This window comes from Pavona decussata, unplaced genomic scaffold (genome assembly GCF_977016875.1).
Source record: "Pavona decussata unplaced genomic scaffold, jaPavDecu1.1 SCAFFOLD_6, whole genome shotgun sequence".
Classification (NCBI taxonomy): domain Eukaryota; kingdom Metazoa; phylum Cnidaria; class Anthozoa; order Scleractinia; family Agariciidae; genus Pavona; species Pavona decussata.
Genome location: NW_028145430.1, coordinates 484,494 through 556,582, shown reverse-complemented (window position 1 = coordinate 556,582; position 72,089 = coordinate 484,494). Strand labels below are relative to the sequence as shown.

General features: G+C 37.8%; 1 protein-coding gene and 6 long non-coding RNA genes across 13 annotated transcripts in view; 5 read left to right on the top strand and 2 right to left on the bottom strand.

Annotated features, from left to right (window-relative positions):
• Positions 1-827: 827 nt before the first annotated feature.
• Positions 828-4,039, top strand: LOC146489024 (uncharacterized). The gene is made up of 3 exons (XM_085111156.1): positions 828-951; positions 1,637-1,751; positions 3,400-4,039. The coding sequence occupies exons 2-3, from the start codon at positions 1,650-1,652 to the stop codon at positions 3,496-3,498; spliced, it is 201 nt and encodes a 66-aa protein (XP_084967282.1). The 5' UTR covers positions 828-951; positions 1,637-1,649; the 3' UTR covers positions 3,499-4,039.
• A 1,970-nt stretch (positions 4,040-6,009) lies between these two features.
• LOC146489023 (uncharacterized) lies at positions 6,010-7,166 on the bottom strand. Its single transcript, XR_014864971.1, has 2 exons — positions 7,010-7,166; positions 6,010-6,195 (listed from the first exon to the last, which is right to left on the bottom strand). It is a non-coding gene; the product is annotated as an uncharacterized LOC146489023 (long non-coding RNA).
• Positions 7,167-10,949: 3,783 nt separating this feature from the next.
• LOC146489022 (uncharacterized) lies at positions 10,950-14,165 on the top strand. Its single transcript, XR_014864967.1, has 2 exons — positions 10,950-11,140; positions 13,772-14,165. It is a non-coding gene; the product is annotated as an uncharacterized LOC146489022 (long non-coding RNA).
• A 10,457-nt stretch (positions 14,166-24,622) lies between these two features.
• LOC146489019 (uncharacterized) lies at positions 24,623-58,636 on the top strand. 6 transcript variants are annotated; one of them, XR_014863761.1, is made up of 4 exons: positions 24,623-24,940; positions 25,310-26,101; positions 56,069-56,373; positions 57,156-58,636. It is a non-coding gene; the product is annotated as an uncharacterized LOC146489019 (long non-coding RNA). The 6 variants fall into 6 exon arrangements; XR_014863768.1 differs by lacking the exons at positions 24,623-24,940; positions 25,310-26,101 and adding exons at positions 31,528-31,542; positions 31,633-31,707; XR_014863764.1 differs by lacking the exons at positions 24,623-24,940; positions 25,310-26,101 and adding an exon at positions 26,260-26,359.
• LOC146489020 (uncharacterized) lies at positions 35,047-54,183 on the top strand. Of its 2 annotated transcripts, none has more exons than XR_014863749.1 (3): positions 35,047-35,712; positions 52,009-52,272; positions 53,930-54,183. It is a non-coding gene; the product is annotated as an uncharacterized LOC146489020 (long non-coding RNA). The 2 variants fall into 2 exon arrangements; XR_014863748.1 differs by lacking the exon at positions 35,047-35,712 and adding an exon at positions 49,399-49,516.
• LOC146489021 (uncharacterized) lies at positions 41,191-48,419 on the bottom strand. Its single transcript, XR_014863781.1, has 2 exons — positions 47,323-48,419; positions 41,191-41,360 (listed from the first exon to the last, which is right to left on the bottom strand). It is a non-coding gene; the product is annotated as an uncharacterized LOC146489021 (long non-coding RNA).
• A 9,459-nt stretch (positions 58,637-68,095) lies between the features above and the next one.
• Positions 68,096-72,089, top strand: part of LOC146489018 (uncharacterized) — a 7,152-nt gene continuing 3,158 nt past the window's right edge. The window contains exon 1 of the long non-coding RNA XR_014863783.1: positions 68,096-68,788. This is a non-coding gene — a long non-coding RNA (uncharacterized LOC146489018). The remainder of the gene's footprint in view (positions 68,789-72,089) is intronic.

The window sequence follows — 72,089 nt, the reverse complement described above, 5'->3', positions numbered from 1 at the left end:
CGTGGTCTTTTTTTTAAATGTCAGGGGTCGATAACTTGGCGTGCCGAATAAACAGGAAGTGTAATCCTTTCCCTCTTTTATAAAATCATTTTAAAAGGACGTTTTCCATAGTTGAGCTCCGTAAGACGCCCTCAACTCTCTCTTTCCACGCAGCTATCCGACGGGAACACTCAATTTGAATGCCTAAATTTAAACTTATTTTTAATAATGTCACCCTAAAAGCTGTTTTGTTTTCTTCATTATTCATAGAGTTTCTATCTGGAGCATTAAAGATCTAGAGTTTCTGGAAGAAATTTGTCGTAGAATTCTTTCAAATGTTGTGTTTCTTTCAATGTCCATTCAAAACAAAAGACAAATCTCAATTTGCCCTGTCGGAAATTAAACCTGACTGGGTGTTTTGCATAAGCTTGTTTGAGTGTAACAGCTAAAAAGAATCAAGTCTTGCGTAACAGAAGATTATCAATACTGTTTTTCGTTGTGCAGTTTACAATTCAGTTAATTGTTTATTGGTTTTATTTCCTGTACCATTAAAACGCTTTAAAGGGAGCGACTTATAATTGACCTGTTTACACATATCAGTATTTTTTAAAGAAAGACTTAAAAGACTTTCGTCAAGTTTAAGTCACTTTCCCTCTCCAGGATAGCTCGAAAATGGGAATTTTAAAGGTTGATGGTTTGAGTTTTCTTCGCGACAAAAAGAACTTCAGCTTTTCGCCATTACTTTTTCTTTTTACTCATCATCAAGCTTCATTTGAGCATAATTGCGACTGGCGGAACAATTCTTGCGGCGCCAATCTACATCGGGAGTCAGCCACTGATTGGACCATAACTGTTTATATGTCTTTGTAGAATATATATAAATAAGGTTATTTGATCGTTTAAGACGCTAAACGTCGAAAGAAACCTTTAGAAGAACACAACACTTCTGTTTTCCGAGTCAAGTCAGAATCGGTAAGTTTAAATGAGTATACGTACATTTACATTGTCCTTTGTTTTAAATTAACGGCCTAACGAAGTCTATTCAGTTTGAAGTTTATTTTTAAGACGCTCAGAGAAAAAGAAATCAAAAACTAAATAAGAGAAAGCAACTAAACAATGGTTTGACTTTAACTTAAGAACGGAGCTCTAAAAGTTGGAGTGGGGATATATCTCAGTCAAACATACAAAATTGCACAAATTCAATCTGGAAAGAAATCAAACAAAAAAAACATTTACCGTGTTTAACTTACATACAATCCGAAATTAATTTTCCATATATCGAAACGAATTCTTGGATTCATTTCACACGTTTATGGAATTACAAACCCATTGTCAGTATACGTTTTGCCTAACGACGGCTAGTGTTACAATTAACGAGTTCTCGAACACGCCTTGTTAGTTTGTAGGATCCATTTTCAACACCGACAAAGTTAGCCATCCTTGCTCCTTGTACGTTATCAGTCCCTGTGTTTTGCTTTGGTTTGCTTTATTTTTTATTTTTTTCACCAGAATCATGCTATGTTTAGCTTTTTTCTCCTATTTGAGCAAAATTTGACACATTGAAAAAATTACTGATGGTAGCATGAGGTAGCAATATAGCCGCCAAACTGTGTATATGACAAAAACTGACGAACCTGTAAACTAAAATAATCCGCAGAACCCAAAAGAAAATGGACAAAAAGTTGCTATGCGTTGTATTTTTGATGCTGCTGGTCGTATCCATCGACTCTCACAGGCCACCGTTGCAGCGCGTTGGAAAAAGGGATTTTCAGGTAAAGTTCTTATTATTTAGGTTCATCTAAATACGTGTTTTATTTACTTCCCTTTCCTTTATATCTGCACACGTTCTTACGCAATATACACTTAATTAAACGAAAGTGGTCAACGATAAGGGGTTTCTTTTACACAATGATAGAATTGCAAACATCAAGAGATTTTAATATTTAATAATATAGTCCATCCCGTCCGGCGTTTTATTCCAGAGGTCGTGGGTTCAAACCCGACCGAGGTCAGAGATTTCTTTGATGCAGATAGTCCTCACAGGGATAGCAATTGGGGAATTGCAATGACAACAGTCCTCACTTAAGTGCTCTAAGAAATATATTTCATTTCATTTCTATCCTATGGCTATTTTTATGCCAGTTCCTGCTAGAACGCTTCAGAAAAAAAAAAAATCGCTTGTAGTTGATTTCCTGATGGCTGTAGTTAGGCTACTTTCAAAAATACGTCCTGTGATTACGACAAATATACTTTTCATTCAAGCAATGTATCAAGTGTTTCACAATGGTAGTTGTCTCAAGTACAATGCCTCTTCAACTGGTCTAGCACTAGTATTTTGATACAGACTATAAGAAACATTGAATGACATAAAGGCGCTGTTACACTGGACAATGCTTGGTGCAACGTTTGCTATAGTTGCTTTAATTCCAGCTGATTTGTTTTGATCAGTTAAAACTTCATCTTTGATCTCGGTAAAATTAATAATAGAGAAAGTCCCACGTTGCAATCACGTGCATTGGATTGCAAATCACCGTCAGCTTTTATTTATTTATTTATTTATTTATTTATTTATTTATTTATTTATTTATTTATCTATTATTTTTTATAACCCCTTCAAGAGTATATTGGTCACGAGTGCCAAACGTTCATCAACTGATCGAGGTCTCAAAGTTCGGAAAGCCTTGAGCCGTGCCCTGACTTAGATACATTTACTAGATATCGTTTATTTTTTAGACGTTTCGGCTCGAAAATGGGGAAGAATTTTAACTTTTTTGCTAAGAAAGTCTGAAAACGGCTATGCGGGATTTTACAGACCGCATCTGAGAGACGTGAAGGGATATTAGAGGCCAGTTTATTTTGGTCTGATCTAGGGTCAGGGTTTGTAGAACAGGGCGGCAAAACCACACCAAAAATTCCCAAGAGTAAAACTGGGAAATATATTTTTAGTACAGTATTTACTGTTTTCTTTCTGTATTATTTATTTATTTATTTATTTATTTATTTATTTGTTTAAAGTTCTAGTATAGTATTTTACTGTTATAGAAGTATACCGCTTAACGATTAAAGATTAAAGTTGTTTTCATTTTACGCGCGAAAATGTCCTGTTAGAGAGCTGGGAGGGACAGAACTTTTACTTGTAGGTTCTCAACGGCGTCTTGGAAAAATGAACTCAGAAAGACAACTTAATCATATCTACACAACAGGCTGTTTTTGAGGTCTTCAATTTTGTGGAACGACTTTAACCATAATTGCATGGAAACATTGGGCAGAATATTAATAATTAATAAGTATACGAATGTATATAATTTAATACGTGGAAGTTTATTATATAGCCATTGTGTTTTCATTGAGCTGCGTGCAATCACATCGTATACCTTTTTTTTCGATTTCATAAACACAATTTCCTTTGAACTTTTTCAGGCTGTGATCAAAAAGAGACAGTACTGTGCCAGAGCCCGAGAGGTATGCAGCCCCTCGAAAGATGATTTCAACGACGACCCAGCTGTACCAGACGTCTAGCCAAGAAAACTGTAGAAACAGCCACCTTTGTCGACCCTTCTATTATCCCCCGGGAACGCACGTCTGGGTTAATAGAGGAATATTCTACGCTAGATGAAGTAACACTACCCAGATATATGAGTAATACCTGGAGTCTGATTCCATTGATGAATGTGATAGAACTATATGATACCTGGATGTATTAAAGGGATTACTGCTGTATAAGTTTCGTGTAACTGGTAACACCTCGGAAGCACTTTACGGTGTATCTAACATAACGTTATATCATCTAGTATGGAATGTTTTGCTTATTTTTTTTTTTTTGTCGTGCTTTCCTGGGAGATAAAAGTAGTGTCATCAAAAGTCGTCTGTCCTTTTGGGCTTAACGATCACAAGATATAAGAAGTTAAAACAAGTAACTAAACAGAGACAAATGCGGTAGTTTTGCCATATCTTTGAGCATGATTTGTAAACCTAATTGATGCAGATAGTTTCTCTATTTTGCCTTGTTAACGTAATAACATTTAGATTTTACAAAGCAATAAATTAACATCAACCAGCATTTTGCTTGGTTTGTTGTGTTAAGAGGCCTGGAGGGACAACACTATTGAGTACAATGTAAACGAAAGACCCTTGCTATAAACTTGGTAACCTAACCAGTTACATAAAACAACATTGAAATAAATAAATAAATAAATGAATAAATAAATAAATAAATAAATAAATAAATAAATAAATAAATAAATAAATAAATAAATAAATAAATAAATAAATAAATAATGTGACCCATATGATCATAGGATTGGAAACCATAGCCTACCGATGTAGGTGCATAGTTCTTACCAACTGAGTTGTCAGGCCTCTTGAACTCGGGGCTGGCTATTTCGCAACTTCATATTAAACCCGTATTCTTTCAAGACGTTGAAGTCTGACACCTTACCGGTTCTTATTCCCAGCTATTCAAAGTAAAGTAAAGTAATGTAGTTGTCAATAACACAGGGAGTACTTGCACAATCTCCCGAGCAAGAGGCTCATGATAAACTGCTTGAAGACAATCCAGATCGAATTGGAATTTGAAAATGTTGGTTTCTGAGGAGGGGGGAAAACCGGAGTACCCGGAGAGAAACCTCTCGGAGCAAGGAAGGACGAGAACCAACAACAATCTCAACCCACTTATGACGCCGAGTCTGGGAATCGAACTCGGGCCACATTGGTGAGAGGCGAGTGCTCTCACCGCTGCGTCATCCCAGCTTTCCCCTAACTCAATAAGTGGGTTTTCATCCTTTGTCCTCACCTCACGCATATCACTATATATTGCAAAACATTAACGCCGACTTTGAAGGGCTATGGCATTTGAACGTTTTTAGCAAACGCCATCAAACTTCGGGACTCCTTCAAATATCTACCTGGAAACATTTTGGTGAGATAGGTTAGTGTTCACCGAGTTTAATGTTACCATAACAACCGATATTTGACTGGCATATTTCGCAGAAAATGGAATATTTCTATTTCCAATGAAGAAACTTCATCTTTCTTACGGTAACTTTTATGTTTTCAGACCATTTTAGCCTTCTTCTACTGGTTCCAAAAACTCTAAGATGGCGGATCCAAGATGGCCGCCGTTTACACGCGTTTATACAAGATTCTAGTGCACGGCACAATCACAAATGTAATTTAGGTAAAAACAGAGTCAGAATTTCAGACCTTATATGGAATGGTATTATTTGAGTTTGCTTAGTCACCAGTTTCAAAGTAAAGATATTTTAGTTTTTTTTTTAGATTTTTTCAATTGGCTAACCTTATGTCATTTCCATTATGTTGAACAAAAATGTCATACTTTTTTTCTAGGTTCAAACTTTTTACAGTGAACTACTGTAAATTTGAATTTGTTTTTAATAACCAGGGCCCAGTTGCTCGAAGCATGGTTAGCGCTAACCCGGGTTAAATGCCATGACAACCTATAGTTTTTAATACCTCTTAAACAATGGTTAGCGCTAACCATGCTTCGAGCAACTCAGCCCAGAGTATCGGAAGTCATATTCTCGTCCTCTTTTGTTATAGTAAAAACTTGGCCTCCAAATTATTAGAACTGTATTCAGACTAACGTCAAAAAACTTGCCATGCCGATATCATTGGAACTGGTTTGTGTGGATTACACTGTGTCGAGTCTAATTCATCAAACGTGCGGTAAATTTTTGCTGCCCATGTTTTAAGAACGATGCAGTATTCGGCATCGAATGGAAAAAACTTACAGCCGTTTAACCTCCAAGTTCTGACCATGCAAAGGTGTTCCATGGATCCTTAGAGAGACCCTGGGAACAAGCTTGACTTTATTCTTTCATGGTAGATCGGTAATTTTTTTATGATGCTTACGTGGTTTTCGCAAGTTGCGCAAAATATTTGACAAACCGTACAAACGAATATTGTTGTCACGAACCAACTAGAGGAGAATAGAGAATGTTTAGGCTGGAATTAAATATATGATATTAATTATTAGTTACACTCAACATCACTCCAAATAAACATGTTGAATTCAGCTTAAATTTATTCGTATTTCTTCTTATTCAGGGCTCTATTTATTCCAGTTCATTACAGTTTATTACTGTCGCGTGAATTAACGTCGTTTCTTCTTGTCCAGTGATCGCCCGAATCTTGGCCACTCATGATGCGCCCCTTCTCCAGGCGCAACGAAAGGAAATCTGGCAAAACCCATATTTCCTGCAGGTGAAGATAAAAGAAATAGCACAAGTTTGCGTTTTTGCTTTTTCTTTGTTTTTGTTTATTTCTTTTTTCAATCTGTCTAATTTTTTTTAAACACTGTTAGACATTCCAACACGGTTGCCTCGAAAAGAAACTAAAAAAGATGTATGGAAAAAAGTTTGACAATATGGCTTTATAAAACATTTTAAACCGTATCAAAACTCGGTTGATTTTTCAAACAGCATGGGGCGTTTTAAAAGCTTTCGATAAATACAAACTCTCCAAATTTGTTCTTGATCTTCTTCTGAAAACTTCGGTTAAAGATAATGAAATCTCAACTGTCCGAATTTTTGAGTTGCGACTGTTTTCTTCATCGAAACATTCAGGGAAGGCATTAGAAAAACATCCTTAATACAATTTGGATTATTTTTATCCCTCAGATAACCACAGAGGTGTGCTAGGCATTTTCGAACTGGGCTCATTCCTGCTTATTCCACAGCTGAAATTAAAATTGAAAATTTCTCAAAATGATCATTATTTTTTCTTTTGCAATCTCGTGTTCACAGGAAACTGAACTTATGAAAGTAATAGCTGGGAAATTTAAAACCCATTTTGAGAAAGTATTCCTGAAACAAAATTTTAACTAAGCGTTTTTTTCCCCTGGTGTTTTTTTGTTTTGATTCCGGTGAACTTTCGCTAAATGTTAGTTATTAAATATTTGATAAAAAATTGTTCCATTATTCTCTGTGGTGTACCACGAGCCACGCTATCCTCTCCCGTTAATTCACTGTAATTTAATCATACAGTTCAAATAGTCAAATTAATCACTTACCGAATTGTCGTCTCATATTTTGACTTGGATCACGTTCCTCCACTTGAGCATAACCAGAAGCTAAGTTTCTCTTCCCGTTGTTTAAAGTGGCCACGAAGGCCCCAGTTTCCTTCATCTGGCTACAAAAAAGAACTAGAAAACACGTGAGCACGGCGAAGATTTCTGTCTTGGCCATTGCGTGAGTTGAAATGACTAGCCTGGCCTCTCCTATCGTTTTCACAAACCCGAAGCCTAAGCAAGCTTTATACTTTTTTAAGGAAATTTACACGTTCATTCAAATTAAATCCGTTATTAAAAGCATAATTACTTACTTTAATTTGCAGCTTGGCGAGAAATAAAAAGCCATGGTAATTTTATAAGTAGGAGAGAAAATCGGATGAAAAAATGTCAATTCTTACCATGGTGCAAAAATGTACCCACAAATCGGCTGATATATTTTCAACCATTTTGTTAAGGTTTTATCTTGCCGGGTTTGAATATTTAGTCAACAAAAATAAATCGGTTAACACTCAATATAAATTAACATATGTAGTTCGCAAAAGTTGTAGGTTACATCACCTTAGCTGAAAGAATATATGGGTCTGTTTGAATTGTCGTTATAAACAACTAAACCTCATCTTTGTTCAAATATCGTTTCAAACCAGCGATTCTTATACGTGCTCTTGGAGAGCTTGAATCTTCTCTAATTTTTTAATCATATATTATAAACTAAACCGACTACATTTCAAAACTATAGCTCAACCTCGCATTGCAATTCTCATGTGCTCTCCGAGAGCCTGAATATGCCTGAGTTTCATCGATGGGAAGGAGCGTTCAAACTCCTTTCCCTCCTCAGTGATATTCTTAGACCCGCTTCCCTATAACATTGTTTATGAGAACCAGTATTTCTGTTTTTGCCCTTGGACGGCTGAAGCTCACTTGAATCGATCTAAATTTAGGAATCTACTCTTCCTCGGCACGAAGAAATGATATTTCAAAGCAGCGGCTTTTTTTTCTTCTAATTTTCTGAGTGTTTCCCTGTAGAATAAATCTAGTTTGCTGTTATTTTATAGTGCTAACGAGTTTCTTTTCCGATCATTCTCAGTCGTGTCCCATCCCACTGAATCACGACGGGTTTAACTTTAGTGAGAACCTTTTTTTCTGGTGGCCAATGTTTGTTGATGAACGTTGTATTCAATTGTTGTTATCCTTTTAATTGCTGAAAATAAGACAAAATTCTCAGGATAGAGAAAGGTGATTCTGACTAGCGGAGTATGCCAATAGTGAGCTTTTTCATTTTAGCGGAAAGCTGACACACTGGCAGACGTGAAGGTGATAAAACCTAACCCACTGCCAACATAACAACTGTTAGCTTCTTCACCAAATACACGGCTTCGATATTTGTTCATAAATATCATAAAATAATGACCTCGTGGAAATATTTTTGTGATCGTTTCTTTTTAAAGTGATCGATAAATCTATTTGCGTAAAAAATGTAAAAAAAAAAAAGAAGAAACAAAACAAAACAAAACAAAACAAAAAGAGCGGTCCACGTCAATATTTACTCGCTATATGATCTAAAAAGTTCAATGAACTTGAAGTAATGCCGGAATCTGTTTGAATTCTCGTTGTTTCACCATGCGTTCGTTTATAAATAAGATATGATAACAAACTTGTGCGAAATGGGGCCATTTCTTTATGTAATAATGCGGCGTAGGCCGGTTTTTCTGTGTTTGTTACTTCATTTAAACTCGACATTTTACCCCATAAAATAACGATTTTCTAAAGAGCATTTTCCGCTCGTTTCTTTCCGCGACTGATCATTTATTATTGCTGTTAGAGTTGCTGTTGTTGCCTGTTTGTTTGTTTGTTTTTTTCATTGACAATCAGCATTGAAGAAGCTGCAGTTTATTTGAGCCCAACAGTTTAGTTTGAGGTTTTGGACCATAACTCGATTTAATTAATCCAGAAATCGTTGTCACGACCAGCACTGAAAAATAAATATTTAAAGTTCAGTTATTCCGTCTAAAAGGGGAGAAATCTGTTATTATAATAATCTTCCTTCTCAGACTTACTTAAACAATAAAATAATACAGCAAAAAAAGAAAAAGGAAATTTAAATTCAGTCGTGCCACGGCCAATACAGGTGAAGATCTTAATAAGAAGTTAAGGTCTTAACGTCTTAACGCCTATTTAAATTGTATAGCAAACTTTTAATGAAAACTCAGAACAGGCGAGATAATACATGTAGTCAGAGGCAGACATCTAAAATTTGTTTTTAAAAAAAGCTCACCTATTACTTGATATTTCTGCACGTTTTAAGTTTTCTATTTTTAACAAATTTCTTGACCTCAATGAGAAAAACAGATCCCACAAACATTTAAGGCTTTGATGAGTAGCAAAGTTTTATGCCTTTGACTTGAGTTAAGTTAAGTTAAGTTAAGTTAAACTAAAGGCACTGACCCCGTTAATAAAAAGTTTAATTATTTATGAGATATAGTTGTTCAGCTCTTACATTTGAATGTAATGCAAGAAATATTCAAAAAGAAGTTAATTAAAAAAAAGGGAAAAGGTTCCATAATTTCCCGAAAATTCACATTTATAATAAACCCCTCTCAGAATATTTATGTTAAATGGCTCTGCCATTTACCTCAACATTTTTTCCAAAAGCAATCTTTTCAGCCAGGGCTGTTAAAGAAAATAAGAAAGCAACGTGCTATACATACCTACAAATACAATAGGCAAATATTTTAATTAAATAAAAGTGACCCTTTTATCTAGCTGGCTTAACGGTAACTTTAAGTGTTAAGATAAACCACTTTTATCCCACACTACATATATACTGCAACTATTGGACCTCTCTTGTCAATTTATCTCTTAGCAAATCCAATTCTTTGGTAACATGTCAGACCGGCGAATTAATCTATTGTTTTCGATTCTTAACAGCGGTGCTTCTTTTTTATATCGTGGGACTTAGTTTCCGTAACGAAGAAGATGTCAAAAGGAAAATGTTTTAATTCGCCAGAGATTTGTAGGATTAGATTTGGACACCCTGATACAATGCACAAACTTAATTAAACGGCTAGTTTTCAGAATAATTTAATGAACGATGAAGCCTTGAGTTCATACACCCTTTTTGGGAACTATGAAAAATTGCTTTGTTCCCCGGCAGGTTTGAAACGTTGTGTCTCTTTGCCAAAGCAAATAAGTAAACAAACAAACAAACAAACAAACAAACAAACAAACAAACAAACAAACAGACAAGCAAAGCGCTAAGCTGAACACAAAAAAAAAATACCACACGAAGAGCCGGATATATACATTATCCACCTCAAACCCCATACACGACGTGGTAGCAATTAGAATAACATAGCAGACTTAAATGAATGTAATATATTTTGAACTGCGGATGAAAGACCAAATAGAAGAAAGATCCTCGCTGTTAGTACACAACTTAAGCAGTTTCCTAAAGAAAGCCTGAAAAAAATTCAGGCTTGAACGGGATTCGAACCCATGATCTCTGCGATGATGGTGCAGAAAAAAGAATCATCTATCCTTGGGCTTTAATATCACGTGACAAATTAGGGCTGTGTACAACAAAAAATAAATGTATTATGGACATCGTTATATACTAAATTTGTTTAAACACAGACCCAGCTGGTCAATTGGCTTTACGGTTAGAGACTGCAACTGAATATTTATGCCTAGAAAGCCAAACAAACATAGAATTTTAAGGGCAAGGGAATACTGATGTTTTAAAATTTTATTTTAAATGATATTAATTAAGCAAGCCGCTGGGTGGGCGGCAAGTTAGGCGGAATAATGTGGATTAAGCCAAGGCAATCGGACAGTTAAATGTAATTTCATTAAATTAAAAAAAATCCTCATCTTTTGGCCTCCGGCTCGTCACTTGATAAGCACCTGCAGCTAACTGGATAAACGTTTTAAAAGAATCGAGGTTTTAAAACATAATAACGTAGCTCTCCGTGTTGGCGTGGAAAAAACCACTAGTGACTAAAATTGGTGCCTTAATCGACCATGGACACGAAATTTTTGGTACTGATGTTTAGTCTTCTGTTTCTTCCACTGGCGATGTCATTTTTGTATTCTCAAGCCAAAGGAAAACGTGACATAAATCAACATGCTAAACAGGTATATTAAATGTGGGTCCTTGCCATTTGTATGCTAGCTGCGGATAATGTGAACATCGATTAACTGAAAAAGAGAACGAACGCTAAGATGAGAAAAGTATTGTGTTCAATACATTTTATTTCAAAGATCACAAAGTTTTCTACGACTGTCTCAGAAGTTAGATCTACCTCGTGTCTACAGTCTAGCAACGGCAGGTGTAGAAGTTAGTGCTTAGTTACTTTTTATTTCATTGATAGACCCTAGCTCAAAATTTGGAACAAGCTTGTACGGTATACTGTATTAAACAACAACGATAAATAGCTTATTTTTTATGGCCATGCTTAAGAAGTTCGTCCACAGTCTCAAACGTAAGGATCTTTTTGTCATAAAAAAGCAGAAATAGCTTTCATTTAAATGATGGGTCGAACTTAAGAAATTAGACTAAAAAAATGGACATCAGGAAAGTATGTGGTTAAACTAGCATGTACGTCCGATTTTGTTGATACGTCAAGTAAAATTGCAATCAACTGAAACAAAACTGTTTGGAAAACGTTTTCGAGGTTTTTATTATTAGTTTCTACTCAAAATATTAGATGGTTTTTTTTTACTTCATGAAGGTACCACTCAATTTCATTAGCGCTTGTATTTCACAGTCGCTCGCTAAATTTGACGACTTTAATTAAAGAAAAAGTCCATCAAGACGACTTCAAGATTTTTATTCAAATGTCAAATTTATGGTGTTATAGTTATAGTTAGATATACAGAAAGGGAAAGAGCGGGTTATGCAATCCAATGAGGAAAAAGTAGCTTATAAAACTAGCATTTAATTTTTAACAACTTTCTTTTCGTCTTTCATGTTATTCTCAGGCATTCATATTTTAGCTCAGTTCCCTAATGTTTTGTTCAATTGATTTAAATAACACATTTTTAGCGCAATTTGCCTGAAGAAAGGACCTATCGTACTTTTTCTTAAAACTGTAAAATAGCAATTATCTTCGCTAAAAGTCAATATTTTTTGAGTCTTACCTAAGATATATTTTGGTTCATTTATTTTAAATCTAAATTATTCTCGGGCTTAAAATGCTTAGGTATTATCAAGAAAAATCGCTCTTCTGAAATTAGCTTCTTTTTATCTGGAAATCGTTAGCTCAAGATAAGCCATACATAGGGCACCGCGGATACAGAGCCTGTTAATTTTTGATATTTTGTTTAATCTCATCAGATTAACGCTTGGCGGAAGAAGGCATAACGGATGCTATTAAAATTAAATAAGCTTAGTTCGTCTTTTCTTAATTTACATGAAAAAGTTGGAAAAGAAAAGTATATTCACGCTGTTTTAACCTATTAATTCAAGACTTTGTGTTTGCCTTCTTTCAATCTTACTCAACTACCATTTTTCAAAATTGGTTGAGAAATTTAGTCACTTTTTTTGAGTTAAGTAATTTTAATTAAAATAGAAATAATATTCTGTTACCTACAAATCTCCAACATGAATTAAAATGCTATTTTTTTTATTTTATTTGTTTTTTACTGAAGAACGAGCCATGTATCAGTCGCAACAGAACTGTTAGTTATTTTTATTTGTTTATTTGTTTATTGGAAATGTTTTTAATTTTAATTGTGTTTTGTTTATATCATTGCCTAAACTAGCTTACAGCTATCTCGGCAGTATTTTTAGCTACGCGCACTAGCCACGTTAAACAAAATTGTTGGTGTTGCTGTTAATGTTTTTGAACTTTTCACTAAAAGACTTATTTTTTTAAAAAAGAACTTTCATTAAAACGAATTAAAAAGTCTGATTTCAGTTTCACCAAAATAAAACTTACGCAGAATTATATTTATTCGCCTGTCTGTGTGAATGTTTCAAAGATCGTTCTTTAGTTTATTTTTCATGTTTTTTTCTTTACATTTATTGTTCATGAATATATCTAAAGTTCCGTTTCTTTACTCTCAAGTTTCAAAGGCTTTTCTTTTCTTTTTATTCCTTTTCTTTTTCTTTTTTGTAAGCAATTAAAATTTTAGCTGTGACAGTGCGACGTAGCGCGCGTAAACTGTTCGCAAACCAACTTAAAATAAAAATTAAACACGTTATTCACCGGCCTAGTCGGTCCGTAATGCCCTTGGTCTTGAGTACCTCAGCACAGTTTTTCTCTATACAGACCTCTCAGCCGGTGAATAATATATAGACTTTGAGAATCATGCAGGACGAAAGTTTTGTTCGTTCCCTTCTCCTGACACTTTCTTGCTTCGATGTGGTATACACCTACATTTGTGGCGAGTTATCAAAAGTGAACAATATTTCAGTTTGTGGAAGTTCACTTTGATTACCGAAGTTTGCGGCAAAGAAAAAAAAATGAACGGAAAACTGCATGAAAAACTTTCAAACATCTATACGGTTTTAAGCACAGGTACTACCGTTAAACCTCTCTTAGACTTGCAAGCTGTGAATATTTGACCACACCAAATTTTACAGAAAATATTTTATAGTATGTCCCACACAAAAAAACTGATTTTGCGGAATATTGGACGCTTCTAAAATGGCGATCACAGGGCATGAAAACCATTGATGGTTGCATATGTAAGCCTGCCATGATCACCTGTCTGTCGTTATCTTGGCATTTTTTTTTTGCTAATCGTTTCTTTCTGTTTTAGAGACTAACAGATGAAGAATTTAAACAACTTTATCAGTTAGCGGAAAGGCAATTCCAAAGAAAACGGCAATACATATTCTTGGCGAATAAAAGTACAAAAAGGAAGGCAACATTTTCAGACAATTCAAAGGAAAATCGACAACAAAGATGAAACCAGAAAGAACAAGGAATGGGACTCTACGACGTTCCTAAGGAAACCAAAAAAGCGCTTGAGTGGAGCTGCGTTTGATGAAATCTGTCTAATTTAAACGATTCTCTGTCAATTATTGTTAAGTATTGTTTGATATTCAGTTAAAATAAACAGATTTGAACTTTTCAATTCAAAAATCAAATATATTAAGTAAAATATTCTATTTTTGTTACGATTTCTGATCGGAATAAAACGTGGATCAGGGTGGTATTGCAAGTTCAATGCTCCTTATTTTATATTAATTTCATAACTATGAGATACCGATTTCATAACAATGAAAATAGTTAAACGGTTCACAGATTATCACGTATCCAAACAAATAAAGTTGATGGCAATTATCTAGAGTAAAACGAGACCACGCTAAACATGGTGAGGAAGGCCCCAAGCCTCAATAAATGAGAAGCCATTCGGTGCAATTTTGCGGTACACATTCAGCTGTTTCGACAAAGGTTGTCCAATAAAAAGCGTAAAAGCGTACGCGACAATGTCGAAAGGTAGAATCCATAATGCCTCGACCGTTCAGCGAAGACTTGAGATGGCGGGCAATATGGATTCTGAGGTTTTATTGAAATTTATTGGGTATTTCCCAGACTACCTTTCGGTATTGGCGCGTACATTCTTACGCTTTTTGTGGACAACCTTAGTCGAAACAGCAGTATATACAATACAATACAAAACAATACAATACAATATTTCACATTTCATTAAAATACTTTGGCGTTTGATCTGAAGTTGAACTGCGAGAATCTTCTGGCTGGGAAAAGTGAAGCTGAGTGCTTGTCTGATTGCAATAATTTTGCTATGTATCATTTATATATAACTAGCTATTGAAGGTAAAAATTAAATTCAATTGGTCAGCGCCTAACGATTATGCGTACACAAGGCATTACTGAATTTCATGAGAAGATCTATGTATAATTAACAATTATTTCACGCTGGATATAAGATGACCGAGATAGCCAACGAACGCTTAGCGCCGAGCTGACTATAATCATTCCATATCCAACAAGCGCGAGTGGAAAAGTTGTTTTCTAAAATCAACTAAAAAATACTGCTACTTACTACGCCTTTCAATAATATGGGGACTCTGAAGTTCAAAATTTCAATCAACCGTTACGCTTTTCCCTGCCGTCAATCACCGCAGCGGACCTCTTAGAAAACAAAACGTTTGGCTGAACAGGGTCAAAAGGTCATGTTCGTGCCCAGTGATTGGCGGATTTCGATCCACTTTATTGGTTTCTCTATTTTTCTGGTCAGTTGCTTGTCGCCGTAATTATGATTGACGGCAGTAAAACACGCAAATCGCAGTAAATATTTCGATTCCATTTTGCAAGGAAGATTAGAAGATTCAGGCCAATACACAACGCGTAGAGTTCGCAAGAGTTCGACGTAGAAAGAACGCAGTCCTAATTGCGGCTGGGGTCGAGATTGAGATGCGTATCTGGCACACCCCACAGATTTTGCAGGGGCGGACGACATCATCACCAACTTGGCAAAGGGGAATCGAGACGACTATCGAACGCAATCCCAAATGTTTGATTATTACTAGTTTGATAATAATTATATCCCGCCCTGTCTTCAATAAGCGCCCTATCTTGAACTTCGAAAATTAGAACAGAAAACAGTATACCGAATTATTACGGTGAGCGTAATTTACACGCTCTTTAATTGGCCTGTCTCCCAACCCTTCCCCCCCCCCCCACCCCCCTATACAACCCACTCCCCCCCCCCCCTCCCAACCTAAAATTTCGCAAGGGATGACTAATTGAATGCTTGGTTACTGAACCGTGGTTTTATATAGTAGATCCCGTGAAGCTCACCACAGTATATCTGTCTGCTGGATTTCCTACAGATACATAGACTACTGCTAGTCTTTCACTGTCGTGGATGGTAGAGCAGACGAACACCCTAGTGCGTCATGGCGTCTCCTTTTCGTGCGTTCTCGAGTGTTTGCCCGCTCTGCTATCCCTAAAAGGAATATGATACTTCTTGTAGCCAAATAGTTATGTAAAGGTCGGCACTCACGAGGGGACTAGTCGCAGTAGGTTTACACGATGGGACGAGTCGCGGGGAAAAGTCCTTTGGTTGGTTTACACGCGGGGACATGTTATACATCGAAATAACAAAATTTGTGCCGTTTTCACTGAAATTCAGGAAAGCGTAGAGACGAAAAAGGATTGGTCCTAAACAGTGAAACCGAAGTTACAAAATTAACGGCAAAACGTCGAAATACACGTACAAGTCAAAACAGAACAGGACACTGCCGATCTATAAAATTATTCAGTTATATGTTTACAATGTGGAAAGTGTTTTTTGTTTTCTTCTAGAGTTCAGTGTACAACTGATCCAGAACCGAAAACAAACAAACAAACAAACAAACAAACAAACAAACAAACAAAAAAACAAAAAAAACAAAACAAAACAAAAACAAAAAAAAAAACCAGCTATACAAACAGGGCCTTTAATACAAACAAATTCAAGATTTATTCTCCAGGCTACGTCGATTAAAATTTTAACCTCACAATCGGCCGCCATCTGTAAAAAGAGTTCGTAAGCGGTTATGGGACCTAAAATACTGATCATCGATTGGTTTATTTTCATTTGGTCGCAGGGACTTGTCCCACGAACAGTTCACACGTGGGACGAGCACAATTTGAGGGGACAACTCCCGGGGACAAGTTCCACGAATTCAAACCATGTTTGAATTCGTAGTACAAGTCGCAGAGACCAAATTCTGGTCCCTGTGACTAAATTTATGGATGAAAATGGGTAGTTCACACGAAAGGACTTATTACCCGGGACTAGACCCTTCGTGTGTGCCGACCTAAACTGTAATTTGCGCGAGTGAACGTGTTTATGTTCGGTGAACAATTTGTCCTGATTAAAATAAGCTTTTCAAAATCTTTAGTACTACTGTAGAATTTGCTCAGTTTTGCGAATAAGACATTAAACTCGACCCAAGCCCTCGGGTGATGTAAAAAGTACATGCTTTTTCAACGGAACATTTTAATAGGCAGCTGGACAGTTTTCATCGAACAAAGTCCTGTTTTTACTTCCAAAGCTGGCCGATAACATAATTTTAATCTGCGTTGTTACGTTTCTTGCAAAAAACTGTCAAGACTACCGCTATATATACATAGGATCAATAGAGATTAAACCACTTGAAATATTATCTGAAGTATTCTTCCTCTAGCGGCATTTCATTTTGCGCTGTGAGCACGCGATCTTAGTAAATCCTCTCAGAATGCGTTTCAATCCCGTGAGCGGCCCATGATTGGCCACAATTTTTAGATCACAGGTGTGTATCGGCGCAATCAAAGTACTCGTGCTGATTACAATTGCCATGAACGAAAAATAAAATTTAGTAAAATGTTTTAGGATAAAACTTAAATTATTTTCACAATGAAAAGTTCACTGATTGTCACATTGATATTAAAAGCCAGTAGAAATAGCGAGGTTTCGAGTTAAAGAGAGCAGGGAAAAAACAAATAATATTGTAGCAGGGACTTTTGGGGCATTTTAGCTCAGTGGCTAAGCGAGAGGTGCCCTGCTTCCTACCGGGATCTTTTACATCAAGTGGACCAGATCTTCTTCACAGGAACATAGCGTTTATTGTAGATCTTGACTCATTGTCTTACAGGCAGAACTCAAAAGCTTTTACTGAAGAACATTTGTCATATAAGACCCGTACCCAATAGTATTTCGACAACTCAATTTCACTTGCGTAAGCTTAGCAAATGGGGGAAATTCTAAAGAAATTACTTTTCGCGCCTTTACAAACTGAAGCTCGTTTCTTATTCGAAAAAACAGCAGGTGTTCAACACCTACGTGTTTTACTTGACGGCTACAAAGGCTCCGATATTTCCTAAACTGAGTGAAATCTATTTTACTGAAAAATGTCCCGTAACAATATAGATATACCGTTGCAGTTTTGAGAAATGACAAGAGACGTCGTATTCACCGGTACTCTTCTTTTTCTTTCCCACTCCCATTACGAAGAGTATTGCATCGTTCTAAAAGAGATGAGGAAAAAGTGAATGCAGTTTCTGGGTTCTAAAACGCATCTCAGTTTAGCTCATTCTCAACGCCATGCAGGGCCCAGTTATTCAAAGCCGATTAAGCCAATCCTTGATTAACGTAACCCTCAGGTTTGACTTAGACTTTTCTTTACCTTTAGCTTGAATGAAATCAGCTTCTAAAACCACTTTTAACGAGCGAAATGAAAACCTCGATTAACTTTGAAACGCAGATTTGTGTTAATCGGCTTTCGAACAACCTGTCCTAGAAACCACATGTCTATACATTACTATTGATAAGATCCTCCTTTCAGGAATATGAAAAGCAAATTCAATTCTGCAATCATTTCCGTGGAGAAACGGAAAGCTACATATCAGGCAAAAGGGGAAACAGTATTACTCTTGATAACAGTTTCGGAAGTATTGTTTGTCAATTCAGTTTTTCCTAGAGCCGCACGAACAGTAGCCGTAATCATGAACTTGTTGTCGAAGCCAACTGTTTCTTAATGCAAAAATTCAAACACATTTTGCGTTTGGGAGACAAATTTTGTCTACGTAACCTATGGTGGTTTTTGAATGCATTTAAATTCATAAATGTTTTCATGACTGCTTTTGTTAATTTCCGATAGTCTTAGCCTTTTGACATTGAGAGTGATATAATAGCTATAAAATAGGATTTTCACTTCCGATTAATCCTCTGAGTTCGGCAAACAATTTAAGGTTATTAGATCGTACTTTATTGCTGTGTCGTTTGTTGGAACGACCACTGCGACAACTTTCACGTGACCTTCGTAACTTTTCAGTAATTTTTCCCGGCTTTTTTTTTTTTATCAAAATTCTTTCTCCGTTACTACTAGCATATCATTGCCCACTTTTTGTCCACTCCAATCAATTGAACCCCTGGAACATGTTAAATTGTTTGACCAGTTCTTTGAAGCAGATATAAGCGTTAGAACAGTCAGTCCGAACAATAACCGTCGTTCTTCTTTTCATACAAACAAGTGTTCCCAAGCCACTTCTTCTCGAGATGTTTGAATTAATGTTCATCATTCAATACTCAGTATTGTTGATAATTTGTAGTAATGTCACTTGAAGAAATGTTAATGATCCTCGCACAACCTGCATGGGAGAGGCTGGAAGGAGCGGGGCGGGGGTGGTGGGGGGGGGGGGAATAATTACGATTGTCTCCTCCCCAACACCTAGTACTACTCCACTATAATGACCAAAGCATGAGAGAAGACATAAGAATTCTATTTGCAGACAATTATAATTTATATTTCTAGAAACGAATGTTTAACCCATGCCTTTGCAATGATAGGTTTAATCTTTCCGCTCAAATCAAAACAAACAGTTTATGGTATTTTTGTGAATCATCTAGCTCTTTCGCCGAACTTTCGAAGAGAAATGATTTGTAAGAGGGGGAATATTACTGCAGATACCATGATCACCCAACTGAAAATAACCGTTCACATCATACGCTTTCTGTCAACGGACCCGTTTGTTTCTAATTTGACTTGTGATCTCCGGTAAACTTGGCGAAACAGGTTCACGGTCCAAACGATCTGGACGGACCATGAAAACGGTTTACCCTCTGATGAATATAGTAAAATATCAAAGTCCCCTCAATGAGATGGTCGTCACGATCCGTGCTGGGCTGCTCTCTGGGTCCGTGTGTAAGGTTTACGGTCCGAATGAACCTGTACAGACCGTGAAAACGATTCACCTTCTGAGTGAAATATTTTGCCTGAACGTGAGTGGATATCCACCCATAAACTTTAAAAATTCGCAGAATAATTGCGTTACGTCCATTTCTTTCCAAGTTTGGAGTATATGATTTTCATTTATTAAGCCAATATTACATACTAAGTTTGGACGATGATACTTCAATATGAAATAAAAAACTGACTTTTGCGTTTTCACATCTTTTGGTGAAAAATGGCTTCGGATTCGGGAAGGTCGCTGGTCGATTTTATTCCCGCAGGTGATGTGTTAGAAAAGATATTTTGGTAACGAAACCTCTGTTGAAGGGATGTATAATGATAAAAGAAGCAATGTAGACCGGCAGCTAGAAAACTAGAGTGAGGAATCGAGGTAAGCGCTAAACACAAGCCTTCGCGTCTGTTCGCGAAGCACATGATTTTGAAATGGGACGATATACTCCTCAGGTTCGCTTTTTTTGCGTTTGATATCTCGTCTAGTCCTTGAATATTGATCATGAATTCGTCTCTGTTGGCAAAAAGCTCAATGGTTTTTGCTCAAAGCATCTTTTGAGCGATGCGATATAAGGTATTTGCCCAAGAGAAATAGGTCCCGTAATGTAATTCGATCAGCTGTTACGTTCCCAAGGAGAAATGCATTTCTTGATTGTTTTGATGCGATTGCATGGGCAAAAAATCATAACTAACTTTAGACTTTTCTTTAATATTTTCCCGCCAAATTTTCAGGAAATGTTGCTGACACGAGAATCAATTTCTTTTTCAAATTAAGATGTACAATTACATATCACTGAGATATTGTAGGCCATATTGCTGTAAATAGCTTTCGAGATATATAATCATTCGATGTCGTAAATTTTGCCTGTGTTTTGCTTCACCCACCTTGTCTGAAGTAGGGGAGTTATCGAAGACACAACCTATGTCATGAACAACACCGACAAATTGAAATTGAAATTTTGTTTGCTTTAAAATTTGACACAGAAATATTCAGCTAACAAGAGTGAGCATTGCTAGATAGACAAAAGAAGTGAGGTTTGATTCTAATTTTCATTTCAGTTTTAACTGCTAAATAGAGGGGTGGCGATGCAATAAAGACACTATCCTCTGAGGTTGAGGAAGGAGGGTGCAGGCAGAGACCACCATATATTTTGTGTTTTGGTGCTTCCTGTTCGAGTACAGTAGTGTTGAACACTTCCCATGTGAGGTAGAATTTACGGACCGTCAACCCCTTCTTATGGTCCGTGTGTCAAGTTTATGGGCCAAGCGAACGTACCGTCAAAAACGGTTCAGTCCTCTAAGAAAAAATAAATATATTTAGCCAAGCCGAAAGGCCGAGCTCCATTTTTTTCATAGCATTTATAGAATTCTGCTTATCGTTTGAACGTAATAACCTTACAAGTTCCTCAGGTTTCCTCATCCATTCGGCAGTTACATATATTTTTAGTGCATTAAGTTTCGTGTCTCTTACAAGAAACAGCAATAGATTATTTGTGCCAAAGCCAAAAACTTGCCGCTTCGGATTGATATTTGTTTGGCTAAGAAACTGAAATCAGTCATGACGACCAAGTGCTTTCACCTTGCTACTTCTTCTTACAACGAATACTAACCGAGCATTACAGTGTCGCTTTGATGCGGGAAAGGAGCAGGTCAAATTCAGCGAAAGAAATCCCTTTGTAGTTTCCTCTTTGGATCCATTTTCTATCTATCTATTTTCGCAGATTTTCGCGGATTTTTAAGCGGTAGGGAGCTTCACAGCGCAGGTGACATTAATTGATGCTTAATATAAAGTTTTATCGTTTTTAATTTGCTCCTGATTTAAACTTGTATTCTCCCTTCATTACATATTGCTCTTACTGAAATCAAAAAAGGGGGAACATAGGGAAATCACTCTGTTGCTTGGCAGAGATCTTTAAGTGTGCGAGTTACAAGTGAATGAGAGCCGTGCCTTGCGAACGAAACTGCCCCGAAACAAAATGTTCAAAAATTAGTTTCTCCACGAATCTATCGAAATGATTGAAGTATATTTGTAAAGCTTGATCATGAATTAGGCCATTTCACGTTGTTGTTTTGAGGACGACGACAAAGAAATGTACCAAAATTTAAAATACACGTGCGGAACGATTGTTTTTGTTCATTGTTCATTTGAAGTCATTGTTGCTGCCGTGGTCGTTGCTTAATAGGGTTCCTTGACATATTTGGCGCCAGGATAAAAATGTTTGAAAAATCATAACTTTACTAAAATTTTAATACTTCAACGCTTGGCTGTGGCCCAAAATATTTGAGCGTTTTTAAAAACTTATGCGTTTTTCTACAGTCCAAGCGCATGGAAGCAGAGTGGCGCAAAAGCATTAATTGCATGTACACTCCAAAACAAAATGTTAAAAAAATAATTTCTCTGCGAATATTGGTGGTATCGAAACGTCTAAAGTATCTGTGTAAAGCTTGAAACAAGTAACATAGAGAAAATTTATCGATGTTTGCCTGGAAGAAAGCATTTTCGTTTACAAAGGATTTGTAAATGGACTTCAAATAACACATCATGAGAATATTTTTTGCGAGAGCAAGTTAGCGCGGGCCCGAGGAAAAATTTTTGGAAATTAAAAACTGTGCCAATTCTGCTCCTATAGTTATGATTCTAGTCTCTAAATAAACGTTAAGAAAAGTAGAATGCAGAAAAATACTCTTTGGTGTTTGTTAGAATTATTTCAGAGCTTTGAAACTTGTGTGTGTTTAGAAAACACACGAAAAAACACGCCCACGAAACAAATTTTTCAAAAATTAACTTCTCCTCGAATATTGTTGGTATCGAAAGCGATTAAAGTGTCTATGTAAAGCTATTTGAGAGTCCCGAAAGTTAACATAACTGATCAAGAACGGGTGATATAGGCAAATGTGAGACTTATTTGAACTTACTTTTCCGGCCGGCCTGCTCTACAACTTGCAATCCGTCGCTCTCTCACGTTTCTCTCTCACGCATTTTTGTCTCCTTTCTCTCTCTCTATCTTTCTTTTCTTTCCACGTTTGTCGCCACACAAGTATCCAACGAATACATGCATATATTGACTTTGTATTTTGTGTTCTTTAGCATTTCTGTTGTTTTTTGAAACGCATCGCACGTTGTAACTTTCCGCCGAACAAACACGGGTGCATTAGCATTGTGGGATTGCGTACGGACGGACGGTCGGAAGGACAAAAGTGACGTCCTAACCAAACCAAAATTTCTCGCATCCACAGGTTACCGAAATATCTTAGCTATAAGTCTATTTAGTGAGATACAATTTGCGAATTATCAACTCCTTCGTCCGGCCCGTGCATTTGTCAAGTTCAGTTCGTTCATACCGTCGAAACGACTCACCCCTTTAAGAAACACTGCACACTGAAATATTATAAGTCACCTTAATGAGATGCATCTTACGGACCCTCACCTCTTTCTTACGATCCGTGTGTGGAGTTCACAATGCAAATAAAACAACGGACCGGAACCGTAGTTTCACAAACCGTTACAGTGTGAGTGCTTTGGTTTTGACAACGCCGATTTCGATATATATCGATATGTAAACTCCAACTTGGCTACGAGGCCTAGCGCAGTAAAATTACATAAAATACGTTGATATTCATAGATAAGTAGGGTAGGGAAGGCAAGTTAGAATCTTGATATCTTGAATTTGTAAGGAAATGAATGGTAACCTCAATCCAAAGTTTGACTTATTAAATTCCTGGTATTTTTTTTTAATAAAACAAAAACCTATTCCATTCAGGACAGATTCAGTACTTTACTTTCACACATGCTAAGCCTAGAGTCACAATGAACCATTCTTGCCCCATCTGACAATTAGTTTTGAGCGCAATTGTGAAATTATCAAACACGTGACCATCACTCTTACGTCTTAACGGGCCCTAGTCAGCCACACCTTTGTTTTTGTTTTTATGCGAGAGTTTGGCTATTATATTTTTTCGGAGCATGTCGACATGAACGAAATTACTGTGAAACTACTAAAGATAATGAAACCTACTTTCAGGAACACGACTTACAGCAAAGCAATAAGATTTCGCTTTCGATGGCATCGAAAATGGCGGAGCTTGACTAGGGTCCTTTAAGGAATCTAAGGTCGCTGTAATACCCTCATTACAAAACTTATGGCCATATTGGGGTATTTAGAAAACATTGATTTCAAAGATAGGTAGTTTTAAATTCCCGAGGGGTCTTACGTAAAGAATAAGCCATGTCTTAACATGCTTGAGTAAACTAAAAAAAAAAAAACTGTCGTCAAAGAGTGTAAAATATGTGCACAAAATTCTAAATATTTCTTGAACATTTCTCCACGTTCATTGAAACTATGGATAGAAATGAGCTAACAATTATTGTTCCTTAAAAGCTTGTTTTGCTTTGTTTTGTTCAGGTCATATGACAAACTGAACTTTCCCACGTTTGAATAAATTGAACTGAAAATGATCCTTCAACTTAAGGTAACCTGTTGTACCTCGAACAACTAAAATTATAATTCGAAAATTTAGTGTTCCTGAAGTGCAATGAGCTATTAAAATCAAGAGATTCAATCAGATAGTCAGGGAACTTCAAGCTGTGTCGTATTGAAAAATATAGAAATTGGTAAGAACAACCGCCATCTTGAATTTCTCAATTTCAGAATTAATTAACAAAAAGAAAAGTCAATAAAGAAGGGCTAACATGGTATAAAAATAACAAAGTTGCGACGATAAACTTAATAAGCATGATTTCCAGAAGCTGCAAATGTTACGATAGCCGAGAGAGCAAGAAAATACGGAAAACAGAAAACAGTTTTAAACTGACGACCTTGGCCGTAGTTTCTTCGTGAATACGGTTTTAAATTACTCCACATGGTGTTGTGTAACTTAATAAGCATTAATATCGACACAGGTGGTTTATCTGTTGCACTTCCTTAACTCAAAACAAAGCGATTTGTTCTGCTGGTTATGTCAACGAGTGATTCAACCGCACCGACACGTTTTAGGAGCCGATTCGCGCCAAGACAAACTCAGTGAACTAGCCTGCTTTCGATTCAGCAAGGAAGAACTCAAGAATGGATTCGACACGCCTCGTCGTCTTTCTAAGTTTGTGGCTGATTCTCAACAGCGTTCTGTTCAACCAAGTGGAATCCTTTGAAGGAAGACCAAGGAGACGTAGATGCAAAAAAGGCCGTGGTAAAAGGGCAGATTACATTGCATTTCCTTCAAACGTGAGCGAAGACCTTGGAGTAGCTTCTGCTCGGGTAAGTAACTGGTTTGTTGTTGCTGTTGTTGTTATTGTTGTTGTTTATTAAATAACGAGAAACTTCTTCTTTAAAACTGACTGATGTCCTTACACCAGTAGAATTTGGTTTCCATACTGAACATTATAGCCTGGACCAGATTCCTTACAAATATTCTACTGCGGCTTTCATAAAAGCAAATTTTTGCCCGCGCGTTGTTGACGAATAAACTCAAATTCCAGCCATCCACATGCACAAGTCCAAATTAAGAAGAATTCGTGGTGACTTTAGGAAATCAAACACTCTATGTAAATAAACCAAAGACTCTAGTCCGATCTATGTTAGAATATGCTGGACTACTTCGATTTTTTTACCTATTTTCTTCGTTAGGACAAGAGAAAAAAACAAGACAACAGTCCTAGAAGGTTCAAGCCTCGCTACTGACCAGAAATAAGCTGTCTTCTTTTCTTTTAAGCACAGGAAGAGTTCAAGAACAAAATAAATTAACATAAGGAGACTGATAAGTAGTAGTTAGAATGTCGTTAACTGTGTGTTCTACAAGTTTCCGAAAATCGCGAATTAAACAAATATGTGAATGGCATGTGTTAAATATAAGTAATAAACTGTCACTGACAACGAACTAGCATTCACAATATAATTTATTCTAATGAAAGCCCTTTTTTGAGCTATTGCTTATAAGAGCCCACATCTGTCCAGCGCCCCTTTACCCGGAAACTGGGCGAAAAAACTCTCATCTCGTCCCAATTTCCGCGCGTTCAAACGAAAACGAAAACGGTACAAAACCCTACGGAAACGCTTTCTTTGTAGGCTCGGGGCCACATTGGAAATTCCGCCCGCTGTCGAAACCCGTCCGATTGCATGATTTGCGCTGCGAAAAAAAAGTCTTATTTTAAGCCAAATGGCCCTCGAACTCTGCGGTGTAATAATATACGGTAAATGACAGTAAGCTGATTAATCAGCAACTATCTGGAACATGTACGTGAAGCCCGTTTGAAACAGGAATAGCACCACGTTGGACTGATAAAGGAAGACATTTGAGCAGTAAGTGAAACAAGAGTCCACACCTACCCCTCCCTCTGAACGGTGGACTGAAAGGACCATAAGGAACTACTGGTCGAACGCTGGTCTTATAAGTTGATCTTTTAACAAGAATCGTTGGAGGTATGTAGCAATATATTCCTTAAAAATTACATATTCTGTTTGTATCAGAGAGTGGTAATTTTCATTTGCGCTGTTACAGATGTATTATGGCATGCTTGACTAATGTTCCAATTCCATATTCTGATTTCCGGAAGACCGTAATTGAATCTCTCTTAAATTAAAGGTTTACAAGCTCGCTATATTGTCGGGTCTCCCTCGAAATACAATAATTTTGACTGCTAACTGAGGCAATGACACAAGCTGCAACAGGGTCCATCGGTATGTAGGCTTGTTAACTAAAATTGCTTGATGTTTTCCGGCTTTTGCCGTTCAACATGTTGCACGTTATTAAACAGAGTAGAGCTCGCTTGTATTCCATTCAACAACCACGTACAGAGAGGAGCGTTTTGCTGAAATGCGATGGTGGTGGGAGTGGTGGGGGGCTGGTCACATCTTTCACCCAGCCATGCGCATACCCCTACTCAAATTTTTCAAAATGCCCTTTGCGTTGTCATGTCGTTGGCACAAGCAAACCTCCTTCCAATCTTTACTGTGCCTAGCGTGTCCGTAATCGATTTGTGACAATGCATCAGTAGGCAGTTAAGTTGTTCAGGCGGTCATGGTGCTTCTTAGGCAGTTCTTGAGTCGTCTGAGGGTAGAAAATGCGCGCTCTGAAGTCGCAGATGCTACTGCCACGTCAAATACATTCGTAAGAGTTTGTATACCTCTCTTAACAGTGTTTTGGTGAAAGCATCGCACATGGTCCGTATACTTGTAACCTGACATAGTTCGGGTAGCGCAGTTCTCACTGCATCAAACGTTTTACAACATATTATTTTGCCAAGCGCGATGCTGGTGAAACGATTCGTGAAAAAATCACGAGATTGAATATTTTCCCAATTTTTATGCTGCGCTAGCGGTATTTTTGGCACAAAAGCATTGAGGGGGGGCGGGGGGGGGGGGGGGGGCTCTGTGTCCCATCCCTCATTTTTTTTCTTTGGGGGGGCTACAGCCTCCCTGTCCCCTGCTCCGCCGCCTATAAGTCGTGTAGCAACGTTCAACTCTTTGAATGCGTACTTTCAACATTGAACATTACATGAACAACCGTAGTTCAACAGTTGTTGGGTTTTACTCACGAGATAAAAACGGTGCAAGAAGGCATTCGTTCTAGTCTGTCAAAATGCTTGTCGGCATGGGCGCTATTTCCTTGCATGTCGACGACACCGGGTCGTCGCTAATCCTCAGGTTGATTTAAACGGCATCTGCAACTACATTGTCCTTACATGCAACTTCCTTATTGGATATAATTGCCACTAAGTCATATTACTTTACTAAAGATAGTTTACAAAGTTTAAACTTTACGAGGCTCACGGTTAGACTTGAATGATAAAAATTTTTATTAGCGTGCCGTCGCCTGCCTATAGCACACAGAACTTTGGAGTCGCATATCACTACAGTGGAGTTGCAAGCAAACGGTCGTATCGTCTCAAACGGCGCTGTGTGTACTCGCAAGCTTTGTGAATAGCTATAAGTAGAGCGGTCTACAGTAACAACAACAACAACGACAACGACAACGATTACTTTCAAAAATGCTGCGTTCGGGACAAAACTTATTTTTGCTTGTATTCTGTTATTTTTGCGAATTATCTCTAAACAAAAAAATGACAGTGGGTTAAAGGTGAGTGCAGAGAATATCTGAAATGACAAAATAGAGTTGTCACTAATTAAGCCTAAACAAAACACCTTTTCAAACGAGTAGAAAACAAGTTAAAATTACTCTAGTTTGAAAGCTCCCATTAGTCTCCTGTGGCTCAGAGGTAGAGCATCCGAACTATTATGCGTAATAAGAAGGTCTTAGGTTCGACTCAGTGATAGGAGCGGTCGAATTTCCTTTTTTACGAGTTTGCCTGTGTCACTTACTGAATGATACACCATTGTCAGGTTAAAAATAAATCATAAAAGTTGATCGATCCAGTACCAACTTCTAGAAGTACTAAGATTTAGAGGAGCCGAACTGACTGAAACAGGCTGGAAGAGAAAGTTCAGGCCCCAAGCTTTGAAAAACGACCAGAAACAGCGTATGTAATAAGCAATTATTTATCAATGTGTATTTGTTAGAAATGTATCGTTTTGGAGATCACACAGCAAGATGGCAAGTTTGGGTGGAAAATATCACAAGTAGTTCCCAAAGAAAATGTGGTGCTGTATCAATGGAAGAGTGGAAACGAACATTGGGTAATTTTGCCACTTAGAGACGTTTATATTATAGCTCTTTGTCTTTGAAATTATTTATTTCACGCACTGAGACCGAGGTGTTCAACACCGCATGCATATCACGAAAATAGGTTGTAAAATGATCGGATGGAAAAGTTTTACGTTTCATAGCGGTTTCCATTCTCTAAAACGTTTGCCTTATTTGCAGGTCAACAACTTCATAACCATGCTTATCATTGAAATCTGCTTCCCAAATTTTCGTAGAGCTAGCATTCAAGGAATAATATTTATGAAAGTTACGACGTTTATTTTTCTTTAAGTAAACATGTTTTCGGATGAAAGTTCATTCATCTTCGGGTTTCCGTACTGAAGATAAAAATAAATATGAAATCTGTTTATTGACCTCGTAAGGTTGATAAGATCCGCCAATTCAGACTGACCGTCGTTCATTAGATTGATCTCAGGAACGTGAACGGCAGACTTTTTTATCAAATTCCAGTAATTTTCGCTGAGAAAAGTTGAAAAGAATCTGTGAGTTAAATAAACTTTGGTTTGTTACTGAATGTCCTTCGCTTTAGGACCCCGTAAGAGGAAACATGTTTGTGGTCGGAAAATATTTGGTCGTGTTTTTTCGGTTGCGTACGAACGCGGAACGCAGTCGGTTGATTGTTATTGAACCACCGGTCAGTTTATTTTGATTTCTTAAAACAAAGATCCAGAATCGAAACATTTTCTGGTTCCCAGGAGGCACGTTTTACCTCCGAGATACTTGGAACAAACGGGTAATGAGGGGCATATTCAGTTTGACAACGACTGATTTAGCTTTTATTGTTTTTTCTTTGTTTGTTTTTTTAAAGTGCCTCAAATAACCTTTTCACCTTCAAGTCATAGAGTTGTTTGGTGAAAGTGAGTGGTCGTTAAAGTGAAAAAGTATGTCGTTTATTTCTAAAGTCAATACTGCAATGTAATTTAACCTTATGCTAAATTTTAATCAAACTAGTTCAAGGGGCTCACGCGCTTGATTTTTTTTATCATTTTTTTTTTACAACGCGTTGCTTTCTTTAAAGTCTCGAGCTCACGGCAGAAGGAATGTTAGTCTCGGCGGCTCAATTAATCAATAGTCTGATTGCATTCACCACACCTTTTTAGTTCAGCGAATCGAAATGGAAGTGAGTGGCTTATTTGCAAGCTATATTGAGCAATAAGCATACGTAAAAGTCGACGTACTCAGGCCTTTTCTAGGGGCACATGCCATGTCATATTTCAATTGTAAATAAAATTCCTTCACTTGTGCCATTCACCACATGTGAACCGCCAGTGGCGCACCAGAACGTCTGTTCTTATTGGTTCATAGAATAACCTACCCCAGGTTGTAGGCATATGCAATAGCAACAAGCTAACATTTTGAAATTTCCCTGGTCTTGCGTGTTGGGCGTGCCCCTTTAGGATCACTCTCTCTAAGGTGTGGGTAAACGTGAATTTGAAGAAGAGATAAAAGAAAGAAAATGATTATTAAAACACCAACAGACAGTTGATACCCACGCAAGAGCACCCCAGGTTTCCAATGGACTAACTTGGTATCCGTCTATTAATTATTAACTACAAATTCTAATTTTAAAACGTCACTAAATCTTCAATATTTCTTATTATTCTTAATTTTACCAATCCTTCTAGAAAAACTATCTCCTCCCAAATATACCCAAAATTCACCTAAAAATTGACAAAACACCGCATAACATAGATTCACGGGATAAGCAGAGAGTTTTTGGATTGCTTGAAACGTGAACGAGATATTTCCATTAAACCGATTTTAAGCGGCGTGGAAACGGCTTTCCAAGGTTTACCCCCGACTTAATCTTACTGCATCTACACGGCTCAAGTTTCAATGACAGTTAAATATTTGGTCCGAGATCGTCAGTTTACAGAGTTCCCCAGCAGAAATTGTTTCGTGTGGAAAATGAATTTGACACGGGACTCCGATAGGAGCCCCAATTCAATATGGCGGCCAGTAGAGAGAAAAATAGAATGTTTTGTTCTTAATGTATACGAAACCTAATGACGTATCAGCTCAACAGTGTACATTTCAACATTTCGGGCCTTGTTTAATTCTGTAAAATTCAACAGAACGTGCCTGAGTTCGAGTATGGTGAAATTTTGTTGGCGTTTCCCGCACAGCTTCCAAACCCTGAACCTATTTGAGAACACGCAAAGTGCAAGGCTTAATCAGGTTTGTTTTCAGACTTAGTCAGGCCAAAATGGTTCAATCTATACTGATCAGTTTTCAGTTCAAAAGGGCTAAAAAAAAAAAAAATACCAGGAGCTCACGATCCTTGAAAAAGAAGCGTAAAATGCACCTGGAAACAACACTAATGGCACGGAGTTAGTTTCTGATTGTCCGCTTAACTTGTATAAAATGCTGCATTCTATCGAGCCCCTTACTGAATAGCCTGCGAATACAGCCGCCACTCATCGCTCCCGGCCCAATGGGCGTTTCGCATGATCGCACCATCGGGGCCGGGAGCGATGAGAGGCGGCTGTATTCCAAGATCACCATTTGAAACAAAAGAACAACAACAATAAATCCAGCCTTCATGTCACCTGTCAGTCTTTAAAGGCTGTGTTTGCATAGAAAACTGATAAATCACCATCACAACTGTATTTTCTACTCGCTTGCTAGACCTAAAGAAATGTTATGATCCATAACGTAATGATATAAATTAAACTCCCTATCACGAACTCTGTTAAATTTATCCAGGAAAAAAAGCAGTTTCTTTTTATTCCTACTTTGTGTTGCAACTGAACATTGTGCCTTCATTGTGCCCGAAAACGCATTTCATTTTGAGCCCACCCAGGTCTGTCGCCCCAGTATGTAAGCAACGGTGTGTTGAAAAATAAAATTCGGTTTCCGAAGTGTTCATCACTGGGTGAGTGTTTGATCATAGATAAATTGCAAATCGGTCGCATTGTAGTGTAATATTTGTATTTTGGACGCTAATATTACTTTCCAAGTTTTCTTTGATTTCAAAGAATGCCCATATAATTACAGCATGAATGACCAATCTTGTCGGATGTAAAAAAGCTAAAATCATTTTCCATAAACAAATTCTTCGCGCACCAGATCACAGATGAGTGATTTATAGCAGGTCAGGTTAACTATTCCTAGTATGGTTATTATGCAAAGCTTCTACCCTGAGAAACGTTCCGTGACGACTCAACAACGACCGCGAAGGAAACAACCTAATTTTCAGGTAAGCTTTCTTTGTGATTTGGAACGCGTACGGTGAAAGTAGTCTTATGGGTTCTAGGGTTATTTAAGACCATTGTACAACTGTTTTTAGGTTACTTGAGTTCGTTTACGATCGTTGTTCTACCCTGTTATTGGTCCGGTTGTTGATCGTTTCAGATCACTTTAGGTAATTTTAGACACCATTTAAGAATAGCTGCTTTTAAATCATTTTAGGTCATTTTAAATCCAATTAGGTTATTTTAGGTCATTTCAGATCATTCCTTCTTCCCGGGCTTCTTTTACCAAGCCCGTTGTCACCTTTCATGCCGTTTAGGAAGTTCATTCCCAAAAGGTAAGACTGCCGGTGAAGCTGTTAATTAACCAAGTAAACCACTTGAAGACTTAAAAGTGTTTTGTCCGATTGTCTGAAGCATTTTTACTTCAGCGACAATTCATTTAACGCTGTAAGCACAGTTTTAAGTCTAGCAACTTCTCAGGGCGCATTTGACCGGTAGACTGCGAACAAACTCTCTTTTGCTCAAAATTCCGCGGGGAAGAACCTAATTACCCAACCCCTCCACCTCCTCCACAGGCGGCCCAAGCTCAAGCTGTGAGCGATGAGCTTGGAGTCACGGCGAAAATATAAGAGTTTGTATGGGAGTATTTACGATCTGATTTTCGATGACGCCCCAGTGCCTGGAACAAATCATTTGATTTTAAAAATTACCAGCAGAATTGCCAGCAGATATCAAAACGCTGGCTGCGCGATTTTCAAGTTTTTGAAGCTTATCAGGAAGGCCTTTACAATTACAGTTTCCCCGCACCTCATTGCAATAATCGAAGTAAGTTGGAACAAGGATTTGATGTTTATGTGCCTAATTGCACCAATGGCAGAAGCAGTCTTTTTAGAGATATTTCTACTTTAGAGGCTTATGTTGACACTTGGTGTAACTGAAATGTGACGTTGATTAGCCGCAATTTTCAGACACGTGTCAGGCTTTTCTTTTCCCTTTCCCTCTCCCCTCAAACCCTCAACCCCCCCCCCCCCCCGACCGCCCCGCCCCTCCTCGTAAAGCCTGATTTAGGTTAATATCTCGAGGACCGACTTCCCTTCCAAACAAAAAACAAAAAAAAAAAACATCCCCCCATCTCCAGTTTTTCTCTTGCCCACGTCAAAAAAAAAAAAAAAGAAAAAAAAAAAAACACGAATCATTTATCATGACTGGTTGTTTTCATAAGGCTAAAGTTTCACCTCCCACAAAATGTTTGTTAGGGCCGGGTCGCATTACAGATCAATTTTTTGGCTGAAAAAAAAAAAAAGAAAAGAAAAAATAAATGTAAAATTCAATCACACAAGCGAAATTTTAGCGGCAAAGATATTCTCAGTCACAAAAATTATCGTGCGGCCGCACTTCCGACGCATCCAGTTGCTACCTTTTGGTTACAGTGTAATACTGACCGAAACTGGTGCCGATTTCAATGAGTGCAACAGATTATTTTGCCAAAAGAAATCACTGTAGATGGAAACTCGGAAATTGAAACTGTTCTATTTTCAAAAGGAAGCACGACATCGAGCTAAGAAATTGTGAACAGACATATTTTTAGGTAATCTTTCCTTGAATGAAGGTAAAAATTTTGTAGGCCTCCCAGTTTTGAATTCTAGAATTTGGTGACGTCACGTGAAAATCGAGAATATTTTCTGAAGATATTTTCTGTCTATTTTGGTCTGTCACTTTCTCGCGATGACAACATCAGCGTGAATGATAAAATTTCGCGCTCTTTTTCATTCACCGAGAGCGTGGCGACTGCATTGACAAACAAGTATATTAAAAATAGTAAGCAAGAACGATACTGCATAGAAAACTATGCACGACAGCAACATGATAGAGATCAAACCGAGATTCAAAAATGCAACCGAGGAGAGCTGTTTCTAGCTGGTTGGCTCTCGTCAGTCTCGTCAACATGGTGTGGCAGAAACAAGAAGAATGTTCAATCAAGTCAGAATTAAACGCGTGACTATGAACAATGATATATCATGCCGCTGTCGCGATAACCAGAGTTAGGATAGACAAAACTATCCATCAGAGAATACCGGATATACAGCATACCGGATCTGAAAAGATCTACCGTCTTTGCCCCTTATTGGCGGTTTTCCGCACCTCACACATCGTCACGCAAGTAAATAAAAAAAATAAATAAGTAAATAAAATCCTCAACCATTCAATGGATAAAGTCAATAAATTGATATGTTGCAGAAGAGTGATACATAAACAACGTGTGAAAGCCACAGGGCTGTGCGATATCTCATAATCGAGTTATTCGAGAAAATGTACCAACGAAAATTACTGAGTTTAGTATGGGACACCAACATGGCGGCCGGAAACCAGCAAAAACATCTGGAGTTAATTTACGTTGCTTATTTCAAAGCCCTTCTTCTCTCTGCTGAACTTTCACACATTGATATAGACGTTTCTACTACATGTTAGCTAATCAGACAAAAAAAAAACAACAACAACAACAACAACAACAACAACAACAACAAACGAGGCAAATCGATGGGACATGTTTAGAGCAGCAATCCTTCTGTCACGCACTGCGCAAAAATCTAAAATTCAAACTGCTCTATTTTCGAAACAAAAAAATGCTATCCTGCTGAAAACAAGCAAGCCGATGAAAAGTTATATTTTCTTTTATTGGATGAAGGTAAAAACCCAAAATTGTGTTAAGTTATGAATTTCAATTTTTTATGACGCCATATGAAAACTAACAATTCACTTCAGTTGACAGCCGTTGACGGCATTCTTGGCGGGTTCCTTTTGTTTTACCCGGTTTTGAAATTGTGCAAACCAGAAATTGCATTAGAAAAGAGGTTTATTGACAGATTTTTGTAAAGTAAAAGTAAAGTAACTTTATTTATACACGGTTGTATTTAAAGCTACAAGCTTTTGGGGCCGTGTAATCAAACAAGTATTTTAAACAGAACAGTTCCTATAGTAAACAATCCTCAGAGTAAACAATTCTCTTCAAAATTAGTTGTAATACGACCCGGCTTTACCACATCGGACGGCTGTGCACACTTCCGATCCTGTGCACTGTATTGACTCCCTGGTCTGTATCTGATTTTAACGATTGCTCTCGTGTTCACGGGCTAATCTTCATTGCAAATGACTGATTGTAGACGAAGAGATGACGATTCTCGAAAGTTTTGTAGACCGTTTTTCATTGTGGCCTTGGAGTGTTGATAATTCTGCTATGCTTACCTGTCAATACCTTAAAACATCAATCAAAGAAAAACAAAAGATGTGCAAGAATATAATGATTGCCTTTTATCATACAGTACAATCCCTCAGTGATAAACCTAAGCAATTATTTTTAATGAGGGAATAGCACCTTATTGAGTACTAAGGTAACCCTCGCGAAATAAAATGAAGAGCCACTCATCATCTCATATAAAAGTGAAGCTGAACTTACGCAATATCCTAAGACCCCCAAGAGTTGATTTACGCCTGTCAACACAATATTTATACTCATTTTGTAGGTGTCTGTATCCTAAAGATACAAGAGGCGTATCCTTGATGAACAACCCCCTATCCACTTACTGGCGGTAAATTACTGTACTCCCTTCAGCCAATTTCGTGTGGAGGTGACTGAGTTATATTAGTGCGCATGATTACTGTAGCGGTTTGTCTACACGAAATCAGCCCTGTTGTTTCAATTCAAATTTTTACGTTTGGTTTTAGTCTCTTGTCTCTCTCTTAGCATTGGATAGCCTCGTCCTCTCGTGCGCAACGATTTTCGCGCTCTCTCGTGACTGTCTGGTCGCTCAAAAATTCCTCGAGAGAAATGCGACACCACTCGTAATTTAGGTAAATAGAAGGAATAGCATTGGTTGGAATCGAACCATGCGATGTAATAATACACGGGCTGTGCCAGTATTAAAAGCTTATCATCGATTTACAAGAGCCTCTCGTCGGGAAAAAAAGGTAAGGTCATCGCATTCTTTGATCCATTGAAAATGGACTCTCCTAGACGAAACTGAGATAGCCCCGAGCTGTAAACGTGTTGTAATTGATAAAGCAATATACAGTTGAACAGAGAGTGAAACAAAAATCCATACCTACCCTAGCGCCCCTCCGAACATTGGATTGAAGGGTCGATAAAGAACTTGAGGTTCTGCAAGACTGCATAGGAGGTATGTAACTATATATTCTTAACTGATATTACAAATTGTGCTATTTTATCAGAATGGGGGATTTTCACTAGCTCTTCAGTCTAACGATGTAATGGCGTGTTTGGTTTATGTCCCATGTCCATAATTGCTACCAAATTTCGTTTCCCGAACACCCTGTTTTTATAGCTCATAATCTCCGCCGGCCTAGAGTAGATACAATACAATAATTTTGACTAAGACTGAATTTGACTGGAATCGAGAACCAACGTTGGCGTCAAAGATCGGATAAAAAAGATTGAAGAAGATAAATTGAACGTACATCTCTTTTAGTCTGTAATAATGCTTGTAAGATCTTAATCAGTCTATATCCGCGCCACATTTTTCGCAGCTAATGCTGAATACTTCCTCCGACATTCTCAGTGACTCACGTTTACGATAGAATTGTTTCGTGTCAATGAGATTGAATACCCACAACTTACTTACGACAATTGCCGCCCACGTAAAGTGTCCTTTGATTTTGAAACATATCTTTAAAAGCTAAGTAGGGGCAGTCAGGCAATGTTCAATGATGAGACTTTGTAATGATCTTTTTGCACAACACAAAGCTGTCACCCCTTCCTGCCTGCATCGGATACGACATTCGTCTCTTGCGTTCTCTTGTTACGACAGCAAGTTGTAGGTCGTAGTCGACATTATATAAGGTGTTATATGGCTTATATACCGATGATGATAGTGTTCACGATAATTGAAATATGAAATAAAACTTTAAAAGTTAATTACTATGACGTTTCCGAAAAAACGCGCATGCAGTAATCCGGAAGGATTATTTCAATATTAGCACGTTCGCTACGTCCGGCCTTTAGAGGCGAGTGCTGAAATGTCTGATATACAAGGAATATTTGTTGAAATGGCAAAATTAAGTTGGCGTTGACCGATCGAAGTGAGCGCATACTGAAATGATTGAGATCTTATTGCTAGGACGTTACTTCATGCAGTAGCTAATAAGAAGTATCCGGATTTACTCTCTATCGATTTATTCACGTTTTCTTTGTGATGTTGTAGCAGCCGTTCAAGTCTTTATGTCTGCTGGGAACTGAATGAGCGCAGACTCGACTTGTAAATTCCTTTTAAGAGAATTAGAAAATTACTGAATAAAATGCTACAAATTTAAAAAAGCCGGACATAGCTGATGTTAGATTAAAGGAATTAATCATCGTGCATCCTTTTTTTTATTTTATTTTTTTTTATTTGGATTGGAAGTGTATCGTTGATCTGTCGGAAAGATGAAAAGGTAAGGGATCAAATCAAATAAAGATAAAAATAAATTAAACCCATAACCATGATAAAGGCCAGTTTAAACGGTTTCAACATTTGACCAACATTAGTTCAGCGAAAGTTGAACGGATGTTGGGCAAATGTTGAATGGAGATTTCAAACGTCTTGGACGCCATTCAACATTCTCACGGATAGCAAAGGAAAATTTTGAGTCATCGAACGGTCTTTGCGAGCATTTGCGAGCATGCGAGCAGTGTGTTTTTTTTTGCGAGCACGAGCTGTTGACAAATTTTTCTTGTGAGCAGCTAGCGAGCACTTTAAAAAATACAGATGGCGAGCGTCTTTAGAAAAATAGATATCAGATAGATGGCGAGCAGCAAACTCTTTGAGTACTTCGTAGATTTTCCGCTAGACAGAATCTCTCTTTTGTTTAAAATAGGAGACGTTGTTTTGCGCAAAGTAATAGCTAATAATCTGGCTGACACCTCCAAAACAGAACAATAGTTACAGACTGAACGCAGTTGAAGAAAGACTGAAGCCAGAGGTAAGGATGTTTCAACCTTTTTGTTTTAACCACATCATAACTGATTCATCGTTTATAGGCTTAACGAAATTTCGAGCAATCGAGCACATGTTAACGAGAATGCGAGCATGCGAGCAGTTGCAAAAATTTTGCGAGCACGAGCAAGCGAGCACCCGTGTAATATTTGCGAGCAATTCGAGCAGAGGCCAAATTTTGCGAGCACTTTTAAATTGAACAAGACGCATATGTGCGTGAACTTGGGCTTCTTTCCTGGCATATCCAGCTGTAAACGCCAGAAAGTTGACATAATAAAATCTCAGTTGTCATTTGTCGATTGTTTTACAGCTCAAGCATAGTACAATTCAAGCAAGTATATTGAAAGCAATGTATATTCCTGGTCTAAATTTTTTCCGTCTGTCTGTTTTTTACGCCCAGTCTGTAGTCTGCGTTTTACACTGACCGATTAAGTAATAAATTTTAGAATCAAATAAAGGTAAAATCCGAGCTTGCAACCTATGTGTGCATCTATCCGGCCAACAGGATTTAGCAAAGTAGGCAGGGATATCTTGTGTTGGCTTAATCCCCCCCTTGAAAACATTTTTGTTTTTTTGAAATTAGGGAATTCTGATTGAAATTGGTGTTTCGTGGAAATTTCTGTATGTCAGTATCTTTCACCCATTAATGGATGAAATTTGTCCTCGCGTCACATAGGCGTTCTTTGACCCGTCTCCAGTGCATGCGTTTGTTTACGCAAGATTACCAATTGTCACGTTTTGGCAATTGAAATAGAGAGAAAAACAGACAGAATGCTTTCCTAAAGGAAAAAATTATTCAGAAAAGTCTTTGTTTACGCCTAAGAAAGAAACGCTTATAATTCTAAATGCGAGACGAGAGACGCGAAAGCGATTTGAAGGAACTATCAGTCCATTTCGAAGCGAATTTATCAACCCGTGCGTGGCACGTTTTTCAAATTTTCGCTAAAACTGTTCAGAGTATAAAGAATCGGTCAATTAGAATAGTATTTCAGTACAAATTCACGATCAAACCTGTAATTTTTTAGCCGTTGAATTCCCAGAAGTACTAAAAAATTTTGTAGAAAGTCCGTGGCCTGAATAAGAATTTGAGATGTCCGCGCCCCGCTAACTCGTCGCCTGGATAAAACAACAATTTGTACTTGAAGCACAGTTTCTTCGCCGTTATTTCTCGGATTTCCGCTATCGAAACTGTTGAGTCTTCCTAAGTAGTTCGTCTTTCGATGTACCATTTCGAAAAGTTGTGTTTTCCTTCAGGAAACGCGAAAATCGTCGACTAAAAAATGGCCGACCCATGCAAATCCATGCAGCGACAAGATTACCTACGCATGCGTTTTAAGGCCCAGACGGCGATTGTGACTGAATGAGGAAAACCAAAAAAACAAAACAAAAACAAAAACAAAAAAACGAAGGGCAATTTTCAACTTGGTGTCCCTTTGGGAAGCCCCAGTAATGAGACCATTCGATACCCCTAATGTTGAATGAACGTTACAACCAATTTAAATTTTGATTCAACAGTCTTTCAACAAGCTTTCAATTTTTTTTTACACTTTGAATAATGTTGAACGACCTGTTCAAACGCCTCCAACATTTGGTTCAACAAAGTGTCGAACGCATGTTGAAGCAAATGCCGAAACTGTTCGTCTGGGTAGGGCATTAAAAAGAATAAGAAATAAGACTATAAGGTATCAGATGTTGCTGCTTACTGCGGAAGTCGCCAACTGCAACTCTACCAACTACGACGTTTGTTAGTGATAAAAAGAAAAAGAAAACTTTCATTGCTTTACGATGCAGTTTTGGTGCAAAGCGCCTGTAGTGAATTATCTTGAAGGATTAACCGATACTAACGTTAAATACTCTCACGTTCACGGCGTCTTCAAAGGCGTGAGCCTTAGATTAACCAAGATTTAAGAACATACTAAGAACATTGTCCAGACTGTGAGTCAGCTAAAAACATTCTTCTTTTGACCAAATGTTTTTAAAATGAATACTATAAACAAAGTCTTGTTAATCGGTCGGGTAAGACGAAAAGCTGAGGAAAAAAAAGATACGAATAAGTTAAACCCATGACACGAGCACTGGTGGAAAGGTTTTAAGATTAAAAAAAAAAAAAAAGAAAATCGGTTTCACAGTTATATTGTTGTTAATTCTCTCCGAGGGGCTTAACCTTTCACTTTCAATTCACCGGAATTTGGATCAGTTGTCTGGGTGGGGCATTAAAAAGAAAAGGAAATAACACTATATAAGATATCACTCTATTGTGTTACTCACTTTGCTGCAACAGTCACCAACCGCAACTTTACGAACCACGACGTTTGTTATTGATAAAAAGAAAAAGAAAAAAAAAATAATGCAGTTTTGATGCAAACCGCATATTAGTGAATTATCTTGAAGGATTTATCCAATACTAACGCTTTAAAATACTTTCACGTTAACGACGTCTATAAATGTCTGATACACACTTTTTCTTTAAGAACACTGAGGCTGAGCTAACTAAAATTTAAGAACATACCGAGAACATTACCCAGGCTGAGCGTCAGTTAAGAACATTTTAATTTAATTTTTTTTTATTTTTATGAAAAGTCTGAAGACAGTCTAGTGCTGGGTATTTGGGTTATCATTTGGATTAATAGGACCATATATAGACAATGCAGTACAAAATTATTGCTCTTTGATAGATTTATTGTTCACGTTGACATAGTTTACTGAACTATTATAACAAGCAACTAAAAGAAAATCTTAAGAACTTTTTCAGGCTCAACTTACCAAAAAAAAAAAAAAAAAAACTGTTCGGCCTCAGCCCCCAAATTAGATATATATTTTTTTTAATAAGAGCGTACACTTTTTACTAAGGTCGGTCAAAATTAAGTTGGCTTTGACTAAAGTGAGCATACACTGAAACTAATTATAGCCCTGATACAGCACTTTAGGATGACTTAAGTGACCCGGAAATTCCACTTATTGGAGGAGTGAATTGAAATAAATAAGACATTCCTAATTTCGCGGTTATCACTACGCTTTCCTTTATCTATTAGAAAAAAAAACTGATTTATTTTTGCTAAATAAAAGAGTGGATGAGAACGTGATGTACGAGTCCCTTACATTTGCCGGCCTTGTTTGAAGGTTAGATTATCCACAACCACAATTCCACAGCTCTATTAAAAAACCACAATGCTGTTAAAATCTTTCAAATCATCCCGTCTAGCTTTAGATTAAATGTCATCTAGGCTTTTGTAGATGATGCTAGCGACATTTTTTCGAGTATTATGCTAACGCAATAGCATTAAGAGTAATGCTGGCATTATACTGATCTGGTGGTTTTCAGAGAAAACATTTTTCTCAATAATTCCCAGTTAATATCACTGCATGCTAATATTTCTCGGGCAGTCGGGCTCTGTACTGAGTCCAAGAGTGTGGAGAGGACAGATGTTTTTCGTTAGTAGAAGATAACGTTAAACACGAGCATGGATTCCGAACATTCTCCTGATCTATTGCTCTTATGTAAGCCGCGCAATTTACTGGAAAAATTGCAGCATTAAGTAAAAGAGTTATAATGATGTCATCCATTAGATTAAACACAGGAATGTGGTAAACTATCTTCGTTGGCAGTAATTACCCCCAACTATTTCCGCTGAGAATCCTACTGTCTGTGTTGAATGGTCTATCGGCTTTTTTGTTTTTTTAAGGGAAGTTTTAAAAGACCCTGGTGTGAAGGAACGTTGTCTTTTTCCTGTTTGGGACCAAAAGGTTTCTTAAAGGAAGGTTTAGAAAAACGTTTTTAGCCTGTTTACCTGCAACAAGTTTTGCATCGCAAAAAAGATAAGCTTAGGCAGGAAAAACTTAAATAAAAAAAAAAAAAAAACATTAGTTTCTTAATAACGATGTCCTAATATGGGGTGTTAGGCTTTCGCTCACCCTTACAACATCGAGGGAAATTGTCCTTATACCTTAACTTCCTCAAATCCCCATGATTGTAATCATCCCTATAAAAAACTATACTATTTAAAATATTCGACAATATTTTTTAATCTATTCATTCTTTTCGTAACAAGATGCCTATACTGGCATTAACGCGAGATGCATTTATTCCAACTGTATGCTTTCCAGATTTATAAAACTATCCTTGCTAATGGAATAGTTTGAGTCACGACGATCGCGTTACGTTGTTTCCCTTGTGTTACGTTACATAGGGTTTCGCCGGAAATTTCGGTAGTTCCATTACGATAACGTAAGCTGCTCTTTTCATTCTCCCATCGTGGTCTAAGGCTGTCAAACAAAGCACGATTCCTTCGCCAGGAACTCTCCAATTTTCACCGTTTTAGATGTCGAGTGCTTCTTAGAAGTTATTCTTTCGATTTACCGCTTCAAAATGGTGAAATTTCCGTTTGAAAACGGCACACTTGAGTCCACAACATGTTAACAATATGGCGCCACAATTTAATCCGGTTTTAATGAGTATATCAAATGATGCTTTGACATCACACAGGTAGGGGATGAGTGGCTCCCCTCCCTCGCGATATACACGACAAAAATGGATTTTAATTAGCCTGTATTTGTTGAAGACAATCAGCACAGTACATCCCGAGTAGGAGAGGGGAGAGTTTAATAAATAAATTAATGTACAGATTTGTAGCTACTACGAAGAAAAAAAAAAAAAAAAAGAACAAGATGCCTGCTATACTGGCATTACGCGTGATGCTGTGGCTGATTCATTTATTCCAACTGTATGTTTCGCAGATTTATAAAACAATCCTTGCTAATGGAATAGTTTGAGTCACGAAGATCGCGTTACGTTGTTTCCCTTGTGTTACGCTACTCAGGGTTTCAAGGGAAATTGCGGGAATTCCATTGCGATAACCTAAGCTTCTCAATGACCTCTTTTCTGTCTGCAATCTTGGTCTAAGACTGTCAAAGAACCCGGGGTAGTCAATCGATAATATCGATAATCGATAGCATTCGATAACAATGGATAAAAATCGATTAATTTTTTCGAAATTCGATAAAAATCGATAAAAGATTTCGTTGTGAGTAATCGATAATTATCGATTTTTGAAACAGGGCTATCGATTTTATCGATAAATATCGAATTTATCGAAACTGAATTATCGTTCCAATTTTCGAAGCGGAAACACCGAAAGATATTAAAGAACTCGCAGAGACACTGATAACAACTTTCCTGATCGTTAAACGATAAAAATTGCTTCATCTTTTCTACAAACGTTTAGTATTTCTCAGGGTGTATTGTATTTGAAATCCGATATAGATCCCTGGTTGATTATTCCACTGTTTTATTTATTTGCTAATGTAACACAATCGCACGCTCGTTGGTCTTTCACCCAGTCTTTAAAGTGACAGATTTTCGTGATTTTTTGAGTAAATAGTTTATGTTTGTTATCGAACCCGGTAAATCGAACAATAAAATCAGGAAGAAAATCATAATGCAGTCTCTTGTACAGTGCATGACAAAAAATCATTTCATTTCCGCTTTTGAAATCTACATTTAAAGAGTCACAATCAAACGCTCCCTCAACGGAAACAGGATAATTTTGTATCGTTTGAATAAAGATCGATGAATCCGATAAAATCGATAACATTAACACTTCGTCGGCGTGTGAGTATCGAATTTTATCGATTGATCGATAAAATCGATATCGTTTAAGTTCAATTTATCGATAGATAGTTATTATCGAATGATTCTCCGATATCAATTTTTATCGATTGACTACTCCGGGCAAAGAAAGCACGATTCCTTCGCCAGGAACTCTCCAATTTCCACCGTTTTAGATGTCGAGTGCTTCTTAGAAGTTATTCTTTCGATTTACCGCTTCAAAATGGTGAAACTTCCGTTTGAAAACGGCACACTTGAGTCCACAACATGTTAACAATATGGCGCCACAAATTTAATCCGTTTTTAATAAATATATCAAATGATGCGTTGACGTCACACAGGTAGGGGTGGGTGGGTCCCCTCCCACGCGATATTTGCGACAAGAATGGATTTTGATTGGCCTGCTATTGTTGAAGACAATCAGAACAATACATCCCGAGTAGGAGAGGGGAGGGTTTAATGAATAAATTAATGTACAGACTTGTGGCTACGAGGGAAAAGGAAATCGACCCGTTTTTAGACACGGTATGCCCCCTCAGGGCATCCCGCGTCAGTAAAAAAAAGAAATAGACACGGTATGCCCCTTCAGGGCATCTTGCGTAATTATTAATCCTTTATCCCTAAAAATAACTTGCAAGTTCTTTTTTGTCATCAAAACCGTTGACAAGGTTGTCAAGGTAGTTATTAAAGCCGTGTCCAAGGGGCTTACCCTTGTTATTTTCTCGGTAAACCCAAAATCCCTGGACTGGATTTTAACTTCGGATCATTTGTGTGAGTGGAGTCTTTCAAAAATAAGACTACTTATGTCTAAACCTCTAATCTAAGAGGTTAATAGGATCCAGATTTTTTTTTCAAGGCATTCAGGAGCTTCAGTTTCTTTCTAAGTCTTGCGTATTGAGAAATAAATGTGAGACTCGTTCTCGTAAATTTAAGGTGTTTAATTCGTCTTCCGTCACTCTATTGCCACTCGTTTCTAATCAAATTTACTATATTTCTGTTCTAAACTATCTGCCCAAATGATATGGCGCACTTGACCTGCTCGCTTTAATAGTGGCTTGTAGAATAGTCCGCTTCCATCACGACATAGCGTCTACTGTTTCTTTTCGGTGAACTATCTGTTCTGGCGGGATAACAGAAATTCGGATTAAGCTGTTGGTTGATTTTCGGTTCTCAGAGGTGTTTCGTAGCGATGCCCCTCGAATCTCTCACTACTCACTACTATTTTCGCCGAGATCCTCGCCAAAGGAATTCATAGAAACACATAGAACGGTGCTTTCTAATACAGAAGTATTTTTGCGCAGTTTACGGCTTAGCGAGAAAAGTAGATCTTAGCAAGGATTATTGAAATCCTGAAAGAAAACTGGGGATAATAACGCATTTTTTCAGAGATAATAAGGCAACAATAATTCTGAAAAGCGTTAAAACACACACACATGGAATTTTCTTCCTAATTGAAACTAAATTATCTTTAAAATATTAATGGCTACCCCTAATTTTATTTTCGGATTCCAGTAACTGTTGCCAAGAACCGTTCTTCCCGCCTAGTTTTAAACCGAGCAAAAATATATTTGTTTTAGCTGGGACCGCCGTACAAAACCCTTATTTCTCGGACCATCCCGAGTTGCTCAGAACACAGTAGCAAAAGGAGGCACCGTCCTTTAAAACTTGCTATGCTGATAATACAACTCTTATATACGATGGTTCGGAAAAGTCTCTCCCAGTAACCCTTCATGTCTTGGAAAACTTCAGGTAAGGTCTCAGGCCTCAAATTCAGTAAGAAACAAACAAACAAAAAAAAAATTGATTTCTAAGAACAAACTCTTGAGTAACTGGTCATACTACCTAAGGTTGGGCCTCATCGGGATAGAAAATCGCTAGTCCTCAGTAAAAGCTTAATCGCTTACCAGGTGTCCATCTTTTTAAGTGCGCAGCTATCTAATCAAACCCTAAGACTACTTTATAACACTTGAAATCAACGATCTATTTTTCAAATTCCTTTGGAACAGTATACTGGAGGTAAAATAAAGAGAACAATTTTATAATTTAAGCCTACAATGGATATCATAAAATGTTAGACGATTATGACTGTGACCACCGTAGAGAGAGGTTTCGTGCGGCCGCCCTTGTTCGGAGCGAAACCACTGATATTCGTTGAAACTCACCCATCGACGCAGCACCACAGTTCCTTTAGAAACTAACCCCCTTATCTGTTAATCATGATAATGACAGACGTCGCCTCCTTTAGCAAAGCCCTTAGTTTTGTTTGGATAACTAACTGCATACGTAGATGAAATCAGCAACGGAAGGTGGACACTTTCGTATTTTTGCTGTGGAGTTGGCGATTCTTTGGCACCTAAATATGTTCAAAAGGTAGTTGGATTTAAAGAACACCCAATGTTGTTCAAGAGGCACTTGGATTCACTTCCATTTGAAGGATATTAATAAAACGGAATTCTTTAACTCCTTTTCTCAGAAAGATTATAGATATTTGTCCTTATTTAAACAACAACGCCCAGATACATGTACAACACTGGACTCCTTTCTGACTCTAAACTTATGCCATAACACTTTAATAAGAATCATGAATAAGTAGTGTTGTAAGAAAGAAACGGCATCAAATCGATCGGAATTTCTCAGCCAAAGAATCTTGTTAAAGAAATTGAACCAATTATCCTACAAAGGTTTGCCTGGTAATATTCTATGGGCGGTAACATCTGGTTCTTATTGTGCTGATGACCAGCTCTGAAAAGGAAGAAACCATGAATATGAAGACTACCAAAACCCTAACAGACTCACATATCCAAGATTGGCAAATAAAAATATGTAACTATTAATTTCAGTATACCAGCCCCCAGCGAGCAGAAATGGATAATCAATTTACTGGGAGACGAAACCTATTGTAGGCTGCTCACATAATCACACAACAACAAAAACAAACAGAAAACAACAACAACAATAAACCAACAGCAACAGATGAACAGACCAAACGCTTGCAATGAAATGGCTGGAATGGGTTATAATGACGATGGAAACTGCAGCTTCTGCTCTGTCGCGTCTGCAAACATATTTATAATGGTCTTCTTTGGTGTTGTAAGTCTTTCCGACCGAACTCGTCTGGATACGGCTGAAAACCTTCAACATCGCAGCCTAGTTAAGTAGCCGAGAATCAGTACACATTAGTGCTCTGGGTTTGACGCCATGCAAACAAACCAGTCATGAACTCAATGTATTTTCCTCAGAAACAAAGAAGCCATTCCAGCTATCGAGAGCTTTATGTCCTTACTTGACTGATACAACCGAATATAACAGAAGAACCGAACCGTTTCCGACGTTTTTGATGATAATTTAACTGGACGCGTGACTTAACGTTCATCTGTATAACTACATGTATACTTATATTAGGGTCAGTGATGGTGTCATAGGGCACTTTCTATTTGTCAGAACTGACCGGCCAGACCAGCCAGTCTTTAAATCGAACGCGTCATTTTGAAGGGATGGTGCTGCAAAATCTTTAGTTCAAGGGGACTTTTTCGGGTGTTAAATATGCCTTCATTCATACCTCCCTTCCACTTTTTAATCCAAGCACCTCCCTCAATGGGCATCTATTACCTTAGTACTCATAATTGACAAAGGATTAGTACCCCATTTCAACCACGAGATGTCTTTCTTGACGCATTTATTCCTCTCCCTGAATAACGGTCAAATTTGACACCTCTGCACCCTGTGAGCTGCAGCTTAACTTCTCTATTATAAAAGACCCTATTGTTTAGAAAACTGAACAAAAATAAATGCGACTTGGGAGAGTTACAAAACAAATAGATCCAGGGAAAAATACCATCTATTTGTTTTACCGTAATGACGAAGACATTACGTAAGCGAACATCCCGTTAAGTGAGCAGAGTAAAAAACTTTGACCACTACACACATTTCACACATTTCTTATCCTCTAAATTCGAGTACAATATAACTGAGAAGTTTACGATTAATATTCTCAAACTAAACCTTTGGTCCAGTAGACATTTCTTACTCCCAAAAATGAACATGTTAGAGTATGTCAGTTGCGTCACTGCAATTCAGTTTGGTCCGGATTTCCCGCCATTTATCTTAGTTGATACTGGATTTTCTGTTAGCGACATATTTTAGTAAGCGTTCTCTTCTTTGCCACATCACATCAAACTTCTAGCTTAACTTACCTGGTCGAGGTGACTTAAAAATACCGTTGTCGGATTTTTTACCGCACAGTTTTACTTCCTGAGAAAACTTCGCCTGTTTTTGTTGACCAGTATTTGGACTGAAGACTCTATCACGTGCGCCGATCACACCACTTAATGACATCAACTGCATGATTTCTTTAGACCAATGAGAACGCGACTTTTGCACTGTTCACTGCATGAACATGGATTTCTGCCATTTGTAACTGGAAGCGTTTCGAAGTGACTCAAAACCTATAGCACACAAATTTACATGCAAGGGAGTTCAGGTGAGCAATCTAATTCGAACATATTTCGTGATTTTAGCTTCCCAGGAACAAAACCTAATAATTGCGGAGTTAGGAAACGGTAATCATGGCGCTCAAACTGCGTGCCCCTAAAGCGCGTAAAGCTTCTACGACCTTCAATTAAAACTGCTAAAATGCGGCTCTGCCCAAAGCAGAGAAGTGAGAATGCTGTTTGAAGTTTTCCATTGGCCACTTTTCAATCAACAGTGGACAACAATGTGTCATTAGGTCACTAGGACATGGAAGAGTTACAAAACAAATATACCCAGGGCAAAATAAAATCTATTTGTTTTACCGTAACGACGAAGACATTACGGAAGCGAACATCCCGTTAAGTGAGCAGAGTAAAAAACTTTGACCACTGCACACATTTCACACATTTTTTATCCTCTAAATTAGAGTACAATTTAACTGAGAAGTTTACGATTAATATTCTCAAACTAAACCTTTGTTCCAATAGACATTTCTTACTCCCAAAAATGAACATGTTAGAGCATGCCAGTTGCGTTACTGCAATTCAGCTTGATCCGGATTTTCCGCCATTTATCACAGTTGATACTGGATTTTCTGTTAGCGACATATTTTGGTAAACGTTTTCCTCCTTGCCACATTACATCAAACTTCTAGCTTAACTGACCTGGTCGACGTGACTTGTAAATATCGTTGTCGGATTTTTTACCGCACAGTCAGTTTACTTCCTGAGAAAACTTCGCCTGTTTTTGTTGACCAGTATTTGGACTGAAGACTCTATCACGTGCGCCGATCACACCACTTAATGACATCAACTGCTTGTCTGTTATTATAATCACAAATTCCTTTAGACCAATGAAAACGCGACTTTTGCACTGTTCACTGCATGAACATGGATTTCTGCCATTTGTAACTGGAAGCGTTTCGAAGTGACTCAAAACCGATTGCACACAAATTTACATGCAAGAGAGATTAGGTGAGCAATCTAATTCGAACATATTTCGTGATTTTAGCTTCCCAGGAACAAAACCTAATAATTGCGGAGTTAGGAAACGGTAATCATGGCGCTCAAACTGCGTGCCCCTAAAGCGCGTAAAGCTTCTACGACCTTCAATTAAAACTGCTAAAATGCGGCACTGCCCAGAGCAGAGAAGTGAGAATGTTGTTTGAAGTTTTCCATTGGCCACTTTTCAATCGGCAGTAGGCAACAATGTGTCATTAGGTCACTAGGACATGGGAGAGTTACAAAACAAATATACCCAGGGCAAAATACAATCTATTTGTTTTACTGTAACGACGAAGACATTACGTAAGCGAACATCTCGTTAAGTGAACAGAGTAAAAAACTTTGACCACTGCACACATTTCACACATTTTTTATCCTCTAAATTAGAGTACAATAAAACTGAGAAGTTTACGATTAATATTTTCAAACTAAGTCTTTGTTCCAGTAGACATTTCTTACTCCCAAAAATGAACATGTTGGAGCATGTCAGTTGCGTCACTGCAATTCAGTTTGGTCCGGATTTCCCGCCATTTATCACAGTTGATACTGAATTTTCTGTTAGCGACATATTTTGGTAAACGTTTTCTTCCTTGCCACATCACATCAAACTTCTAGCTTAACTGATTTGGTCGAGGTGACTTGTAAATATCGTTGTCGGAATTTTTACGGCACAGTTTTACTGCCTGAGAAAACTTCGCCTGTTTTTGTTGACCAGTATTTGGACTAAAGGCTCTATCACGTGCGCCGATCACACCACTTAATGACATCAACTGCAAGATTCCTTTAGATCAATGAAAACGCGACTTTTGCACCTGTTCACTGCATGAACATGAATTTCTGCCATTTCTAACTGGAAGCGTTTCGAAGTGACTCAAAACCTATAGCACACAAATTTACATGCAAGGGAGTTCAGGTGAGCAATCTAATTCGAACATATTTCGTGATTTTAGCTTACCCAAGAACAAAACCTAATAATTGCGGAATTAGGAAACGGTAATCATGGCGCTCAAACTGCGTGCCCACCTTCAATTAAAACTGCTAAAATGCAGCTCTGCCCAGAGCAGAGAAGTGAGAATGTTGTTTGAAGTTTTTCTTTGGCCACTTTTCAATCGGCAGTGAGCAACAATGTGTCAGTAAGCCACTAGGACATGGGGGAGTTACAAAACAAATAGACCCAGGTTAAAATAAAATCTATTTGTTTTACCATAACGACGAAGATTTTTCATGAGCGAACATCGCGTAAGTAAGCCGAGTAAACATTTTTGACTACTGTAGACGTTCCACATATTTTTTATCCTCTAAATTACAGTACAATATAATTAAGAGGTGTACAATCAATATTCTCAACCTAAACCTTTGTTCCAGTAGAAATTTCTTCCCCCCAAAAATGAACATGTTAGAGCATGTCAGTTGCGTCACTGCAATTCAGTTTGATCGATTGTCCGCCATTTGTCACACTGAGTTGATACTGGATTTTCTGTTAGCGACAAATTTGGGTAAACGTTTTCTTCCTTGCCACATCGCATCAAACTTCTGGCTAACGAACACAATCGAGGTGACTTGTAAATATCGTTGTCGGATTTTTTACCGTGAGCAGTGAGCAAGAATGTGTCATGAGACTGAAGTCAAAACTTGGGGTGTAAAGTGTATTATGTGAGAAAATTTTCACTTAGGCTACTTTGCTCTCCTTTCCATTTCTCCAATGCATTCACGGCTGAGTTATTTATCAATCGAATCGTAAAGAGATAACGATGAAATTCAGGTACTCCGGTTATCTTGTTATCTTGCAAGTACTTGCATTTACTCCACTTAAAGCCTGTTTGAACGGTTTCAACATTTGCTTCAACATGCGTTCAACGCAGATGTTTAACCATACGTCGGTGGTGTTTAGACAGGTCGTTCAATATCGTGGGTTTTTTTTTTTTTTGCACACTTTATTCATAAGTTCAACATGCGTTCAACTCAGATGTTGCACCAAATGTCGGGGGGTGTTTAGACAGGTCGTTCAGCATCGTTGAAGGCGTAAAAAATGTTGAAAGATTGTTGAAAATGTGTTGAATCGAATTTAAATTGGTTTTAACTTTTTGAAAATGGCGTTGGAATCGTTTGATCACTCCGTTCAACCAACATTTGCCTAACATTTGTTCAACTTTTTTGTTGAACGAATGTTGGGCAGATGTTGAAATCTTTTAAACGGATCTTTAGTCTCCAGATAGTATTTGGTTTTTGGTTTGTTACTTCAGGAAAAAGAAAAAAGATAAAGTCGCAAACAAGTCACATGTACAATTCAAGCCGGTCTCTGTAGCACATTATAAAGCAACTAAAAGTGTTGCTTCCCTTTGTTTTCCCTGACAGTATAGATGTTGCTGGTACCCATTTATTCATCGCTGTGAAGACAGACAATGTGGAGTACGGTTTCGTGCCCTTCGGCTTTCACTTGAATAGGTCTCACCGATGAAACTGCGGAATTTAACATAAATACATAGGCATTTGAAATGTTTTGTTAACCAATGCGATCGAGGGGGATAAAAATAGACAGGAAGGCAGTAGTAATGACACCAACAAGAAATTTCCATGGACTTGAAGCTTAAAATTCAACCAATTTCTTTACAAATTTCTCATTTTCGTCAGCGTGCGTGCGAAAATAAGCTAATCGTATGCAATTCTATTGTAAATTCTGTACACTAAGGCATTAGAATGTCAAGGGACACAAGTTCTCGGTACAAGTTCACCGGGCCTGATGATTTAGCCAAGCCAAACAATTTGTTTGCCAAACGATTTGATCCGGCTGGCATTCAAAAACCTTGAGGAAGGAATGAATGTCCACTGAACAAAAGATAAGAGCTAGCGGTTGTCTCGACTACGTAATTAGCGGAAAAGAAATAAGTTAAACTCAAATTTACCAGTTTTCAGGAGTACCCAATGTTAAATAAGGAAAGTTCTAGCTTAAATTATTGTATTCTGTGTTTCCAGATTGTTTTGTGCCTTCCGAACAGATGCCACCGAAATAAATCGTTGGGTGGCCTTGATTGTTTCTTGTTTGTTCAAGCGTAAACTTCTCTACTTATTGCTTTGGTTAACAAATTCGTGACATTTAAGATCCACATAAAATGGATTCATTTTTGTTGTCGTATTGCCACCGTGTGAAGCGAGCCACGATTGTGCTAGGCCACAAATATTACGATAAAAAGGAATAAAATACGGAAGATAGAGAAAAGTTGTAAACATTTCAGAGGATTCAGTCGACAATTTTGTCGGTGAATCTTAATTGAAGGACTTGTTAAACGTTCTTAATTAACTCCACGTGGTATTATGTAACCTAATAAGCATTAATATCGCCGCAGGTGGTTTTTCTGTTGCACTTCCTTAACTTAAAAGCAATTTGTCATTTTGCTTATGAATAAGTGACTCATCCATAACGAACACGTTAAGAGTCGAGCCGATCTGAACTGCTACCGATTCAACAACTGAAGGAAGACCTCAAGAATGAATTCGAAACGTCTCTTCATCTTCCTGAGTTTGTGGTTGATTTTAAGCTGTGTACTGTTGCACCAGGCAGAGTCCTTTCAACCAAGGCCACGGAAAAATAAACGCAAAAAAGGCCGTGCTAAAAACAGACCTTACATCACTCCAAGTGTGAACGAAGAACGTGGATCTTCTCTGTTCCGGGTATGTAATTTGTTTTGATTTTGTTTTTAAGTACTCTGAAACCATTTTAACGTAACTTCTAAACGACTCAGTTCCTTTCCACCTTTTGCAATACTGTAGCCTGGGCTAGTTAAACTCCCTATAACCCAAAGTAAAGTTTGGTGTTCTCGACAGGTAGCCTGAAGAACTAAGACGTCCACAAATCTAAATTAATAAGAAACGGCCCGGACTACGGGACATTGATGAGCCCTAATTAATACTGGTACAATTTGAGACTCCTAATATGTCAACAGTACTTTATTTTAAAAGCTGTGTACTAACAGTTATCAACATATATCCTCGTCAGATAATTGGCTAGGGCTATTGTTTTGCTATTGTTTTGCTGTCCCCCATGGGGGGGGGGGGGGGTGTAACTTTATTTCTCACTCGTTCCTGCAAACATAGGCAATTAAGCTCGTATGAACTGTGGTCGCGTCTATAAATGAACTTGGCTATAGCGGTGAAAATTTATTTCGCGGATCAATACAACGTCGCAAAGGCAAAAACACTGATAGCTCCGATCCGCACGTGCGTTTTAAATTTTGGTACATTTCTTTGCCGCCCTCTGCAAAGCAAACAGCCTGAAATGGACAGATTTAAGGTTTTGCGGAGAACTTTAGCACACGACGATAAATTTTTCAAAACTCGAACGCCACGCATACAAATTTGGTTATATTGGGTATAGTTTGCTGTTTTTGTACAAGTTGGATGAGTTGAAATAATCGCAAAGTAGCACACCAAAAATTAAGTTATATTTCCAAGTTACATTTTCGTTTCCGTCGCCGTTGTCGTTACGCGTTGCTTAAGTTCCCTATTTCCCACACTGCCAATAAGAGCAACTATTTGTTATGTTACCTGAAATACCCATAATTTGACAACTGATGATATTAACTGTTATCTGGTTCGCATGCTATTTTGCTATCGCAGGGCGTCAATGCAACTACTACCTGGTCAATACGCAAATTGAGTTGGGCTAAGATAACCTTCAAAGTCACCTTTGAAACTTAATATCTGCTATATAGTTCTTTCAAACACCCTTGCGATTATTGGCGTGATATTAATGCCAGAAAAAGTTTGCGCGATCGACGGGCAGGTCAACTTTAGGAGTGTTTTTCCATTCCTTAGACAAGGTCTGAGAACTAAGAGACAAATTCGATATTTCTTAAATAACTGGAGTGAATATAGCAGCCCTGTTGCAGTTCGTTAAATCTAACTTTGAGCGCGGAATACTTGTAATAAAGTTAGTTGTGAGAGTATAGTCTTCGTGTCTTCCGTAATAAGAGTAGGCATGGGAGGATTGCACCCTCTTGTCTATTGTGTAAACTGTAGAAAACATGGGGACTACAAAAGATACATCCAATCTCAAACTGGAATGATGTTCAGGTCAAATTGAATAACCAAACAACATAACATTTTAACTTCTGTGCAGGCGTCTGTTCGTCTATACGCTTCGAATCGTAGAACGTTCTGTGGCCAAAGTTGGCCTCAAATAGACCTGGCAGTGAAATTTACTTACCAAAATAAATTGAGTTGGAATTGCATAGGCAACACTTTCAAAATATTAATGGTGGTCACGGCATGGAAGCTTCTATGTAGAAGAAGCAATCTTTTTATTCACCTTTGTTCTTTTTTTCATTAGGATACAAGGAGAGAACAAGAGAACACACCTCAGAGGTTCAAGTCCCGTCGCTGGCTAGCTGTCTTACAAAAATACCGAGGAATTAAAAATAGGAACCTGTAACGAGTTTAAGAGGAAACTATATTAATATTGTGAGAAAATATAAATGGTATTTGTTTTAACTATGTATCCCCAAAACTCGGCGAATTATGTGCTAATGGTAATTAATGAAATGTCACAATACACTTACATCTATAATAAAGTTTGTAATCAGGTTTTCGTCATTGTTCTTTGGTGTTAGCTCCAGCTCTTTCCCTTTCTCTCATTCCAACACGATCATCCAAAACACTAATACACAAGAGATCAGAAACGTTTTTTCACCTACTCAGCCAGGCCAAGTAACTTCATAAGCTTCATAGAATCGAAGTATCATAATAATATTCTATTTTATAATTATTGTTCCTAATGAAACGGTATGTTTGAGCTAAGACCTGGAAGGGGAAGGGGTGGGTAAACCTTTATATCACCTATGTAGGTGTGTGAGGCCACAAAACGAATGGTTTTGAACTATTTTAGACCCACAATGGGTATATATTTCAACGTAGGCCTGAAATCTGGCAACGAGTACAGATTTTAAAACCCATTAAAACACAAATTCATTTACCTAGAATTTTGAAAACGAACCCGCTGAAGATATGCTATTTTGAGAGTGCGGTGCGCTGGATAGTTTTTTTTTGGCGTTCAAATTGGACAATATAAAAACGCAAGGTTGCGTAGTCTTGTTTTCCGTCTCCTCTCTCTTCTTTCACCTTTCGTCTCTCTTTTGCATGATTCGGAAGCTTCCCAGTGTCATAAAACCCACGAATTGGGTTGTCACCGGCCAACTTTCAGAAAATTCGGGTAGACCAGTATGAATTTAAAGTATTCCATTCTCACGTCTTCACGTCTATGGGACGCATGTTGTTAATTCATAAATGACCTGCTCCCAATTGGCTTGATAGTTCAATTGGCAGAATACTGTACCAAGATTCCTGAGGCCATTGGTTTGAATCCTGTTCAGGCCTGAATTTTCACCTTTCTTTTCTTTATTTCTTTTCGTGAGTAAATTTACGTGCATGACTGCGATATTCTCCCATTCATTTATTTTTTTATCATGTCGCAGCTCAAATATATGAATCTCGTATACATTTCACTCCCATCCTACTCAAAATCGTTGAAACAAAATAAAGTTCGATTAATTAAATTATTTCATAGTGTGTTTATAAGTGAAGCACCTGCGGCTCTCTCGTACTTGACAAATAAACCTCGCACTGCATACAACTTTAGAAGGAGTAATAACGCCTCTATAAGCTATAGAGGCGCTATCCTTTGGAACGCTGTCTCGACTCACTTTACGGGCCAATTTACTGATTTTTATTGTAAAGTGAAGAAGGACTTTTAGTTTAAGGAACTTGATTTTAGCGCACAGTCGGCCCAGTCGCTGCCGAGGCACTACCAAGATTTCAAATGCTTCTAAATATTTTACATTTAATGCCTTAATTGCTGTAGTCAATTATTTGCATGTAAATGCGTGAACTCATTTGAACATTTCTCTTTCTTAGAAACTAATTGAATATTCTATTTTTCGTAGTTGTGTTCTGTATTAATGTTGTCACTATTTTAATAGAGTTTCATATTGTAATTATTTTCACACGACCCTACAAGCTCTGAGCTTTAAACCCTATCGTGTTTAAATAAAGGATATGAATGAATGAACACTTTTCCATGTGCCTTCAGACAATTTTAATAATAATGAAGGGAGCGGAGAGCATGATCTCATGGGTATTCTTATGTTTAGTCAAGGGTTGCAAGTGATTGTGATATATATTGTAGCTGAGACCATTAACTTTGATTGTAAGTAAGAAAGTCTTGATAAGCTGAATTGATAATGTTAGAAACAGGGAACTGAATAAAAAAAAATAATCATTAAATCCGTTCTCTCAGACAAATTTCAATGGTTTACGACCGCTTACCGCAAGCTGAAACATTAACAGATTTCAAGATAAAAAAAAAAAAAAAAAGAATAGAAAATTGACCATGCTACGTTATGTAACGTAATGACCGTCGCTACAGGTGGTGATTTCTATTTCTCGATCTGAATAAATCACTTTTTCTTCACAGCTTATGAATACGTGAGTCACAAACAGCAACAAAGCAGACGTCCAACCTAGAAGAACTTAACCACATTATTTAATTTCCAAAGAAGAAGTCGCCAGAAAATCATGGATTCAAAACGTCTCTTTATCATTTTAAGCATATTGCTGCTTCTTAGCTGCATTTTGATGGACCAGGTGGACGGTTCGTTTGAAGGGCCACGAGGACGAAGAAAATCGTGTAGAAGGAAAAGAAGAAGAAGGTGTTCACACAAAAGAAGAAGACGGCTCTTTGTTTCTTCGGATAAGAACAACAAAGTGTCCTTAGTTAGGGTATGTGATTATACAATAATATAAAGACTTTTAACTTTAATGGGTAAGATTTTTTTTTTCATTTAAGTCAGCGTCCAAATAGAAGCAAACAAACGAGGGAACAAATCTAGATTTTATTATTCTATTATTTCGTAGTAAACTTTTTGGGTATAACGGACGTTTTTTGTGCTTAAAAGTTTGCTTCATTTCCCATTTTAAGGTCATTTGAATATTTTTGGTCCAGACCTGAAGTAGGGAACCTAAAGAAAGAATTCTCAAAAACACTAAATTTGTATCATCTTTGACCAGACCAGTCACGGATAAAAAACAAACAAAATAATAATAATAATAATAATAATAATAATAATAATAATAATAATAATAATAATAATAATAATAATAATAATAATAATAATAATAATAATAATAATAATGGCCTCACATGAATGCTAACGGGAGATGTCTGGAATTCAGAGAAATTGAACAGTTTAGTGTATAAAAGTACGCCTTTCAGCCAAGCGGATCACATGTTTTCTAAAAGCTATTCTCTAAAATTAGCTAACGTTTACTAACTATTAAGGAACTGGTAAGGAAAGTTTTAAAAACGAAATGTCATTCTTACTCCCTCACTTTGTCAATGTTGGCAATGAGGCGCATTGTAAATGACAGGCTGGCAGTAAATATATGAGGAGATAAGCGTACTTGTTGCTTTTGTTATTTGTTTGTTGGTTTCCGGCTGGGCTCGTGTCTTTTAGGTTGGAAGAGATTGCTAAATGTTATTTTTTGTTTGTTTTTTCCTTCAGTGGGATGCAGCGTTAGAATAAGAAACCACCCTTCAGAGCCAGTTTAAGCATCTGTGATGTACAGCCTCGTGCAGCATTTCCAAGGATTATTGCTTGGAAACTTTACGCCAAGTGAAAGTGCAAAGCGCTAAAGCGTGTGAAACTGTGAATATTATCTAGTTAATTTAAAAGTATGTATTAATTACCCTATCTAGACGGGTGAGGGAGGGAGGGGGTGAGGGGGTCTCCCCGCTGCGACTTTGACCATGAATAACTTTTTTTCAGAAATAACAAATTAAATGAGTAGGTTAGTGTTCATTGACTTTGATCTTACTATGGCAACCAATTTTTGACAGGCCGTTTTTCTTTTTGCCCTCAAAAAATGGATAATCCCTTCCTTAAATAAAGCAAAACTATTTCTTCTTACAGTAAATTTTTATGTTCTTAGCTCACATTAGTGTTAAAACCACTTTCCGTCCAAATTTGGCGCTTTTCTGAAGTTTTGTTGGGCATTATCCAGAAATCCCAGCCGGCCGCATAATTTGGCAATCATGACGTCTTTACGACGTCAAATGACATTAGCGCTTCTCGTTGCTGACCTCAAAGAAAACATATTTGGATAATAGTCGCGAAATTATGGAGATGGAGGGATTCCGCCCTCCCACCCCAAGAAGACGAAAAAAGGCCCAGTCTAGATAGGGTTGAATGATTCAATAAGTATAATGCATCGCAAAAGACTGAATTTAGAAGTTAAACTATTTTAATAAGCAATCGAAGTAAGCTCTCATAAATTAATCTATCAATCAATTGGGATATCGGAGATACAGTTTCTTTGTGTTAACCGTTTGTCAGTGACAAATGTTCTATTTGTTTCCTTGATGGAGCTAAACGAGCACGCATAACCAGTTTGTATCAAAACAAACGTCCCTGGTTTCCTTTTTTAGTTTTAGCGACTTTTGAGCCAATTTGGGTGTTCTTCAGAGGTTTCAAAGAAGTCGAGAAATTCAAGATCGGGGCATGCAGGTGACGTCATATTTGAAGTTATGTTCCATTTGCAACTTCGTTCTAAGGGTCCTCCCTCCAGGGTCTCTTGCTCCCTCGAGAAAGGCTGTAGCTGGTCACGTCACTGCCCGCGGCAAACTTTCCCCCAGTCGGGGTGAACTCACTCTATTATTTTGTTCGTAGAGAGAGATTTTTAGATTTCTAGCAGTCACGACATCAAGTGAAATGCGAGGGATTCGGCGCATTTTCACTAGGCCTGCAAAAATTGTTTTTTTTTTTTTTTAGAATATAGTGAATAATAATATGGTTAATTAAGCAGAGCTTAATAATTAATTCTCTATACATTAATAATTCATAAAGTGAGTCGCCAATAAGTACATGACATCTATTATGGAACAAAACACTTGCATTTTAATGAACACCAATTCAATACGACATAATTGCGATTCTGACTTACGCTCATTAAAAATTGTGATCAAATATAAAATGTTTAACAAACACTTATATGTATCCACTTTATTCGGACTAATGGCATTTTACATGCGTCTGTGAAAAGTGCTTTAAAGGCAGAGTTTCACGGTTCGGCGCATGTGCAAGAAAAAAATGACGTAAGCGCTGTCAAGCTAATTGTTTTCGGACCAGTTAGAAGCTAGTACACAACTCCGGCGGGATACGGCGGGCAAAAAATAATAAAACTGACCGGTCAGTGTTTCGGACACGTTTCAGAAAGAAACAAAAAGGCTGCCCATGTAAAAAACATGGAGATTTTTGCAACGCTTCTTGCAAATGTATCATGATATCCAAGAAATGCCAGATTTTACGAACTTATGCGAACGCATACAGTTTTATTTTATTACGATGTCGATATCTCGCGGCATCGACCTATATTTGATTGCGCGCGGTTCGAAAAGCCTAGAAGATCCCTCAAACTTACGTACCAAGGAACAGCATTTCACCAGCATTCAGTGATAAACTTTTTATAGTCTGTTCGTTCGATAGCCTGATTTTATTGGACCACGGAGAAGGCGAAGAACGCCAAGAAATCGCAAGCTTCAAGAAGCAATGCGACCGATTAGTAGTAATACCAACGCTGGGCGTCCTTCCGAGATGCTGTCAGAATGCATTTGAGAAAACGCAGCCGTGGTGGAAAATCAAAACTGCGTTTGCCGTTTTATTTGCAATAACCATAATTTTTATAGATAAATGAATACCTTACATTAACAAAAGAATTTGTAGTTTGCCGCAAATCTTTTATTTTTTTCTCTACTTCCCGCTATTCGAGCCCGCTAATAGACTAATACAAACTCACATTTGATCACACATTTGTTCGCTTCGCGTCTCAGTGTTGTACATTTTTTCCATCCAAAGCAAAACGCTGATGTTTTATACTGTTAGTCCGTCGAATTCTCCGTTTTTTAAAAGTTGATTTCCATATGGACAAACAGTACGATTGAAACCTAGAAAATCCTCGCGAATGAAATCGTAATGTTTTGCATTGGGAAAGTCACTGAAGGTGTGGATTTTTTTGTTCAGCTCATACACCGTGGATTGCACAATCTCTCTGTTTTATTCGTACAAAGAATTTGATACAAAACACGGAAAAGAAAACTGTGAGGAGGCTTGCCATCAGGGTACTGTGGAGGGGAATTGGAAGTCCGGAGTTGATCCAAAGCCAGCTGGTAGTACATGCCTTTGGGCCATTCCATTTAATATCTGCACCCCCACCCCCACTTTTAAAGGACTGGGAAATCTGAGGGGGAGGGAGGGGCTCTTTAAGAGTTATTTCTGAGGGGACATTTATGTCGGTATCTTTGAACTCTTTCTTTTTTCATTTTATTTATTATATTATATATTATTTCTAAGGGGGAATGTGTCGGCACTTTGATCTTAATTTCTGAAGGGGTCTTCAAAAGTTATTTCTGATAGGGTAGACACAAAAGCCCTCAATAAGGAGAGGGGGGGGGGGGGGGAGAGTGGTGCGAATAATAAATGGAATGACCCTATGATCACTGACCTTTGCCATTTCCAGCGAGAGCAGGTGTGCCGCGAAATCGTTGTCTATTTGAAACAGAATTATCCGTTTACAAAATTTCCACGTTTGGTGGGCGTCTCTTGTTAACCACACAGGACTTCAAGACCCACTCCACTCTGTCCCCTTTAACTTCTATGTTTCCAGAGGGTCCACAGAACGTCCCGTCGTCGGTCGGCCGCGAAGTCTCCTTAGACGATCAATCGACAAAAATATCGATTTCGGATGCTAAAACACTTTCAACCTTACAAAAATCGAACATATATTTACAACAGGAAACAAAGATTATAAAAAGTGGAGAACGAAGAGCGGATGATCCAAATTCGGGCGCGATTTCAACAGATTGTTCCACCACAAGCCCACGTCGAATTTAGTGTCGACCCGTACAATTTGTTATTGAGCAGGTCTGCTCGCGCATGCACTTAACCGTGAACAGCAGACTTAAAGGAATATAGCCTGAGTATCAGGCTTTTCCGGCAGGAGGGGGGAAGGCGGGGGGAAGAGAGGAAGGGGAAAAGGGAAGAAAAGCCTGACACGAAAGCGAGTATACGCCTTGCCTACCTCTGGTCTTCAGTGCTATTTAGCCCCCATAATGGTAAGCTTTCGCAATGGATCACTTGATGTAGCAAAGTAAGGCAAAACCCGCGAACTGAAGCCTATCAGGCCCAGAAAACTACGCTCTTGAGAAACCTTTGTCGAAGTTTAATTTGCGTGTACCGCACCGTACGAACTCTCTTTTCGGTTGGCACAAAACCATACTTCTTAAGGAGCAATCCAATGGAGACAATTCGATCCACATAGAAACAAACTTTTCTCTCTCCTGAGTGTTAAGTCACCCTCTCCTGTAAGCGCTGAAACAAATTAACGATTTCCTCATCTTGCTCCTTGACATCTTTCCCATGGACAATGATATCATCGGCTATGTTTGTTACTCCAAGAATGTCAAATGGCAACCGTTTGACGAATATTTCTCTGATACTTCTCTCGTGCGCTGGTTATGCCGAGACTGAGTCTCTTGTAGCCGATAGAGACAGTCTCCAACGGCAGAAGTAGTGATATCCCTAGAATCCTCTAATGAAGTTCGATTTGGTGGAAACCCAAGTTCCTTACAACTTTGGAAAGACGATGCGGTGTTCTTCTAGAACCCCATCATCGTCACCTTTTTTTTTTTTTGCTCGAAAACAGCAGGACTCACCAGCGTGGTCAGTCCGTTTACTTTCTCTATCACATCAATGGCGAGAAGTTCATAAACCTTTAGCGGGAAAGGAATCTTCCCTGATTTCTGAGCAATAGGCGGGCGTGATGGTTGGTTCATGTGTAAAGACAGTTGATGTTCTGAAAGCTTGTCAATTCCACTGAAAACGTTTCGGAATTGATCTGAAATACTTGTGGCTACTGTGTTTGCAGGAACCCCTCCTCTCGACATTTTGCCGACCTTAAGGACTTGTATCTCTTTGCCGCCTGGCCCCCTAAGAGGCTTACCCGTCTCCCTGAGTGTACAAAATGTCTTTATCCACTAACGGTCGAAGCACGTAATTACAGCACGAAACGTACCAGACACCGGCAAAAGACTGTTGCCATAGACACGTAACTTTCTTTTGTCGGGGTCACACGTACAGTCCTTGCATTTGTCGTCACAAACTCCCAAGTCAAGACGTTCTCTTTCCCAGATGCTCCAGAGAACACCATGAACGCGTATGATCGTCCCATTCAGTGACATCGTCGTCTTCAGCAACTATCCCAATGGCCTCACTTTTCACAGTTGCAAACGTTTTCCCACGAGCGGGGCACTTCGTCACCTGCCGTAGTGCTTCGATTTTCTACACGCGTCACACCGCGCGCGAAACACTATTCTGCTTTTGTAGACCACACTTACTGGCCTTGCGAACCTCATCTCCCGCATTTATCATAACATGAAGGATCACCACCTGCAGCTTCAAAATTATGGCATAGGGTAAAATATGGGCTGTAGCATTGGACCATTGGGCCTTTGGACAATTGAACCAATTTTTGGACATTATGTTTGGACTCATTAACCTAAGAAATAAAAAGTAAAAATAAAAAATAAAACATAAAAATAATAGGTAACCCAGTGGTTATTATTATTATTATTATTATTATTATTATTATTATCATCATCATCATCATCATCATCATCATCATCATCATCATCATCATCATCATCATCATCATCATCATCATCATCATCATCATTATTATTATTATTATTATTATTATTATTATTATTATTTATTTTTTTTCTACGTTGATTAGGAAGTAGTGGGTGCTTAGGTTTGTATCAGGGTTTTAACACTTGCACTCTAAAAGCATGTAAATACCAAAACTGGCAACTCAATTCCCGTCCGCTGTCTAGCTACTGCATGCATTGAATTCCTTTGATTTTAAAACAGTGTGCTTGAATCAGTTTGCGCCGAACTTCAAAACTAGTCTTGTAAAGTTTGCTACGCTTCACAGTGCTTTAAAGTAATGTATAAAACGTATAAAACGAGGGGCTAACCCCTACTGATTTAGCCATAACGGCGTAAGAAACATGTTTCACCTTCTTCTTTTTCTGTATACACACGCTTAGGGACTGGAGAACGGTTGCGCGATATGCGATATGCAGTTGGTTACTACAGTGCCGGAAACTTATAAAGGAGTAGTTAAAACCTTTAGCGCGCGGCATGCGAACATATATTAATATTTTGCTAACTGCCATATTTGGAAAACCTGCCACGTTAGGCAATACGCGAGCCTGAGGATGGTGCCCGAGTTTCCAAACAAGACAGCAATTTTATTTCTTTTTCCAACAATTCCATGGAACAAGGTTAACGGTCATCATAAAACGTATCATATTGATCTTAGGAGGAAACTGTTTTTCACCTCGTGCCGGAATGAATGGACGTCGTGTACTAAGCGATGCTCCTGAAGCGATGTCTCTTCCCTGGTTAGGGTGGATTTCTAATTTGTCGTGCGACGGTAAGAAGATCTCGGGTTTTTTTTTAAACACTGTCATTCTAGGTTCATAATATTCATAACATCGCTTCCAACTTTATTTTTGCGAGTTTCACACGGTTATTAAGCCATGAATTTTTACACCTCACGAAATATACGCCCCAACACTGAAGGAGGTTGTGTCATACCACAAAAATGCCTGCCATATCTATCTTCGCCATAAAAACTTCTAACTTGAAGGTAAAACACGCCTTAAAAACAAACGCGAAGGCGACACACGCCATGAAAATAAACTTGGAGGCGGCACACACCATGAAAACTAACTTGGGGGCGACACATGCCAAAAAAAAAAATCAAACAAAACAAAACAAACAAACAAATATGAAGGCGATACACGTCATGGAAACTAACTTGAAGGCTACAAACGCCATTAATACTAACTTGAAGGCGACAGACGCCTTAAAAGCTAACTAACTGACTGACTGAGTTCGTTTGGCAGAAATCTGAGCGCTGAGTGTAATTTTTTCTTTAATTTATCTCTTATTGAATAACTGAAGAATTTTCATCCTGGAGCTTTTGTCCTTTTTGGTTGTATAAAGCCCGTCTAGATCTGGCCGTCATTTAAAGTGTAAGTTATGCTATGACTTTTTTTTTGCAGCGAAACTTATAGTTAACCTCATGACTTAGATATAATTATACATATTGAAAACGCGCAGTAAATGAATTTCACACCCACCAATTATAAGTCGTTCAGGAAAAATGCACGCGATCCAATGACTTTGGTATATGGTAAACAACTAGACTTCCAGCAGAGAACGAGAGCAAAATGTCCTCAATTTCTGTGGAATCCTGAGCTATTTTTTTTTTTTTTTTTTTTGGTTCTCAGAAGAGGTCTGGCTCGTTATGGAGTATTGCACGAATTTTTGAGCTGCTGCTCCCGATCACTGCGGGATCCCGAGCTTTTCATTGGTTGCCAGGAAAGTCTGGCTCATTGAGGAGTATTCCACAAAGCTTTGAGATACTGTTGGCGCTTTGAAATTTAAATGTTACACGCTCAGTCGCAAACGCTTCTTTTTCTTTTCTTCTCTCCCCTTCAATGTTAACTTTCAGTAAGACGAAATGTAGAAAAAAAAAAAAAAAAAAATGAAAGCTGTAAACTCAATGTTGATTTTCAGGAAGCGTGGAAGTCGTGAGTTCCCTTCCAGCCGAGGTCGATGATTTATTCCTTTGTCTCGTGTGGTCTCCCATTTTCTTACTAGGGTTATTGCTCAGTAGGAAAATTCATGGGTTCACTTTAGCAATCTTACATACACTGCAGAGTTAATTCTCTGATCCATCATTTGTTCCATTAGTTCTAGGGCACAACATTCATTTGTACACTTGACACTGAATTATAAGACTGTTTTGTTGCCTGTCCCTGCAACGATAGGTATATTGTTTCTGGCAAAAAGGGTATGCTGTTGATTTCTTAAAAAACATAGTTTCTACCAAGAATTTATCCAGCAGACACGAAAGGGCATGAGAAAAATGTCAAATATTTAATTTTTAGTTTTCAGAAGCACGCTTAATCTGACCTTCTCACTTCAGTTAACTTTATTAACTGAATGAGAACGATGCTACAGTAGCTATTTATCGCTTTAATTTAAGTGGGCTTAGACTTTTAAATTCAAGGTTGAATGCTAATTTAAGGAACTATTTAAATTAAACTTTTACCCGAGAAGATACAAGAAAGGTTTGATGAGCTTAGGAGTTCACACTGCATGAATTAACTCAAGGCGCGAAGTTCTAATGACCAGATGCTGGCCCTGTGGTTAGGTCGGTGACACAATAGGCTTATAAATTGGCATTCTAATAAATATAATCAGTCAAGCATGAACACTCTCATGCTGACAACTCGGTGCTCAAAGTTAATAAGTTGAGATGTTACGTACAAAATTAATGTGTTGCTTATAAACAGAAATTTTCAACAGACAAAGTTCAATGATTTTGTGTCATTTGGTGCCATCATAATGGATTATTGGATATCAATCAACCTTCGTATAGTTCATACTGATCTCTTTTCAAGAGTCACTGCATGGTTATACGCGTGCTGGATCCTGGAAAGCATACTCCGGAGGACATGCAGTCCGTGGCATCAATGATCTGAAGCCTGCCACGGCGCCGGAGCAGACAGTCAGGCAAGTCATCTCTCGATTGTTCATGTATATTCGTTCGGTCTTTGTCCGGGTTTACAATATGACAAGGAAAATTTGAATGTGGGTTTCTTGGGCGGGGTAAATTAAATTACTGCCAATAGAGACAGTTTGGCGCGAAAAGCTCAGTATTGGTAGAGCATTAGTCACTTTAAATGTTCCTGAATGTCTTAACTGATGTTTAATTTGGCCATCCCACTAGCTAATATTTCTCTATACCTGTTTAGTTAGCACATATCCATGGGTACAGTTAATTTGCTATCTCACTAATCTGATCTGTACCATTTTAAGTAGTACATACCCATGGCTACATTTTTTCTTGGGCGCATAGTAATTTTACCATCGCTTTATTTTTTTCTCCTTGATGGGAGTTTCTATTACTATCTATCTGATGTTATATCGTAAAAGTGGAGCTAAAAATCTGTGGACTCTTTGCAAGTCCTTTGACTCAACCTAAAAACCACACAAGACACAACTGAACAGATACTAAAAGGAGTTAAGGTGAACAGTGTTTATTCAAGAATTATTTTTTCTTTTGTATTCTTTTTCGCCCTACATGACAAGTTCTTATAATTTCTAAAACGCACCGTGACGTTCAAATTACCTGCTGTTGGCTTGTCATAAATAAATCCACGAAGACGTAGGGAACATGTGAAGATGACTAAAAAACGGTGGAATGCTTTATACGCCTTAGCAAATCCGCCTTTGCTACTTTAGGGTACTTATGGCGGGTTTGCAGTCGACAGTTTGCTTTCAAGCGTGATAGCTTGTTCGGTTTTCCCGCGAATGCGAGCGGGAAGAACAGTAGTTGGACGAACTAACCTCGTTAATGTCCTTTCACTTATCAATGGACTTCTCTGCGCCCTATGCTCTTGAATATAACGTAATTCACTGCGAACAGGTAAAGTTTTTCATCGCTCTTGTTGTTTTTTTAATTAACAAACAACAAAAAAGAGAAGAAAGGACATAGGAAAGCTATTGGATGCACAGTAAAAGTACGGCTCATTAATGCACTAAAGAGGTATTTTGACAAAATTCACAGTGCGATAACGTTTTTCAGTAAGAATTGTTCTCTCTGAACAGTAACAACATTTGAACAGGCCTTATTTTGAAGGTTTGGTTGAAAGAGAATTCGAAAGCCTGTTTGGGTATTGCAAGACCCTGAATACCCTGTTAGCGGCTAGCAACCTTAACGCAAATCCCTCATCCTCGGGGTCTTTTGCACCAAGCATCTACGTAACTAGTCAATCTAAATAAAGCAGTAACGTTTACCACTTTAGGTGTGCCTAAAATGTCAACAACCCAATCAGGGATTTTGCCACAATAAATCCATTCAAAACCCAACAAAGCTCGGAAACTGCTCGCAACAGTAATACAGCAATCAGTCGGCTTGACGGAAATTATGTGCAGATAGGAAGATGCTCAGATGAAGTCACAAGTCAGTTTCATGCCTTGCTGAAAAATAATAATAATAATAATAATAATAATAATAATAATAATAATAATAATAATAATTCAGAAATGACGCAAGTTTTCAGAAATAGCAGACAAGTTTTATTTTTCTTTCTTTGAACAACAGTAGCAAAAGCGTCCACAGCATCAACTTCCGAGAATTTTTTCGAAGTGCTGGAAGTCCTGTGTTGTTTTTGAAAAATGTTACCAAAACTTGAATTACTTGATGAGAACCAGAATAAAGACTTTCAAGTTATAAGCGTTAAGCTACCTCACCTGCTTGCATTTTCGCATAGAATGGAAATAAACAGCGTGCATTTTTTTAATTAAATGTGAAACGAAAACGTATAGCTAAACTTAAATGAGGTCCGTCCACAATAAAACGACGTTTTTGCTTTGCAAAAACTGAATTTAAAAACCCCGCCAATTTAAGTTGACATGTTTGAAAACGGCGTTTTTCCTTACTAGCAAGAATCCAAAATAGTCAATAAAACTCAGTTTATTAAAACAATACATGGTTTGACTTCTCTAGTTATTCTAGGAAAACAACATCTTAAGTTGGCACCTCGGTTTTTTCTCTGGCTGCACATCATGGTTTCGATAAATGCTTCCATGATATTTCAAATGACAAAATTCATAAATCAGGCACAACGCTTTAACGTCTGAAGGTTGGTATCTTATCCCTCCTCTGAAGCCTAAAAAGGAAAACAGCAACGAAATTAAAATCAACTAAAAGAAAAAGTTAACCACGCACTGAAATAAATATACCTGTGGTGCTATGGGTCCATATTATTTTGTTGTCAATATACATTTCAGTGACATTTTCATAAAAGAAAAAAATTATAAAAAAAAAAAAAAATGATAACTCGTACTAGCTTTCTACTCAGAATATTTATTTAGACCATATCGATTACATAATCCAGTTGTGGAAGATAATGTTTATAAAAAATACAGTTAAACATATTCCTGGAATCATTTTCTGCTCTAAAATGACCATGTCTATGTAATCCCGATTGAAGACTAAGTAGTTAATGTTGATGTCTTAACTAGGAGAAGACACTGATGGCTTGCAACGATCACCACAAATTAAGTGGACCGCATAGTACACAAGGAAGCAATGTCGAAGTAAATATTTGGACACTAACATAAGTAAAACGATTTACTTAAGACAAACCTTTCAGATTTGGAATAAGAATTGACTCCACTAATTCACCAATTCGGTTTTTATACTAATTCCAGAACAGGTCTTATCAATCTTCCGCCAACTCAATTATCAGTGGCAGGGCAAACAAGGATATTTAACTGGAAAGGTGTTTCAGACGTCATTTTCTGTTTTCCTAGATTGCTTTCAGGTCTTTAAAAGGGCAGTTCAAAGTACGCTTACACAGTTTGATCAGTTTCAATTTGCTTAGCTCAAAAAGTTTTAGAAACCGAAACCCATCCCTCCAATTTAGCCGGTCTAATTTCGCTCTCTTAACGAACATGTTAAAAGCCTCTTTATAATATAAAATTGCTGTTTACTCCTGAAGCAGGAAAGCGTGACAATTTCAAGAAGGTAGCTAATGAGAGCGAACATTTATCAACGTGTATAAAGGAAAGTTATCACGGTGAAAGTTCTAAAATTCTTCCCACTATAGTCCTTTGTATGTTTGTTTGTTTGTTTTTGGCTTCTGTACAAACTAAGACGCTGATTCTGGGAGCAAATTATTTTCAAATGGTTTTGGAAGTTATACAACCGATCACCTACCAATATTGTTGCCACATAGTTCGTATCTGAAGGCTTGATAACATCTGCCTTTGTTTCTCTCTTACTTCCTCTCCTTAAACACCTTTTCAGCCTTCGGGAACATCTTCGTCTCCTTCTTCTTGGCGGCCGCAGTACAAAAGTCTCTGCCTGGTCCATCAGAACACATACCAGAAGCAGCCATAAAGTCAATCCATTCTTGACTATTGTAGCTCCTTTCTTGACGAACGTGCAAAACAGTTTTGCTCCTGGAAGCTCGGATTCTGTTGATGTACTGTAGGTACGAGTTAATTGTTGGCCAAGACAAGCCTAGCCCTACTACCAACAGAATAGCAAGAATAATAATAATAATAATAATAATAATAATAATAATAATAATAATAATAAAAAAAACATCGTTATCTAGACCTCGGCACTTCTGATCTGCTGTATTCTAAAAGATTTGCAGTTAGTTAATTTATTTGGAACAGGAGGAGGTCAACGGCTAACACACCACACGAGTACATACGGGTAACATACGAGTAACATACGGAACATACGAATACATACGAATACATACGACTAACATACGAGTAACATACGGATGCATACGAATACATACGAGTATTATGAATGTTTTTTCTCATAAAGGAAGCTCTAATTATAACCCTTGCAAGCATTTTTCACGTCAGGAAACACGTACCCGGTTCAGTTTGAGGGGGAAGGGGAGAATGTTGATCGCCACCCCCCTCAGATTTTGCAAATTTTGGAAAGGATATTAATTCTGTTGCTGAAACTTTAAGCAGCTGTTCGTTTATAGCTTGCGGAATTTTTTAATGTGTCAAATGTTTCCAAAGTCCGACATTTCTACATGTACATGGTTGCATTTAAGCTTTCTGGCTTGATTTTGCACTGATTTTTTGCCATTTCTCATAACCAACTAAGGTGAAATAGTGAAATCAAGATGGCGGATCATACGACGTCAGTGCCATTCAGAATATATTGTCATCTTGTAGCGCAAGCTAATGGTTTTGCATTCCATGTGAATTTATTTTACTGTGACTAAATTTAACGAAAGCCTTGGGGGGGGGGGGGGGGGTTCGATCAATACCCCCTCCCCCTTCCCTCTCAAACTGAACCGGGTACGTGCTTGCTGACGTGAAAAATGCTTGCAAACCTTATAATTAGAGCTTCCTTTATGAGGAAAACATTCGTATGTATCCGTATGTTAGTCGTATGTATCCGTATGTTTCTCGTATGTTACTCGTATGCATTCATATGTATCCGTATGTTCCGTATATTACTCCTATGTTACTCGTATGTACTCGTGGGGTGTCTTAGTCATGATCTATTTAGTATGCCGAAAACGAGGGTCCATGTTCATTCTTTCTCTGCAATATGCTCCACGCATCAGTAAGTGTATGCTGTTAATGCGCCAGTGAGTCGATATCACCCCAAAGAGGAATTGTAAACCCTTACGAGACTATGTGATATGTGAGGTGTATCAGATACATTGCCATTATTTACTGATGCCAAATAAATATGCAGTTCTGTAAAATCATAGTTAATTGAAGGCAATGGTTATGAAACCTGACAAACTTCTTTGTTATATGTTTTTGTTTGCCTTTTTTACCTTGACCCTGCACACACAACAATAGAATTTGGAATGTGTTGTAGCAACTGACCAATCGAAATGTTTTTGTTAAGATATTCAACTGTGGTGTGAACGTTAAAACAAAGGATTGTGCAGGGTCGTGGCCCTTCCAACATAAACTGCAGCACCATTGTTTTCATGGCAAGGTTTCATAACCAGTCCCTCAAGTAACTATGGTAAAATGGAGCTCCATTTTAAGACTTTTTAAAGAAGTTCCAGTTTTAATGACTTTTTGAAAAACGACCCATCTTCATGACGGGAGTCCCAGCGGCTCAGTAATTTGTCCGAAATCTATACTGGTGACACTTTTTTTTAAATTTGAGATGATTTCTGTTAACGTGAAACATCTCTTTCCTTGTAATTAATCTCCAGAACGACTTGACTAAAGAAATGATCTTAATTAAAAACGTGCAGTAAGTGAATTTTCCCACCCACCAATTATAACACATTCATAAAAATAATTCACGCCTTCTGTGAAACAGAAACGATCACTGGAAGGGATCCAATTAGGTTTGCGTGCGGTAAATATAAACTACTGGACTTCCATCAGAGATCAAATGCTCCCCATCTTTCTGGGATGTCAAGCTTTTTTCTGTTGTTATTCAAAATAGAATTAAGTTATGACTTTACAATACAAAATGTAAAGGGAGTAACTTTTTGATATTTTTTCAAGCAGTATCAGTATTAATGCCATTTTTGAAAAGCGAACCATCCTCATACTGGGAGTCCCAGCGCCTTACTAATTTGTCGGAAATGGAAACGAGTGACACTTCTTTTAAAAATTGGAGACGAGTTCCGATTACTCGAATCATTATTTTCTTTGAAATAAAAACTTGTAATTAATCTCTAAAACAACACGACTAAAACAATATTCTTAATTAAAAACGTGCAGTAAATGAATTTTCTCACCCAACGATTATAACACATTCATGACAAGTTCACGCCTTCAGTGAAACAGAGACGAACACTGGAAGGGATCCAATTACATTTGCGTGCGGTAAACTACTGGACTTCTATTAGAGAGCGAACGTTCTCGATCTTTCCGGGATGTCAGGAAAGTCTGGCTCGTTATGGAGTACTCCACGAATTTTTCAGCTGTTGTTAGCTCTACACGCTCAGTCACAAATGTTGCAATGACGGTCGCCTTTCTTCATTCCCCTCTCCCCTTCAATGTTAAATATGTAGTCCCCCGAAGTAAAAAAAGAAAGAAAAGCTGTCAACACATGCGCAATGCCGATTTTCAGTAATCGTTCCAATGTAAGGAAATTGAACATTTAACAGTCATTAGTCAGTCTGTAGAAGAGCTGTTAATGCGTCATATGTGGTTCGTTAGTTCGATTCCTGCCGGTCGAGGTCAAATTTTTATTTTCTTGTCTCGTGTAGTCTCATTCGTGGCTTCTATTTCAAGTTAAAGTAAATTCTCAGATTCATCATGAATGTGTAACTAACTATTTATATTAAAACTTCACCCCCCATTAAAACTTCACCCGATAAATGAGGCAGGAGGAGCTTTGATGAACTCAGGAATTCACAGCGTGATTTATTCAAGGCGCGAGGATCCATTCCACAAAAGGCGTCATACTGACAACTCGTCTATTTTCTCTCCTTTCGGAAAACTTCCATTTGTATAAGCTACATGTGTCTAGCATAAGAACTGATATCTGCGCATTGTTTCTCATTGCAAAGTTAATATTTCTTTCCAAAAGCTCTTCCCATGTGGTTGAGCCGTTCAACTTACCAGACTTTGAAACAAACAAAAACAAGCTTTACGTTATGTAACAAAGAAAGCCCAAAACAAGCAGGAAATTTTCAACCCTGAACAAAACAAGCAATGACAACGCTGGGTTCAGTTGACGTAATAAATTGGCTTCCCAGTTGATCGGTGTTCAATTCTTACACTGACTTCTAGACCCTTCAGAAAACTTCTCCTTGGCTTGCACGTCTTTTT

Excerpts from the sequence above, each read along its gene's own strand:
- LOC146489024 (XM_085111156.1), top strand. The coding sequence starts at position 1,650 with ATGGACAAAAAGTTGCTATGCGTTGTATTTTTGATGCTGCTGGTCGTA. Across the intron at positions 1,752-3,399 it reads TTGGAAAAAGGGATTTTCAG|GCTGTGATCAAAAAGAGACA; the intron begins GTAAAGTTCTTA and ends GAACTTTTTCAG.